Source organism: Vigna umbellata, chromosome 5 (genome assembly GCF_029865625.1).
Source record: "Vigna umbellata cultivar VRB3 chromosome 5, Vumbellata_1.0, whole genome shotgun sequence".
NCBI lineage: Eukaryota > Viridiplantae > Streptophyta > Magnoliopsida > Fabales > Fabaceae > Vigna > Vigna umbellata.
The window spans coordinates 60109046-60178535 of NC_142169.1; the positions used below are offsets into that span (position 1 = coordinate 60109046).

Consider the following 69490-nt stretch of genomic DNA (forward strand, 5'->3'; position numbering starts at 1 on the left):
AAATTACACTAGTTTACCCTTATTTTCCTGTCTTGTCATGTATTCTCGTTCGGTCGTCCTTGTTATTGCAATGATTACCCTGTGGATGTGAGCAAAAAGTGCAGAAGCTTATCTGGAACATGCGCTGGCAGAAGAGGTTGGTCTCCACTAAGAGTAAGACCGTTCGGTCTTGACTTTGTTTTGGTATTTAGTATAGGACCGTTCGGTTAATACACTTCTTGTATGACCGATCTGTTTGCCCTTTTGGGTTGTATCAGTATAGGTTTTTTTAAAATTTTAATTTATGCTTATTTTAAGATAATTGTAAGTTAAAATTTTATTTTCCTATAACTGTTTTTTTTTATTATAAATGTGAAGACCCCTAAGTATAGTTTATAGCTATATTTTTGGGATGTTACAAAATATGTTCCAAAATAATTTTTTCAGAAAAAACTTTTAAAACTCAAGATATCTTTCGGAATGATTTTTTTTTTTTAGAATATTCTATATTTCAGAAAGAGTTTTCTAAAACATGAACTTTTTAATACTATGGGCAGTTAGAATTGTAGGGGTGTAGGAAGAAATATCCAAGATAATTTTTACGAGAATCAACAAATTTACCATATACACAATTTGCAATTAGAAACCGTGTAAAATTAAGGTTTTGTTCACTTGAATGGATTTGGAGGAAAGTGATTGAATGGATTTGAGAGGATTTGAAGGTAAATTTTTTGTTGTTTATTTGAGTGGATTTGAAAGTAAGAGTGGATTTGAAAGTAAAGTTTATGAGAATTAGTGTAATATTTGATTGATGTGACAGAATAAAAAAATTTATTTCCAAATCCACTCAAATAAACACAAAAAAATTTACCTTCAAATCCTCTCAAATTCATTCAATCACTCTCCTTCAAATACATTCAAATGAACAAAGTGTAAATGTCATTGAAAAGTTAAAATAAAGTATGAAAAAATTGTAATCAAATAAAGTATGAAATAATTGGCATCAATTATGAACTCTAAAGAAAGTTAAATTTATTTTTTGGGTACATACAAAAAGCACCACATTTTATAAGAATAATGGGCATGTACATGTATCTGTTCACAAATAATTATGATTACATAAGAATGAGTACTATGAATGAAAACATTTTTCAGGGCTCAAACGATGGAGTTGGATCAGTTTCAGGAGGATAAAATATCTGATACATCTTTCTGTCGATGATATTCCTGTATGGATCCTCCTCCCTCTTCTTGATCAAGTAATTCAAATTGTTTTCAACTTCTGACTTAATCTGCAGGTACATTTGATTGGCACTTTCTCTGTCTTTTAGCATATTTTCCATGCCTTTTGTTCTTATGGGCTTCCCAAACAGAAAGTAAAAGCGACCTGGTATTTTGGGTACAAGTACAGGTAAAGAGAGATTTTGGTTTGCTACTTCACCACTTCTGTCATCTCTGGATAGCAACAAACACACCAGTGCCTTAGTTGTGAAAGAAAAATCCATAGTTTTGATCTATAAGCTATCAGATATATTAAATCATGGTTCTCTCTATCACTTTTATTAATTGAAATTTGTTAAAAATGGAATGTTTTAGTGAACTTCACTTCTTACTTCAAAAATATTCCACCTAATTTTGTAATTTCTTAACCAATAAGAAAGTGTGCAAGAATGGAAAGTGGGTCTGAGAAATGTCAAGAACATTTCTTCATTCCCTTGAACACATTATTTGTCTCTTGTACTGGTTGAAATATAAAATCATAAAAATTTGTGGGTACCAAGTGTTATTTAGTAAACTTGTCATGGTTCTATACATTTCAACAAATTGACTATAAGGTGGGAATGTAGTAGAAATGGTGTTGTTAGCTCTAGTTATAAGGCTATATCTTATAGGCAATAAACATGATTGAGATTTATTGAGATGGAGAATAGTTACCTAAACTTAACTTGGTCACGATTCATATCTCTTATGCGATCGTTGACTATGGGGATCTTCATTAAGTCGTTGTAGTCAAGAACCATCTGCATAATTCAAGCAAAAAAGTCCAACCAAAAAGCAAGTACAATTAATAAAAACTCAAAAATTGCAAGGAAAAGAAGCTATTTTCTTTTCATTCCTCTCTGAACGTTCATTGAGACATTTAGAAATGAATATTCCTAACAAGTTTAGAAAAAGAAAAGGAAAAGTACCTTTGTAGTCCCTGTAAGTTTTGCTAAACTTGCAATCAGTTATTCTGCTTTCAAATTGATGAATTAGTCATCCTACTTTTGAAAATATGTGATTTTAGTCCTTCATTATACTTAAACTTATCATTTACTGATATATTTTACTGCACAATGTTGGGGGAAGGGCCTAATTCACATATTTTTCAAAATTTAAGGACTAATTTTTCAATTTGAAATACAAGAATCAAAACCAAGTTTGATGTTAAGGGACTAGAAATATATTTTTTTCCAAAAGAAAAGGCAGAAAAGTTTGTGTCCTCAAAAGTGTATGTCATCTGGTAGAAAAAGAAGAAACCTACTTCAACTATATCATCTTCTCCCACAGCTCCAAATGGCACAATTGTGGCACCAAATCTTGCGGCCATTCTCACAAATTCCGGATGATCAGGCCAAATCAACTTGTATTCTTCCCCCTAGCAATTGCAGAGTTCAGTCAGTTTTAAAGTAGAAGCCACCATCGCATAATAGTAAATGCTTATCCCAAAGATTGCACATGGAAACATATAGTGCACGTTGTATTAATGTGACTGCATAAAGTAACTGGATCATAGATACTACATAATTGGATAAGAAGCATAGATAAAGCAATAAAACTTATGTACCTTATAATGGAGAGCCTCTCGAGCACCACCAGGATATAGAAGAACATGTGACTTTGTTGAAAATAATTTGAAAAGGTTGCTTGCTGAAACAGGCACCCCACCAAATATCTTCACCCAATCAAACATAGAAAACTCAGATGAAAAACTCTCCACTTTAGGCATGAACAGCTCCGGATGGGCTACTCCGCGAAGGGCAATACCTTTCTCACTCAAAAATTCATCTATAAGTGAGATAAGCTCAAACCCCAACAACATATGATAACCGACATATATGACAGGACCTTCTTCTGGAACACCAGAGAGACCTTTTACGATCTTTCCATCCTCCAATGTAGAGAAAAATACAGATCCGGTAATGGAACGAAATGACCTACCATCCACATTAGTAGCATATCAGATTTAAACCAACTAGTCCCATTTGTTTGGGAACGGGTGCTAAGTAAACTATCAAAGAAGATAATTGATGTAAGACTGACATAAATTGCAGGCTTGAACCTAAGAGAATAAGGACTTAAGTCTAGGTTTCACATCTATAAACCACTTTCTCCATTTAGGCACTTTGTGTTAAACTATTAGTATAAAGACAGACAAATGGATGCTTGACATCCAAGGTTGATTGTTCAACAGAACATACCAGAGAACAAAAAATAAGGAAGAGGTAGAGGCAGAGGAGTGGCAAACAGCACATGAGAAAATATGAGCAATTTAATGAAAAAACGCCTTTCAAGTTTAAACATGTTTATCTTTTACAAGTCAAAAACTTCTGTCATACTTATTAGATACACCTGAGAATAAGCAAGGAATAACAAGAGATGCACATGAAGAGGATAAGTAAATAACTGTAGTCTAACAAATCAAATTATAGGTGCCTTATTTTATCATGATTCTAGTTGCAAACCGAGTGCATTTGGCTGCTGCCACAGAAAAAGTCTGGCTAAGTTCAGTGTACAATCCTGCACATTATGCAGTTATCCATGAAATTCACTACGTCCTCAAGCTTCTATTTGCAAAACATTATGCATCAGTGATTTAAAAACATATGGCATGAATTCCACGAAAAATAATGCTAAGAGTATGAATCTCGAAAAAAGAACAACAAAGAAATGAACGTAATATTGCCAAATCAACTTACCCAACCACTTGATCCATTGCATATCTGAATTCTGTCATACTAGGAGGAATGAAATCCCTGACCAAATCATGCCTCGGTGAAGGACGGTACATGCAAGTTCCCTTGATGATGGTCAATAGACCAAGACCATCTTCCTGCATTTGATGAGTTGTTATCACCGAAGCTGTATAGAAAGTAAGTCTGTGCAACTAATATAGTTAAACTTAATACAGCAATATAACATGGCTAATGAGTTCTTGATGTCCATCACATGATGCAAAGGACTGTGATAAGGTTATGCAGAAATGGCTTTAGAAAAACCAAAAACACATCCTTTTGTATTGCCTATTGGTCCATGGACAAGTACTCAAATTAAAAAATGCTTTTTACAGCATTTGTGATTATAAGAGTCCCCGGAAGTAATACTTGAAGTTTAGAGAAGACGAAGAGTCTTATATTTTGATTAAAGAAAACTGATACACTTTACTACTGTATTTATAGAAGACAGTAGTTCTGAAAGATAAAAACGCGGGAAGCCCCTAACATAAGTATTAATAATAAAATAATGACATTATACTTCAACACTCCCCCTCAAGCTGGAGCATATAGATCATATGCACCAAGCTTGGAACATATAAATTGAATTCTAGGCCCCCTTAGAGATTTGGTCAGAATGTCCGCGAGTTGTTCATTAGAGTTGATAAACTCAGTAACAAAATCCTTTGACAATAACTTCTCTCTGATAAAATGACAATCAATCTCTATGTGTTTTGTTCTTTCATGAAACACTGGATTGGAGGCAATGTGAAGGGCGGCTTGATTGTCACAGTACAACTTCATCGGCTCATTTTCACAAAATTTCAACTCTTGAAGGAGTTGTCTAATCCACACAAGTTCACATGTAGTTAGAGCCATAGATCGATACTCAGCTTCAGCACTAGATCGAGCAACAACACTTTGTTTCTTACTTTTCCAAGATACAAGGTTCCCTCCAAGTAAAACACAATATCCTGAGGTAGATCTTCTGCCAATTGGACAACCAGCCCAATCTGCATCACAATATCCCTCAACACGAGTGCTTCCCTTGTCCTCATACAACAATCCCTGTCCCGGGTTCCTTTTTACATATCTGAGAATGCGAATCACTGCATTCCAATGATCAACATGTGGATTTTGCATAAATTGACTCACAACTCCCACCGAATAAGAAAGATCAGGTCTTGTTATGGTAAGATAGATGAGTTTTCCAGCAAGCCTTCTATATCTCTCTGAGTCTGAGAAAACTTCACCTTGGTCTTTCATTAACTTTTGATTTGAGTCCATAGGACTATCAATGGGCTTGTAATTTGTCAGGCCTGTTTCCTCCAAAATATCAAGAGCATATTTTCTTTGTGAAATGATGACACCTTCCTTTGATTGTGCCACTTCAATACCAAGGAAATATTTTAGCCGACCCAGATCTTTGGTTTGAAAGTGGTTGACCAAATGATTCTTTAATTGAGCAATTCCAATGACGTCATTTCCTGTAATGACAATATCATCAACATAGACCATAAGATAAACACATTTATCAGGAGAAGAGTGACTATAAAATACTGAATGATCCGCCTCACATCGTTTCAATCCAAAATTTTGCACAACCTGACTAAATTTATCAAACCAAGCTCGAGGTGATTGCTTCAAACCATAGAGGGAACGATGTAATTTACAAACTAACCAAGACTCCCCCTGAGCAACAAACCCAGGAGGTTGCTCCATGTATATCTCTTCTTCTAGATCACCATGAAGAAAGGCATTTTTAATGTCCAACTGGTAAAGGGGCCAATGACGAATGGCAACCATAGCAAGCAAAATACGAACAGTACTGGTTTTAGCCACAGGAGAAAAGGTATCACAATAGTCGAGGCCATAGACTTGAGTATATCCCTTAGCTACCAGACGAGCTTTGAGACGATCGATTGCACCAGTAGGACCAACCTTAATAGCATAGACCCATCTACAACCAACAAGCTTCTTACCAAGAGGAAGAGGAACAAGGTTCCAAGTGCCATTGTGTTCAAGTGCCTCATGAACATTATTAGGAACCTTAATGGAAGATAAGGAAGAAACAAAGGAGAAATATGGAGGAGACAAACGATGATAACTCAAAAAATTATAAACAGGATAAGGATTACGAGTAGAGCGAATACCTTTCCGAAGGGCAATAGGCCAATTATTATCTGAGTCAAGAGAGGGTGAAGAGGATGAAGGATCCATGGTTTGGCAATCTGATGGAGGATCTGAGTCTCGAGGATCTGAGTCTCGAGGATCTTCAGTGTTTGGAGTTTGAGATTGTGTCCGACGCTGATATGTGAGAAGAGGTGGAGGAACAATGTCATTTGCATTTTGAGTTTGAGGTAAAGAAGCAGGAGTAACCAAGGGATCACATGATGGTAGAGGAAACATTTATTGAACAAATGAACGGTCCTCCATGGAGGACAAGAAAAAAGGTGTATCTTCAAAGAATGTGACATCAGCAAACATATTATACCTCTTGGTTGAGGGAGAATAACATTTATACCCTTTTTGAAGACGAGAGTATCCCAAAAAGACACACTTAATAGCTTTTGCAGAGAGTTTATCAAGACCTGGAGAAACATTATGAACAAAACAAGTACACCCAAATATACAAGGAGAGACATGGTAAAGAGGGTCATTTGGAAAAATGATAGAGTGAGGGACTTTATTCTCAAGAGAGGAAGAAGGCATCCTATTGATCAGAAAACAGGCAGTAAGAACTGCATCACCCCAATGATGAACAGGAACATTAGTATTCAACATCAGGGAGCGTGCGGTTTCAATGAAATGTCTATTATTTCTGTCTGAAATGCCATTTTGTTGTGGAGTGTGGGGACATGTTGACTGGTGTAAAATTCCTTGGGAAGATAAGAATAAAGAAAATGCTGCAGAAAAGCATTCCTTAGCATTATCACTTCTGAGGATTTTAAATGTCTTCCCAAATTGGTTCTTAATTTCATTAGAAAAAGACACAAATATTGCCAAAAGTTCAGATCTCTCTTTCATTAAATAAACCAAAGTACATCGAGAAAATTCATCAATGAAGGTTACAAAATAATTAAAACCAAAAGAAGTAACACGACTTGGTCCCCAAATATCAGAGTGAATAGTTGAAAAGGCAAAATTACATCGCGTCTCAGACTTTTGAGGATAGGAAGATCTAACATGTTTTCCTAACTGGCAAGACTCACAATCTAAGACTTGAATGTGTTTGAGACTTCGAACCATCATCTTCAACTTGGATAAGCTTGGGTGGCCCAACCGATCATGCAAAAGTTTTGGGGATGAAGTTGCAAAACAATAAACTGAGGAGTTAGGTTTTAAGAAATAAAGTCCTCGTGACTCGTGTCCTTCTCCAATCAGACGACCCGTACCATGTTCCTATATAACAAAGGAATTAGCAGAAAAGGTTACAAAACAATTTAAAGAACGAGTCAATCGACTCAAAGAGATTAAATTGTAAGGACAATGAGGAATATACAAAACATAATTCAATTTTAGTGAAGGAGATAGGGAAACTTTGCCAATTCCCTGAGATGCAACTTTGGATCCATTAGCAACAGTAATGAAATGAGGAGTTTTCGAAGAGGACATGGAAGAAAATGAAGGGATGTTACCAGAGATATGATCTGAGGCACCTGAGGCACCTGAGTCAAGAATCCATGGACTATGACCTTCCACAGATTGAGAGATGCAGGCAGTTGACACATTTGGCATTGAGGAGGATTGGCCAAGATTAGAAGATTTTTCAGACTTGTACCTCAAAAACTCTTGGTACTCTTCATCAGAAATTCTAGATTCTGAATTATCAGATTTAGACACATGAGCAGCTTTGTCTGGAAAGCCATGCAAGGAATAACATTTATCTTGGGTATGACCCATTCTCTAACAATATGAGCATTGAGGACGTCCACTTCGACCACCACGTCCTCCTCTTCCTCGCGGTGTCACCATTGCTGATGTTTCAATAGCATCACTTAAATTCTCTTCCTTTACCAATGTAGGTACCCGAAGGAGTCGAGTAACTAAGCCATCCATCGACGGGATTTGATCACCCGCTAAAACTTGATCACGTACATGATCAAAATCAGAGTGTAAACTTTTCAAAATTAGGACCATGTAAAACTTATCAAGCTTTTTGTTGAGATTTTCTAATGAATCAGCTACAAAGAAGTTCTTTAACTCTTCTACCGAAGCCCGAGCTTTTGCTACATGGGAAACCATATTATGGTTGACTTGTTTGAGAGAAGTTGCTCTTTGGGTTGCATCAAAAAGACGTTGAACATCATTAGCAAAAATATATTGGGCCCTTTTCCTAAAAGAGGAGCATGTCTTATAGGGTCTCAAGATATCTAAAACCTCTTGCTCAACTGATTGCCACAAAACAACACATAATTGAAAGTCTAATTTCTGCCACTAAGATTTTTCTTCGTCTGGGACCATAGAAATATCTTGTTCAAGGTGATTATGGTGTCCTTGACCAAGAAACCACAATTCCACGACTGAGGACCATGACAAATAATTTTTCCAATTCAGTTTTGCAGATGTAATGATAGGGGTAGCAGATAAAGAGGAATTACTACCAGTAGAAGAAGTCATTTTAAACTTAGAGAAGAGATGGGACTTAGGGTTTCAAAAACGTGAGGAAGAAGACCCTAGGTATGAGCCCAAGCCAACTAAAAGGAGAAACAGGAACAAAAACACACTCAAGAAGCCCCGGCGAGACGATCTGCAGTGACGCGGTGAAATTCCGACACCGGGAAGGCGGCGTGTGCAGAACACGTGGCCGAGACTGGCCGGAAAGAAGCGGCGCGTGGCGGAGGCTTCGGAGGACGGGACCACTAAGGTTAGGTTGCGCTTCTCAAGGCGCACCTAACACTTGAGTTCGCCGGAGAAAACGACGTTCGGCGGCGGCGACGGCGGACTGGCCGGAAAGAAGCGGCGTGTGGCGGCTGGTGCGGAGGCTTCAGAGGACGGGACCACCAGGGTTGGGTTGCGCTTCTCAAGGCGCACCTAAACCTTGACTTCGCTGGAGAAAGCGACTTTGGGCGGCAGACGACGGCAACGGACAGCGGAGCGAGGCGGAAATGACAGTGAGACGATGCCGCCGACTATAGACAAAGAAGACAAATAGAAAGTGGGTTTTAAGCCTCACTCAACCCCACAAAACTGGCTTGTAAGGTGAGGTTTGAACCTCACTTATATATTATATTTTGGCCTTATCTCTAGTCGATGTGGGACTTCCAACACACCCCCTTCACGCCGAGGTATAGACATCTCGTGCGTGATAGTAGAAATTGGGTGGTCCGATAATGGCCAGATAGCGGGTGGAATAGAAGAATAGAATACTCACATAGAACTCGCTAGGATAGGCTCTAACCATGGCTCTGATACCAACTTGAAGTTCAGAGAAGACGAAGAGTCTTATATTTTGATTAAAGAAAACTGATAAACTTTACTACTATATTTATAGAAGACAGTAGTTCTGAAAGATAAAAACGCGGGAAGCCCCTAACATAAGTATTAATAATAAAATAATGACATTATACTTCAACAGTAATAAACATAGATAATTTAATAAAATATTAAAAAATGTAAAATAAGATAAACTCAAGCTTTTCGAAAGAAATATTAGAAAAGAAAATAAAAACTTAAAAAAAATTAAAGGATTTACGTACCTGAGTACGTAAACTAGCCAAATACAACATTTCACACTCTCACACACGGAACAGAACAATAAACGAATGACAATGGAAGAATGAATCTCTTTTATTGATGGTAATATCTGAATAAACAAGGGTAAACAATAATTGGGAGCATAACCTCCTTCAATTACTTTGGGGGCATAACCTCCCTCACAAGACAATAATGTCTGTCACAAACTCAATAATCAAAAGCCTACCTTCAACCCTAGGCTTCCCCTTTATTAATACTAATTAATTCCCTCCCGAAAAGGTAATGAATAATAGAAATTACTCCTATTTATTATAATTATCTGATACGAATAATCCTATTTATTATAATTATTTTATATTGTTAGATATATTATATCTTTTAGTTAGTTAGTTATTATTTTCTCATTTGTATTTTGGGCTTAGCCCATATTTCTTTTATTATAAATAGATAACCCTATGTGTGTATTTAACACAAGGGGATATTCTCTCCCAATCTTCTCTATTTCTAATATGGTATCTAGAGCACAGGAATAGTTCCAGTCAACTCCACGGTCTCCGGCACCCATCACTGCCGCTGTCGCTGCCATCGCCGCTGCCGCTGCCGCCGCCGTCGCCGTCGCCGCCGCCGCCGCCGTCGCCGGAGTTCCAGAATCGACCGGCAACCACACCATCGGAATCGCCTCGGCCGGGCGACCACCGTCGTACGAAGATCGCGGCGAACGGACCTCCCACGCGCCTCCACGCGCCGCCGCAAGAGTCGCCGCTGCCGCCGCGCGTGCCGGCGCGTCGCCGGAGCTTTCCGCCGCCGATCAGCACCGCCGTGATCGCCTCCTCGCCCTCTTTCTGGATCTGTGGTCGTTGCGTCAATCGGAGCACTTTGGATTTTTAGGGTTTCTCCTTCTATATGGCGTCTTCAAACACCTCTGTTGGTGGCTCATCTTCTGATCCTTCAATATATACCAATTATGTGAATGTACACTTGTCCATTGACAAGTTAGATGGCACAAATTATGCAACATGGGCGTCCGACATCAAACTTTGGTTGAAGAGTCAAGGGTACTTAGATCATCTTACTCAAAATGTGACTACTGCTCCCATAGACACTTCCCGCTGGATGAAAATTGATGCTCAGTTATGCATTGTTATAAAGTCCACCATTCACTCCTCACTGAAACAAATGTTTCGATCCTATGAAACATGTTCAGAAGTATGGGCACAAGCGAAGTTGTTATACACAAATGACACTCAGCGTCTTTATGGTGTTTGTCAGGACCTATTAACTGTTATTGGTCCGCGCAATCCTGGTCCTATGGCAGAATATTTGGGTAAAATTCATGCCCTTCTTCATGACTTTAATGATATATTACCCCCTGCTTCCACTCCTGCTGAAGAATTGGAACAACGATCAAAGTTCTTCATGTTGCTGGCATTATACGGACTCTCTGATGATGTTTCTCATGTCCGTGATCAGATTTTGGGTTCTCCTGTTATACCCAACTTTACTTCTACTTGTTCTGCTCTTTTGCGTATACCGAGCAAACCCGTCATTGAGACATCCCCTCATACTGATGATTCCTCTGTTATGGCTACTCAACGTGATGATCGAAGTCGGTCTCGCAAGCCAAGTAAAGGACGTCTAAAATGTGACCATTGTGGCAAGTTAGGCCACAAAATAGATAGATGTTATGCTCTCCATGGACGTCCTCCTCGACCTGTAGCAATGGCAAATTCTGATCCACCTCCCCGATCACCGTCTGCAGACCATCCTACTTCATCTAATATCGTAGACAAACCTGCAATCTTCAACGAATTTCTCAAATGGTATGAGGATCATCAGCACTCTGGTTCCACTACCTCTGCATCTGTTGCACGTACAGGTACACCTTTTGTTGGTCTAACTCACTCCCTCGGACCTTGGGTCCTTGACTCAGGCGCCACCGATCATATCACTGGTAACAAGTCCTTGTTTTCTTCCTTGTCATGTCCGAATAATTTACCCTCAGTAACAATGGCTGATGGGTCTAGAGTCTCATCTCATGGTATTGGTACTGTTAATATTTTTCCATCCATATCCATTGATCATGTACTTTATGTCCCTGGGTCTCCCTTCAACTTATTGTCCATTAGTCGTTTAACTCGTACTCTTAATTGTGTTATTTCATTTACTAAAGATTCTGTTTGGTTGCAGGACCGGAGTTCGAAACACATGATTGGCACAGGATGTGAGTCTCATGGCCTTTATCATCTCCGCCCTTCTCCACATGTTGGCGTTGTCATGGAGTCACCATCCCTTCTTCATGCTCAGTTCGGTCATCCCAGTCTTGCCAAACTACAACAACTTGTCCCGAGGTTGTCCACATTATCAAGTTTGTCGTGTGAGTCTTGTCAGTTAGGGAAGCATACTCGTAGTTCCTTTCCTCGTAGTGTCTCACAACGGGCGTCGTCTCCTTTTTCATTGGTTCATTCTGACATTTGGGGACCTAGTCGTGTTAAGTCCATTTTAGGTTTTCAGTATTTTGTTACCTTTATTGATGACTATTCCAGATGTACTTGGTTGTTTTTAATGAAGAATCGTTCTGAGTTGTTTTCTATTTTTCAATCTTTTTTCAATGAAATAAAAACACAGTTTGGGGTTTCTATTTGAAATTTACGTAGTGATAATGGCCGTGAATACCTTTCTCAACCGTTTAAACAGTTTATGGCTTCTCATGGCATTCTTCACCAAACCTCATGTGCTTATACCCCTCAACAAAATGGGGTGGCTGAGCGCAAGAATAGACACCTTATTGAAACAACTCGTACACTTCTTATTCATGGTCAAGTACCCTCACGTTTTTGGGGTGATGCAGTTCTCACAGCATGTTATCTTATCAACCGCATGCCATCTTCCGTCCTAGATAACAAAATCCCTCATTCTATCTTATTTCCTCAAGATCCTCTGCATCCATTACCTCTTCGAGTTTTTGGGTCTACATGTTTTGTTCATGATTTTAGTCCTGGTCTTGATAAGTTATCTCCTAGGTCTCACAAATGTGTCTTCTTAGGATTTCCACGGTCACAAAAGGGCTATAAGTGTTTTTCCCCTTCCCTCAATCGTCATTTTATCTCTGCTGATGTCACTTTTGATGAGTCTTCTTTTTACTTTTCACATCTATCTTCTAGTTCTGTACCTCTCCCTGCTACTGTTGATATCCCTCTTATATGTGATCCTCCTGGTGATGCTCCACCCATTTTGTCTTCTCCTTCTTTAGACTCTCATTCACCACAGGATCATCCTTCACCTCCACCCCTTCAGGTTTATAGTCGCCGTAATCGTCTCCCTCATGACTCACTTCCGGTGCCGCCTCATGTGTCTCCTCCGGCTCCAGCAACTGAGTCTGACTTGCCTATTGCCCTCCGTAAAGGTATACGCTCTACCCGTAACCCTTCCCCCCATTATACTGTTCTTAATTACCACAGATTATCTCCATCTTTTTATACTTGTCTCTCATCCATTTCTTCTGTGTCAATTCCCAAATCTGTGAGTGATGCCTTAACTCATCCTGGTTGGCGTCAAGCTATGCTGGATGAATTAAGTGCTTTACAGGAAAATGGAACTTGGGAGCTGGTCCAATTACCATCTGGAAAGTCTGTTGTTGGTTGCAGGTGGGTGTATGCTATCAAGGTTGGTCCTGATGGCACGATTGATCGTCTGAAAGCTCGACTGGTTGCCAAAGGCTACACACAGATTTTTGGTTTGGATTATGGTGACACTTTTTCTCCAGTGGCAAAAATGACCTCTGTTCGCCTCTTCATTGCCATGGCCGCTCTTCGACAATGGCCTCTTTACCAACTTGATGTCAAAAATGCTTTCCTCAATGGTGATTTGCAAGAAGAAATTTATATGGAGCAACCGCCTGGCTTTGTTGCTCAGGGGGAGTCATCTGGATTGGTATGTCGTCTTCGCAAATCCTTATATGGCCTAAAACAGTCTCCTCGGGCCTGGTTTGGTAAATTCAGTGGTGTTGTTCAACAATTTGGTATGTCTCGCAGTGAAGCGGATCATTCAGTGTTCTATCGCCACTCGAGTGCTGGATGTATCTACTTAATAGTGTATGTCGATGATATTGTTCTCACAGGAAGCGACTATCTTGGCATCTCTCAGATGAAACAACACCTTTGTCATCATTTTCAAACCAAAGATCTTGGCAAACTCAGGTACTTTTTGGGTATTGAAGTAGCACAATCCAATGATGGTATTGTCATATCTCAGAGGAAGTATGCGTTAGACATCTTGGAGGAAACAGGGTTAATGAATTGTAAATCTGTTGAGACACCTATGGACCCTAACATCAAACTCCTACCAAATCAGGGGGAGCCTTTCTCAGATCCTGAACGGTACAGAAGACTAGTTGGTAAATTAAACTATCTTACTGTTACGCGTCCTGACATTTCCTTCGCAGTTAGTGTGGTGAGTCAATTTCTAAACTCCCCATGTGAAGACCATTGGGATGCAGTTGTTCGCATACTGAAGTATATTAAAAGATCACCTGGAAAAGGTTTGCTATATGGCCCTAACAAAGATACAAAAATTGTTTGTTATTCAGATGCTGATTGGGCTGGTTCCCCTTCTGATAGGAGGTCTACTTCTGGGTATTGTGTCTCTATTGGTAGCAACCTGATATCTTGGAAAAGTAAGAAGCAAAGTGTTGTGGCAAGGTCCAGTGCAGAAGCAGAATATAGAGCTATGGCATCAGCTACTTGCGAGCTTGTGTGGCTTAAACAATTGCTTAGTGAATTGAAATTTGGAGATGTCACTCACATGACACTTATATGTGATAATCAAGCTGCTCTCCATATTAGCTCTAACCCTGTCTTCCATGAGAGAACCAAACACATTGAAGTTGATTGTCATTTCATTCGAGAAAAAATCATATCCGGAGATATCAAGACTGAGTTTGTTAACTCAAGCAACCAGTTGGCAGACATATTCACTAAGTCCTTACGAGGACCTAGAATTGATTATCTTTGTAACAAGCTCGGAACATATGATTTATATGCTCCAGCTTGAGGGGGAGTGTTAGATATATTATATCTTTTAGTTAGTTAGTTATTATTTTCTCATTTGTATTTTGGGCTTAGCCCATATTTCTTTTATTATAAATAGATAACCCTATGTGTGTATTTAACACAAGGGGATATTCTCTCCCAATCTTCTCTATTTCTAATATATATGAATATCTTTATATTTATTTACTATATTTAACTTATACGTAATAATATCCTGAGATACGACCTTATACTCTAATTAATTTCCCGCCCATCCTAACTGCTATGTCAGTTAGGATGCTTCCCCGCTGCTCCCAACCATTCGGCCCTCCTGCTCCTTCCTTTCTACCGTTCGGCCCTCCTGCTCCCTCCTTTCTACTGTTCGGTCAGCTTGCTCCCTTCCTTCTACCGTTCAGCCTGGTCACTCCCTGCCTCCCACCGTTCGGCCTGGTAGCTCCCCCTTATCCACCGTTTGGTCTGACCATTCCCCCTTGTCCACCGTCCGGCCTTACCTCTACATGTCTGCCACCGTTGGCCTTTACGGTCAATACCGTACGGCCTCACTTCCCTCCTACCTTTCTTCTCCTTCTTATTACCTCCCAACTTATACCCTAATAGAAAATTACAAAGAGAAAATCATCAATATGGTCCTCGTAAGTTACATGCACCCCAACATTAGTCCTCCAAAATATTTATTTGCTAGATTAGTACCTCAAGTTTTTTACTACAGTGTTTTCCAAAGATTTTCACCAAATTAATCCCTCAAAGATTTGATATAAAGATTCTTTGTGCTCCATTTTAATCATAAGGATTAGAATGGTGAAAAATTCTCTAAAGGATTAATTCATTGACAAAATATTTAGAGGACTAATATATGATAAACATTTTGGTGACCAAAATTTTTGAAGGACTAATGTAGTGAATTATATAACTTTGGAGGACCATTTGAAGATTTCTCTATTTATAATGGAAATAGTTTACATATAAAATTTAAATATATTGAACAAACTACAAAGATTTAAATCCTCTAAAATGAGTAAAATTCTAATATGGTCCTAGCGCTACTCTAGGTAGTTCTTGCTATGTTCTCACAAGTGTAGTGTAATATTCTCATATCACAAAATTTCTAAATGTGGTGAACAGCCAAAATAACTAGTATTATATGATTCAATGCAATAGTCTACCTATTATAGGAGTCATCAAGTGAAACAATTATCTTATTATAAAAGGTTGAAGGAACTAATTTGGACCATTCAATCTTATATAGATGTGAGAACATTATCTTATTATAGAAGGTTGAAGGAATCAATCTCGGCAATTCAATCTTACATCAATGGTCAAATTTAGAAGTTGCATGTTCACTAGAAAATATCTCAACTTTATAGATGATAGTTGCAATCAGTCTCACTTAACACACCCTATTTATAGGGGTTATCAAGCGAAAACATGATCTCAAATTATCACAGTTGCAAGTATACACATTCACTTCACGTACCAGGAGAAGGGTGTGTCCACTGTCCTTAAAAACACGAACTTTGCAGTTTGACAATAATCCCGCAAGTCTTTGAGTTTCATTTACGCTGGGAAGCAAGTTATCCTTACCACTAGAATAGAAATTTTGTCAACATCCAGTGGAAAACATTAACTAGAAAATGCTAAATTCATACATAAAATTGTTGGCTCAGTTAAAATGTAAGAACCTAAGTCATAAATCAATAAATTTAAGCTAAAATAAAAGATCTAATACATCATTGACCTAGAAGAATGTGAGAACTGTAACTCTGAACCATACTATCATACATGGATGGTCAAAATTAAAAATTATCCAGTAATCACATGATACCACAAATACATTATTGATCTACTACTAGTTTATATCATTATATAGGTTACTGTGACTGAATTCTTGTATTACATTACAGTAGCCGCATAACCTCTTCCTATTAGGTTGGGTTGGTTGAATCAAACAAAGCCATAACATTTTGCATTGCAACTATAAATTTAGATTTGTGAGGCAATTAGAAGAACTTCTTTGAGGTATGATGAAATACAAAACTATGCATTGAGTATTATCATGTGAGGTGTCAATTCTAGAGAGAGTAAAAACCTAGCAAGTACAAGTACTTCAGCTTTAACAGCATGGAGACGCGAATTAGCATATGCAGCAGCTGATTTCAGAAGCTTCAGCTTCCATAGAAGAGTATCCCTTGGTATAATATTAGCCAGCTCCTGGCAATATATAATAAAGTTAAATACAGATGCAGCTTAACATAATAGCATATTATATGAACTTCGAGAATTTGTCCATAAAATAGAACAAAGAAAAAGGATAGAGGAAAAAGACAAATACTATTGCAATCCAGAAAATAAGAGGTATAATTAAACAATCACAAGGATTACCAACAAGTTGAAAGAAAAAACTTCATAATTGCGTACATGCTAGTGTGTAATTCTTATCAATTAGCTAAACATAGATACAATATAGCCCTAAACATTAAGAAATACAGAGAGTGACCAAGGACAGAATATTAAAAGCCTCTTACAGGAAGACATGGCAGCAATGCAGTAAGGTTGTATGCCAACTGTTCAAGTTTTTGGACTGGAGGAAGCCTATTTCCAATATTGACTGATGCCATCTTCACTGGATCGCCTGATGTCATTAAATATAACAGTATATGTGAATTAATGAGATAAGATAAAGAACAGCAAGTTTGTTATGATACTGATATCAACATATATTCTTGAGACCCCATTCTGTTGAACCAGAACTTAGAGATGCCTTTTTGTTTCATATTTAGTTGTTATCTTCCCAGCAATGTGCTTCACTAGTGTATGTGTGTGTGTGTGTCATCACATTTACTCTGACATCTTTAGTTGTTGTACAATTCTGTCCCTCATATTTTATAAAATTCCTTTGGAATAGACGTAATTATTTCTTAGGCATAATTCACAAGATATAGAATAAGTGAGAATTGGATTATTATCCATAGTATTTGCAAATGAATTATATCTCCAGGAATATGCATATGAAATAGCTAGAATCTTAAGAAAAATATAATTTACCCATAATAAAGCCCAGAACAAAGGGAACAGCAACATGCAGTTCGTCAGGTAAAGCCTCCAAGATAGGAAACAGAGGTTGCAACTGAGATTGGCCAAAGGATGTAGCTGTGATTTGAAAAAGGTATAATGCCAGATTTCAGTTGAAAATCGACAAGATATCACAAACTAAATACATTAACAAATTTGACAAAAAAGAATACACCATTGATAGAATCACCTGGATTGGATAATATCAGTACCAGGTCAACAGTTGGATTGTGAGCAGCAACAGCAAGTGCTAAACATCCACCAAAAGAATCACCTACCAGATAAATTGGTTTATTTGGAGATAAAGCATGTTCGTGCTTAACAGCTTCTCCAACAAGTTTCACCAGCCCTTCAAAAATTCGACAATAAAAAAGGAAAACTGTCAGATTAAATATACATATTAGCTTTGCTAGCAAGTTTGAATTTATTCATTTATAAAATTTTACAATCAAGAGCGTCTTTAGGTTTGCATATTCTTAGGGAAAGACATTTTTTGTTTGCATTATTCTTAGGGAAAGACATTTTTTGTTTGCATTATTCTTAGGGAAAGACATTTCTTAGTTAGAAAATAAGACAATGTGAATGGTTGATTAGTTTTCCTTATATTTTTTTTAAGATTACTACCAGATAAGCAAGATTCCTGATGATTAGTTAGCCATTGATTAATCAATATTGGTTTCACTTCAAAGTAAACTGATAGCAATTCAATCTGTTCTAGATCACAGAAAGAGTTTTTGGAATGGAAGGTGGGAGGAGGAGGAAATCCCTCCAATCTAAAATTGGATTCTGATGATCAGAGTGCCCAAAGGAAGAGTCACTCAGTCTCACCCAATTCAGAATTCCCATAATGCTTCTCATAAGATCTATTTTAACCATATACTTCTCTTTAGTGTAAGATTTGAAGCAACAACATGCTTAATTGAAATTCTATGCTTCAAACTCATTACTATCCTACTTATAAATGTTCAATTGCTACGTGAGCAGCATCACATTTGAACTAGCCAATGTAGAAGTATGTTTTGAGAGCATTAAACAAAATGAAATTGAGAAGTTCTACATGCTTCAATAAACTGAACAACTCAAATCAAGCACTCCTATATCATCAAAAACAACAGAGAACTTTCAAAAGTTGACAAAAGCATACGTTAAAAAGCAAAGACCTTCAAAAGGTGTTCGATCATGAACTGGGATATGCAAGCAACGAACTTCAAAAACCCTGCATTGTAGAAAGTAAATATCATAAGAGAAAGAAAAACAAACAAGAACCAACATAGAATAATTGTTCTGAACAATATAGCAATCATATCCATCAAGCAGCTTAATATTTCATCAACCTTCAACAAGAATCTACTCTAAAAATAAAATCAGACCATTGTAAAACTGAGTAATATCTCAGACATACAATTTTAAAAAGCTGAAACTAATCCTGCATACTTGTGCTAAACAAACGCTATTTTGAAGTAGTTTTTAGCTAACTACTAAAGTACAAAAAACAACATACTTCCCAAGAGCTTGATGGTGCAAAGTGAGACCGAATCCCGTGCCATCCATCCCTGCACGAGGTAAACTAGAGAAATTTCAACACTCTGCATTTTCAATTTCAACATTCAATATAATACAACAACATTTAGAATTCATACACAACTTCAATTTGGGGTTTGAAAGTAGCAACTAGTATCACTCTGTCACATAAAAGTTTTCATCCATTCAAATCATCAGTCTTTGCGAATGAAACTGTTTTCAGGTTAAACACTCATTCACATTACACAAATATACTTAGATCTCCACTCTGATTTCTGAGGACCGAACTTTCAACCCAACTGTATTACTAATCCAAGTTTCTAACATTGAAAACAATCAACCACAACCGTAAAGTTGAATATAACCCAACATCAACACAGTCTTCATAAAGCATGAAAAGAAACCCATCCAACACTAACAATTTCTCCTATTAGTAAATTTTTTTCTTCTTAAGTTACAAAATCACGAGTAAGGTTTCATCAAACAAAGAAGTCACACACAAATTTATTTTGTTGTTATCTCCAATAAATATTAGCAGAAAAAGTGTCGTCAGAATGAATGTGTTAGATGCTATGTTACTAAAGTCTGAATAATGAACATACAACAAAATGTTTCTAAGGAAAACAATTTCATGCCTGGAAGCCTCATACTCATATATCACACACAGTGAATGCATGGAGTTCAGAAGTGTAACTTTGAACCTGGTAAAAACAGAAGAGTAGGAGAATCCTTCAAAGGGGGCCCACATTCAACTGGGCAAAACCACCGAGGTGGGCCTCCATCTGATCTGCAAATCTCCTTAGCTGCAGCAAAGTAATCCTCTACACTGCTTCTCCCATACCCATCATCCCAAAGCGCTGCCAAACCTTCTTCTGCTTCACGCTTCTTCTTCTTCTTCTCCCCCTCAACTCCCAACAACCACCCCTTCGCTTCCTCCTTAACCAAGGAACCACCATTATGATTCTTCGGCGTCCCCACCACCACCGACGAAGATCCATTCACAGACTCCGACGACAACACCGTCGAGCCCCCACCCTCCAAACTCTGCGACCGAACTCCAAACCGGTGCCTCGTAACGCACCTTACAGCACCAGAGACTATAAAACCCCCAACCGAGGCCATCACAGCTCACAGGGATTGAATTGAACTTACTCGACTCAACAAATGTTCACTCCTTTTTGGTTGCCATTGTTATCATTAAACTTTCCGATGCACGGAAGCATGAACCAAGAAAAAGAACGGTGGTGCCTTTTTAGACCATGCGGTCCTTGTTATGCATGTTCCTGGGGATTTATAGTATTAGTAAGAAAAGACAAAACAAAGAAGTTGTGTTTTGTTTGTAGTGCAAGTGTACAAGGGTCACATGGTTGGGGTTCGGTCAGCGGAAAATGCTGAAAAAGGTGAAAGAAAGAGTGGAAGAAGCGAAATTGCAGCAACACAGGAAACGAGCGGAGCGCGTAGTTACACCCGCGCCATGCCATTAAAATCGTCGTGTTGTAAGAAACTGTGCCAGACATAAAGATAACGACGATTCTTGTTCCAACCAATGGCAAATGTGCGGCGTGGGATTTTATTATTTCTAAAAAGAAAGATAAATTAAATCATTAAGACCCAAAAAAATTAAATAACAGTATGACAAAAAAAGGAGACGGACTTTTTTCTGTAAATTGATATTAATACTATTTATTGGTTAGTAAATATTTATTATTCAATAAATTAATGTGTATGATGTTCAAATATGGGAGACAAACAACTGCAGTTTAGTAATCATTTTAAAACATGCCTGTTGTTGCAATTATTTTTTTTACTTTTTTGAGGAATGAAAAGATTAAGAATATCCACCTTAACTAGTACTATTTTTCATAAATGTCTGTTTTTTTTTATTCTGCCTGAAAAGAACTTTTGCAATTGTTGAAGAGCCCTCGTGGAAAAACTTGCATTCAAGGGTTTTGCTTTTTACCGCAAAGAAGCCCTTACGAAAAAGTTGGGTCAAATGAAAACAGCAAGTTTCTAATTGAATTGAACAGAGATACTAAAAGCAGTATACGTCCAAAACACTTTCCATGTTGCCTAAACTTACACGTTTTAGTTTACTAGACGTGGAATAGTTGGCTATTTTAAATGGACGTGATATTTTTAATTTGGACATACTTGAATAATTTTTTTCATAAATAATTTTAAAAAATAAAATTAAGCAAAAATAAATAAATTATTATTTAATTTATAAAAAAGTTGTATACTTTCTATAAATTCTTTTACTTTAATCGGAAATTTGTGAAAAAGTTCATAATCAAACAATAAAATATCAACTCATTCACATTCTTATTGTCAACACTATGTCTAAACCAAATCCAGAAATTTCAATTATAAAAAAAAAACTTATTTCTTTTAATTTTAATTAATTTATTTTAATAAAAGATTAGCGTTAATTTGAAATTCACTTATCCAAATCCCTGAAATTTATCGTGTTGCAACAAATACCCTTTGTTTTGGCAGTGATCATAGCATAAATGTACACTTCTGTTTATTACTTTTTTATTACCAGTTGTAATTAAATTAAAATATAAAAACATATTTCAAAATCTGTTTGGAAAAAACCTCCAAAAATGACAAGCCTTAATTTGAAATTTTAATATTTAAAGAATTTTATACGTAAATATGTATTAAAAATAGATTTAAGTATACAAATGCGTTAAACAATTTTCTACGCCTTATATAACATTATATCAACAAAAAGCATTCCCTCAATGAAAAAGGAGTGCAAATTTCACTGAAAACGAGAATCCTCACTGTAATTTGCTCTATGAAATGAATTATAATGCAGCAAACACTAACAGATAACAGTAAACATCGCATGCCGGTAAAAGTACCACCCATTATGTACATATTCAGTTTCCATATTTCACATCCATTGGCTCAACAAAAATAGAGAAAATAAAAGCATAACAAGGTATGATTATCACAGTTACAACATATAGAGAATAATTTCGAAATATAAACCTCTGTGCAAAAAATGCCATAGCTACAATTAGTACCGTCACAGTTTCAACTAATGTTTTGCCTTCAGAATTCAATGTTCAATACACTCAAATATTAAGAACACAAGACCCAAATATGACGTTAGATGAGAACTAGCACTGGATATAAAATTACTAATTTGAACAAATGAAAATATTATTAGAATTAACAAAATTTTATGATGTAAATATGCACCTGGACAACATAATTACTCTGGCCAGATATTAACACAATTCAAATTTACAACGTTTTCGTTGTCATCTCTATATCAACTACCTGATTCCTGAAAAAACACCCCACTCTGGCAGTATGATTCCCACTAATCCTCAACAGAGTCAATTAAAAACCTTCATCGCGACAGATGCAGAAGACACCGCCATGTCCAGCAGAACTATGCACGCCAGCTAGATATAGTTCAAAATTTACAGTAACAGCTCTCCAATAAAGAATAAACTATCCAAGCAGGTTTGGAGAATGTCACTAAATTTGGTGATAATGAACACTAAGAATTTACAAATTCCTATAATACTACCGATCAATGCAGGCAACCCAAGAACAATAGTTGCTCAGAAGCATTTTACATAATCACAACAAAACCTGCAAGAATCAATCATAATTCATAGTTAAGTCTGTAATCTTTGTTAAGACGGCATAAATAAAATACAGAAAAATACCTGCAATACACTCTTTCGAACATCCCTTTTAATATTGGTTGAAATTTATTAACAATTACAAATTTTAGCTGGTTTCACTTTTCACTTAACGAGTCTTTTCTGATTTTTTAGTTTTCAGTAAATTGTATACCAATGAGAAGTGTAAAAAATGTGCTTAAAAGAGTAATTACTTATGGAACAACAACAAACTTTATCCCACCAGGTGATGCTTGTATATAAAAAAAATCAGAATAAAAATGATAAGAAAATATTTTTTCCTTTTAATTATTTTTCTTACAGAAATAAAGCTTAGAAAGCAGAAGAAATGGTTTCTGCAATGCATCAAAATAAACAATGACCATTCAGACAATAATAGGCCAAGCTCACTTTTGTCCAATCTGAAGGAAAACAAAATACTAATAAAGATTAGACTTTATCACCTAATATCACTTTTATCACATTCACACCAGTATATTATCCTAAAATAACTATTTCCCCTTTCCTTTCGGTTACATTTACAAAATGTGGTAAATACAGGAATGTAAATTCGTAAGCATTAAATATTATATGGTAGCTCAGAAAAGACAAGCAAGGCTCGATTACCCACCTCTGATGCATATGCAATTGGTAGTCACCTGCTTTGAACTAGTCTGTAATTTAGAACCAAGTCCTCTGTTTTCTTCCATATATAAGCTCGCACTGTGGCCAAGCTCATTTCAGGAGATAGGACCTGTAAATAAACTAAAAGGATGACTAAATGCAGATTACTTAAATGATAAATAGTATCATGCAAAATAAAGTCAAATAAAAACAACATTCAGTCTTTGGGCCAAATGATATTTAAAAAAAAGATATTATCATCATCTCCAACCAGTAAAAGGTGCAATAAGTTTAATAACTTGATTAAAACACAAAATGGAAAATAAAGGTGGTAACACACAAGAACAGTTAAGACTAGAGATCAAATACAAGTACTACAGTCTATTTTAAGACTGCAATACATCAGTAAAAAGGTCAACTAGGAGTGTATAATATCTGAAATTGAGTTTTATAACAAAGGGCTTACCAGTAGGTTAAGAATTTAAGAAGAAAGTCATCTCAAACCTTATTATCAGTTCATCTTGTGATATCCAGTGAAAAAAAAATCTAACACGATGAATAATACCACTACTAAAAGAAATCCCAGCTTTAAGAAACATTCCACTGAGTTTTGGGATAATCAAATCAAGATTATTTAAACCATATAAACCCTAATATTCTGTCCTGCATCATGGACTCCAGAAGTCGGTTAAAATAGTAACTTCGTAATTGCAAATTACAAACCAACATCCACACTACATAATTCTAACAAGCTTAAATATGTTTTTAATTCTTCAAATTTGTATCACTCTTTCCTATAGTCCACCAAATTAAAAATTGTCTTCATTTAGCCTTGAATTAAAAAAAAATGTTAGTTGGATCCTTACGTACTAAAGACGTTACACTAGTTGCTAATGTGGCTAACGTCCATGTCAACAATAACGTGTACCTAAACTAATCATATGAAAATTCACTTTTTAAATTTATTGGCTAAAATATAATTTTAATCTCTCTCAAATTTAGGTCAAATTTAAAGTCCCCAACTAAATGTGATTTTTGTCTCTCAAATTTGAAATTGATTTTTTAATCCAAAAAATTAAAAATATATTTTAGTTGCCCAAATCTCAAATGATTTTTAGTCCCCTTAAATTTAAATATTAATTTTTTAATCCTCTAATTTTGAAATAACTCATTTTAGTTCGTAAAGTTGTTAAAGAATCTACATACTAAATTAAGAAATGAAAATGAATAATTGAAAACTTCATTAATAGTTCTACGTCTCTATTCAAGGTGAAAAACAAATTAAATAGAATAAAAGGAGAATATAGGCAGGTAGTGGGAATTGATCCCACATCATTAATTCGGAAGGCATACTATAGTCAACATTGATTCACCGTTTTGAATTAATGTCTCTGATTCAAAACTCAATACTTTACAAAAAAATTAAAGGAAGGATATCTTAAAAAAATCCCTTAAAATCTATGTCAACCCTTTTGTATTGTATAAATGAGTTTAAGTGAATAACACTGTTTTCCAACAATTTTAGAGATACGATTTATCCCAATTTTAAACTTCAGAAATTTTAAGTATAAAATAATGTTGAGGTCAATTTGTTTAGGAGTTTAAACCCCCAAAATCCAGTGAACCAAAAGGAAAAATTGTATTCACACATTCTAGTTACAACCACTATATTTAATCTCAAAGTTAAAACTTAAGTCAAAACTTCATTCACAACAATGTGACAAAAAATAACGAATAAAGATAAGAATGAACTATATTTTGAAATGTCGGAGACTAAAAGAATACTTTAAATTTGGAACACTAAAAAACTTATTCATAAATTTGAGGACTTATATTGTCAATTTTACATTTGAAGGACTAAAAAATAATTTTAAGTTTGGGAAACTAAAATAAAGTTTTATCCAGATTTTAGGAACAAGTATATATTTTGGGCAAAAAAAATAGAAAAATTGAATTTTCAAATCATTATCCTAGTTACACGAGACCAAAAAGAGCATTTTCTGAAATTCTGATACTAGAAGAACAATTTTTTAATTTGGAGGACTAAGAGAAAAAAATTATTCAAATTTGAGAGATTAAGAACATATTTAAGCCTTCTTCTAACAATATGTAATTTCTTCAATGACTTCCAGAAACACCAAGACGAAAAACTAAAATGGCAATCAGGTTAACAAATAGATTCTAGAAGACAAAAGGAATTGGAAAGTAAGCTAACCTCAGAAAAATAAAGCATGAAGTCAAGAACTTGGTCAATCACAGTATCATTTAAAAAACCATGCTATACTCATGCAACGTCATAATATAAGACAAGTAAGCAACAAATTACTTGCCTGGTTGCTGCACAATATTTCAATAGAAGGTCTAAGCTTTTGCCAAGGCTTAAATCCAGATCGAAAGGATCCATCTCCAACTGTTTGATGCTGTGACTGTGAACCAGTAACCCCAGGGGCGAAACTACCATCAGCATTTAAGCTGTCCAAAGGTTTGTCAAGCACCATCTTCTCAATTACATAATTAATAACCTAAACCAACCAAAAGAAGAGAAAGTTAAGTTCATCATAAGAAAATGTATCATCTACATGTGGTGATATGTTTAGAGAATCAAGGTTAACTTAAAAGCATGATCAGAGTTAACTTAAAAGCAGACGCTAAAAGAATCAAGGCAATTATTAATACCAATTGTCCATTAATATATAAACTTACCTTGTGAATTCTTAATATACGTGGAGCACTTAGCTTCCCTTGGGTGACAATCTGGACTGAGGAGCCTTCACACGGCTGCAAATAGAAACTGCATCTGCAGTGGGTATCACAAGAAAACACATATCAACGAGAGCATTATATAACTAGGCTGAGATTGTCATCATGGTCAGCCAATCAAATTCAAAGACAATGTTCCATTTTTCCCTCTCTCTACACACACACACACACATATATATAAGAAAAAGAATTTAACTATGACTTTTAACCATATATAAATTGATTTCATGTTCAAAAATCCATGATAAGTACTACCATATTTTTGGGTATGATTAAATAGATGTAATCCTCAGAGTTAAGCAATTATGCTGAGGGAACAAAATATACAAATTGTCACAAGCACGACTTATTGCTCTCAACTACAACCACATATTCTAGGAAACTATTAAAATGGAAGGAAAAATAAAGAGGGGGGCAAAATTACTTAGTGTTTTCTCTGGGAGGTAACCGATTATTCAAGACACAATCAAGGCACCACCAGGGGAAGTCTTTCTCATCCTTAGTTCCATCTAAATCAGTAATTTTTTTCCTCCACGGACCTCCATGAGAGCCCTCAGTAATAATGGAAGGAGGGGAAGTAACTGAGAATTCAAACGGAGGATAAACCATAGTATCATTCTCAGAACTACCATCAACCTCAATTCTTGAATGGGTAAGACTTCTAGAAGCAATATCTTTTCCAGATAATAACTCCCCATTAGCCGAAGCTGGGGATCCTGTTCTCTGCTTTCGTTTTCTCAACCAATGAGCCAAGAGCCCTTTAAGGGTTTCGCGGCCCAAATTAACCTGCAGAATAACAGGCAACGATTTAGATTGTTCACTCATGACAACTAACTGACGAAAACATTTTCATTATGTCATTGTGTGCATGAATTGCATATTTCTTAAAACTATAAAGCTTCAAAACAGAACTCGGCTAATTTAGTTCAACAGACATAAAAATCTTGATGCTTCCATCATGACCAATATACTATGAACCAAGATAGGAATAATTCCAGATTGGGCAAGATTATGGACTAAAGATGGTATGATGATTATGTGCCACACTAACTGCAATGAATCCCATGAAGATTAAGTGGTTGACACTTATACAGTTTCACGTCAATTATAGCCAATGCTAACAAGTAAATAAGGAGTTGACTTTAATTGTAGTGGCATACCAAAAACTAGGAGCAAAATTAATATAATTATAAATTTAAAAAAAGGGCAAATACATTTTTCAAGACAATGATGCCATTACCTTATCATCTTCAGGCTTGCCGACAATGTTAAGATCTGCTGAATACATTTCTGCAGAAAAACACTGGGGTGTGTCCAAATGAACTGACAAGCTCCCAAGCCTGGTATCCACAGTAAACCATGCAGGAATGCTAACCTAAAGCAGCATTTGCAAAAATTAAAAGCTGGCTTGAACAAATAAAGTACAGAGAACCGTGTCATCTTGCAAAAAAAAGAAAATATAATTGTTAAAAAAGAAATTCTTGATGTGAATCATACCATCTCAAATAACTCTTCCTTTTTCTCCTCAAATGAAACCTAGATAGTTCACAAGTAAAGCAAGAGCTATATTAGTTGAAACTTTGTAAATATCATTCATTTATTACAGTCAATCTTCTTCCCCGGCAAAAAGCAATGTGATACAAGTTACAAATGAAAATGCAACCAGTTGTCACCTTTCCATAATCTTCAATCACAACGCCTTTAGTAATCTCCCAAAGTTTCACTGAACCAGATGCATCCTTTGCCAAAAGTTATTCATCAGGTGAGAAAATAACAGACAAAGGTCATGTCAATATGCAGGGCATAAAAAAATTACCAGAAAACATCACGGTTACCTTTGTCAGCACATGCCTCTTATTATTCAAAACTCCATGTTGTACTATTGCAGGTGTACCAAGGATAGTTAAGGTAGGTTCTTTGTATACAGGAACCTATTAGATCAGTAATTTCGACAATAAAGGGACAATTATTAGTTCTAAGAAAAAGAGAACCCAAAAGAAAATTATTTTCAACAAAAACTAGTTTAGAAGACAAAATCTGTCATATTCACTAACAGGAAGTACTAATATTGGATATCTAAGCTAACATGCCTCATCTATACATGTATATATGCAACTGGTATTATGAGAACTGAGAGCAACACAATGGAAGATAAACATATAAAAAATTAATATAGTAATTTTGTTTCAGAAATAAATGTAACATACAGGGGTAGATCCTTCCAGTGACACTCTTGCTCTTGAAAAAGACAAGTTTCCTGCTAAAAAAGAATTGCCTCTCTGGAAAATCTTTTCAGGGTTGCATCCTTCAGTGGGCCATCTATGAACTGAAGAGTCTGTTGATGCAACCCACATGTTATCACCGTGCAAAGCTAATTGAAGAATAGGGTGCTCGCCAGTACAAAGCAAACTACTCTCTCTGGTTTGCAAATCTGTCAAGTATAACTTAGGATATAAAAGAATACGACATTAGAAGATGGGGTTCGTGAGGTAAACAGGAAAAGGAGATGTTATGTCACATAAATTCAAGAAGTAACAACTAAAAAAAAAATAGTTTGATGTTAATTTTAGTTGAAAGTTGCACTCACTGAAAAGTCTCTCCCCCCACTATAAACATGACTAAACGTTGGGGTGCTGGCAAGTGCCCAAACAGAATCTGTATGAACTGCATAAGAATGCACACATCTCTGCTGACCTATATCCCAAAGCCTGTGAGGAAAGATGGACAAATTATTAGTCAACAACAAAACAAAACGAATTGAAATGCTTATAACTACTCCATATGCAACCATTACCTTATCATTGAGTCTGAAGATCCAGATAAACAATATCTGCAATGATGAACATCAAATCATCACAGCTGACTTGTTGAAAAAACATATTACTTAATTTGAACTAAACAAATTTATTCAGTGAAAAGATACATTGCTGTATACAATGAAAAGAAACCCAAACACACTTTTCACTGTATGATTGACTATTAAACAAGTCCACTCTAACATAGTCAATCAAAGAATTAGGTTGTTCATGTGCATTATTATCTACAGGTTGTGGGAAAACATAGAAATGCCAAATGAGCAAGATCAATGAGAAGAGAGAGACAGAATTTTATGATAATAAAGAAGTTAAAAATAAAAAGGAGGAAAAGCAAGTTACAAACTTTAAAATATAATTGTAAACTGAAAAATAGCAACTAAAACTAGATTTCCACCCCCACACACCTGCCAGTAGAATCCAGAAGCAGAGCCCTGATGTTATCTGTGTGACCTTTTAGCTTTAGAGTCTTTGATCCTGTTCTTGCGTCCCAGACGCGCACAACCTAGAGAATCCCCCAAAAATGTGGAAGAAGAAACAAACCATGGTAAAGAAACATGCCACAAATTCAAGCTACTAAAGCGATACATCATCTTTATATAATAAGCACAAACAAAGCACTTCCAATGTTTCAAAAGTTAAAAAGCCTCAACAAATCAGAGCATAGGCCATACTGTACCTTTTCAGTGCCACCAGACACGAGAATTGTTCCACTTTCATTTGTAGCTAATGCATAAACAGAATCTTTATGGCCTTTGGCAGCAATTGGAATGTATCCCTGAGTTTGATTAGTGTTCATGGACATATTGGTGCTTGAGTTAATAGTTCGCAAGCTTGTCAATGGTAGTGAGTTGCCAGAACCATTGATACCATTTGAAGATTCGTCAACTGTACTGTCATTGCTCTTAGAGACTGGAGTGGTGGCAGCCTCTATATCCCATACAAAAACCTCCCCACCAAGGCCACCAGAGGCAACAATATTGCTCTAAAATGCATGACACTAATAAACAATCAAAGAATGGATTTGACATTGATAATTCAACCAAATTATCTATCTGATTCAATGCATGACATATAGAAACAACAAGTTAACTATTTTCTTGATGCACGAAATAAGAAGCATAAAATGTTTGAAGAACGTTACATTTTTTCCTGCTGCTGCAAGGCATGTAACGTAGTCAGAGTGTTGCCGAAGCGTCCTAGTACAAGTTCCAAGGGACAAGGCATTCCATGTCTAAAACACAAAAAAGAAGATGCAAATAATTATGAAAGTACTTGCATCATTTCAGAAGAGCAAGGATTGGTCGGAACAAAAAAGCTAGCCACCAACAAACCTTGAGGGTAGTATCTGACGAACAAGAAACAAGTGTACTGTCACCAACAAGAACAGCGTCATTAACCTGCAAGAATAAAATAGCATTTATAAATTATGTATTCCATTGTACTTAAGCTGTTGTGCATGTGCTAAAGATTGTGCTGGTGTCAGGTTTTGTGGGTACAACTTAATGCTAACGAAACAGGGTTTTGGACTTTGGGGGAAAAAGTAAAAGTCGAAGAATGATCATAAGTTCAAAACATTGACATATTGAACAAAAAGAATTGCATAAATTTCTAACAACAATAAATAATTAGACAAAAAGAGGATAATTTTGAAGGAAATGTCCACTAGACATTTCAGAATATTATGAATTTTACAGTATAAGAGAAGGCAAGAGAAATAGACAACCTAAAAACAAAGTTCAAGAATGCAGAGATAACTTTATCTCAAACAATACAAAACTCAAATTGAGTTGCACACGTGCACTTGCAGTTTTGGGTTATTTTACACATGAAAATCCAATAGGTTGTTATAGCCTTTTCCTTTTCAACCATACCTTCATAATTAGAATTAAGCTCGTTAAATTCAACACCTCAAATCATTACAGGCAGCAGGAAAGGATATACGATGAAGTACTCCACAAAAAATAAAATAAATAAAAGTGAATGTCAAATTCAGACCATCGAAGCCCTATTTTTGTAGATGAAATTCTAAAAAGACGCAATACTCATCTTAGTATAAACATCCAATACACTCCACAAATAATCATAACCAAGATGGCAAGACCACAACAATGAGAGCTCTTTTATACATAGCATGGTAAATAGATTTCCCACATTGCATTATACACTTCCTGACACCTTTTGACCTTTTGACCTTTTAAAAAAATGCATTATTAACAGTGTAACATAAAGTCCACCAAGAAATTCCTTGTGCAGGAAAAATGACAAAAATAGCTGCTGGGAGGTGTTCCATTGCAGATGAAGCTTTATGAAGTAACCATGATTCAAAAACACTGCCATGTACCAGAAGTTACTAAATAAAAAGTAAAGTATTAAATGGAAGGGAAGAAAAAAAATAACACAAGGATTACCCAATCAACATGAGATTCAAAAGTAGCCGAGCATGTTGCTCTATCCACAGATAGTACCCATCGCTTTAACCTGCCATCACGGCTCCCAGTGAAGAGATAATCAGACCCGTCAGATGCTTCAGATGTAAGCAGAGCCAAACAATTTATGCCTGCACAATGCTGCAGTAAAGAGCCAAGTTACAATTCTAGACTGTTCAACTAAGAGATCAATCAAAATTGAAGGAAATTCAACAAAAACAAGAAATATTGAAAGAATAATATCTATGACTATAAAACCTTTCAAAGAAAAACACAAGTACCTGGCATAAAGGAGCCAAGTACTGTATGAACTATTCATGAAGATTTGATCAAATAGAATGTAAATATTGGGTAAATATTAAAAACCAAAAGGTCAAAATATGCAAACCACCAAGTGGGTCTAAGTCAAAGTAAAAAGAGAAATTAAAATTAAAATTTAGGGTAAACCTCCATCTTGGTATTTGTAAAATTCTTTCAAACGTGAATTAGTACACACATGCTGTTTACTAAGACCAAATTTATGACAGCCAATAATCAAACATACTCACTAGAGCAGAATTTAAGTCACTGTATTGAGAGGAAGATTAAGTCAAAAGAACTTTTCAAGGACCAAAATGGGAATTCAAAAAATCCATTACATAGTATTTTCATCCAAGTAAAAAGATGTTTGCGTTTACTAAAATCAACCCAATCAGTTTCAACTAGTTAACAGATTTGGAAGCATAATATGAAAGAATTTTTTTGTAGGAGTGGATAAGGACAAAAATGCAACTACTAGAAGCAAGCATGAAACTTGTATGCTACCCTGGAACAAATAAAATAAATAAGTAAATAAAACAGCGAGCTCACCTTAGTGTCATCAGAATCATTCAACACATAGGTTAATCTCTTCTCCTTGCGAGGACGAGTTGAGTTGTTTCCGTTGCTCGCACTACCCACGCGGTGCATTGCAGAAACTGTCAAGTACATAAATCATATAGCTTAAATAATATCCCCAGGGATAGATTGAGAAAATAATTCCACAACAGAAATAAAATAAAACTAAACAAATCATATGTAGTTTATGGATTATGGATTATGATCATTTATTTAACAAACGAAAGGCAGAAAAACTCTCTCAAGACACATCCAAATACACCCACTTTCACAGAAAGGCGTTACCTATAAGGCATAACCGTATATCGCGGGAGCTCCTAGAAACTAACACTAAGAAGTCTCTGTAACAGTAGCTAGTTATTATCAAATGTTTTCAGCCATTATATAAGATGGACCACAGTCTTCTCAACATCCCAACACTGATACCAAAATCTACAGCTCCAGACATGGTTTTTCACAATTACTAAGAAGCCAATAGTTATAGCTCCCACGTCCCGGACGTGATTCAGAACTTCTCAATGGTTTTCGAGACACGCTACATCATTTCTTACAACAATTCCCTGAGAACCTCACAATCCAGGCAAAGTTTAAAATCATTCTTTCCATACTGTCTAAATTACCAGTCAAAGCATAATCGCGTATTAAACGCAGCGAATACTCAATGCGAATCAAATCAAAACGCAGAGTAACGTCATCAATAACAAAAAACACACCCAAAATTCATAACATACTGAACCCGCAGAAGCTATCGAATACCCCAAATCATCGACACAGGTAACGCAGACGAAGAAAAAAGAGAAAATAAAAGGTCGGAAAACGAAAACATAACTCTTCGCACAAATTAACTAAACCGATCATAAAGAAGTATAAGCTAAAACAGACTAATAACGAGATGCGATAATTTGTTTGGTAGAATCGAAAGGAGAAAACAACGGAATAAAACGAAATCCAGCTGGAATAGGAGAAGATGAATCAGTGGAAGGAACAAACCGTGATGAGTGAGAAATTGGGAGCACTTTGAGTGCTTGCGTTTGTTGCAGTGGCAAGGTTTCAAGTTTAGAGAGAGAAAATGTTTGGACGAAGGAGAGAGAGAAGGGTGAAGACAGCGAACATGGGTGTGGAAATATGGGCGTCCAGATTTATTCCGGTAGATCCTTTGACCCGTTTATGCCTTTTATCTGAGGGCAAGATGGTCTTTACAGTCGAAGAAAGGATAAACCAAAACCATGGAGAGAGGAAAAATAAGCAGCATGGCCGATGATTCATCAAAAGCAGCTCCGTCTGCGGAACCAATGCTTTCAATGGGGTTCTTCTTTTTTCTTTTTTTTTTTTCTTTAAATAAGAACGTAGTATTCTTGCGAAGAGAAGTATTAGTTTTACACGCTGTAACAAACTTTTATTAATAAATTATTTGTATTAATTACGTCAATTTGTTATCCTAATTTTACGATTGCAGTAAATTCAATTAATCAAAGGAAAATACCTTAAAAAATCCTTTGTGATTATAGGCTAACTGTAAATTAAATTTCCTTATTACGGTGCATTAAATGATATTATTTTGATTAAAAAAGCCGTTGTTTGCACGCTTTGTGTCAGTTTGTAATTAACATCTTTTATAATTTGTTATGAAGGTGTTCGCTTAGAGCAATATAAAACATCTATAGGAAGAAATATATTATTTATTATTTGAGGGATTTGGAATTAAATTATTTATTATTTGAGGGGTACATCATTTTAAAATATTTCAACCACCGTGTTGGATCTGTGGCATGAAGCAAGACATTTTGGTTGAATTTGTTATGTTTATAAAAACAAGGTTTAATTGCTTCCTTTGTCCCCAGTTTGGTTGAATTGTGTCAAATTCATCCTCATTTTTAAAAAAGTTTCATTGTCGTCCTCACGTGGTATAAAAGTGTCAATTGAATCCAAACATAGAAAAAATTTGTGACAAAGTAGTCATTTTTCTTATATCTCTGTGTCTTCCTTTCATATGTCACTTCTCTGGAGCTATGAAAAGCCTTAAATTGGATAAGGTAAAATGAATATCTGTACTTGATTGTATAAAAGGAAGACACAAATATATAGGAAAAATGACTACTTTGACACAAATTTTTTCTATGTTTGGATTCAATTGACACTTTTACACCACGTGAGGACGACAATGAAACTTTTACACCACGTGAGGATGACAATGAAACTTTTTTAAAAATGAGGATGAATTTGACACAATTCAACCAAACTGGGGACAAAGGAAGCAATTAAACCTAAAAACAATCTACAATTATGTAAAAATCATCTTATGAATCATAAGAAATTAAAAGTTTTTTATGCCATGACATGTCCGATTTTTAATCCTTATCATCTTTTTAAAGAAACAAAAATTGTCATTTTTTTGTACAAATTTACAGAATTGGTGCTATTACGAGACTTTGACATTTCAAATAATAAAACACTTTAATTATATATCACCTGCACGAAATGTCATCAAAAAATATAAATGTACGAGAAAAAATCAGACTTATGCATAAAAAAATAATACTTTCAATAAATAAATCAACCAAATATAAAATAGTTAAAACTATTTTTGAAAAAAAAAATATAAGATACAAAATACTAAAATAAATAAATCATGTATATTTTCAATCCGCAAACATTAAATAAATTATGTCAATGTTCTTAATTTGAGGTGAAGTGCATTTTTAGATACGTACTTAGCATAAATGTGATTGATTTTCATGAAAAAAAAATGTGATTGATTTCTTATATTCAAATAGAAACGTACTTTTTTCATGTTGTTTGGATTGGTAGCTCTATTCCACCATATTATATGAATTTATTGAGTATTAGAGTTATACTCCTACTTTAAAACCCCATACATTTATTTAGCATATTATACATGCTCAAATACTTCAAAACCCATTAAACATGCTTGATTACTTTAAAAAACACAATTACGCGTGATTGTGTTAATGAACTGTATAAAGAAAGGTCAACCAATAAATAATATCATGTAGATTTTCTAATAATTAAGTCCATTATTTTTTACAACAAAAATATGATTTGAAGAGTAATATTTGAGTTTTATTTTGTTATCTCTAATCCATAGTTTTCATATAAAATATCTAATAAATTAAAAGTGTGTAATTTATATAAGTTTGTTTGTCGAGATAGGGTAAGATTGTTCACAAAACCTAAATAAGAACTATTTTTTAAAAGTTTTGTTGGTGTCTAAGTGTATATACATGGTCAATATGTTGAATCAGCATCTACCCTTTATGTCTTGTTCTCAAACATATAGAATAAATTATTTATTAAATAATGATAACAATGTTCTTAATAAGGCGATTAAGAACAAAAATGTTATTGGTTTAGCCAAGGAATGTTTCCTTTTCTTTTTTGTGATTAAGAATTTATTTAACATCTTGTATTGGGCACTGTAAGGACAAAAGTTTGTTATTTTTTTTAAGAGTCATTTATTATATATTTAATATTATAAAGTATCAATTATCTTTTACATATTCATTAGTTTTTTTATAAGATACATAAACAAAAACTCCCAAAATAAGGGTTGCAAATAATCATTATCAATGTATTTATGATTCCTTCTACACATTTTATTATCATAAAGTTTTTTTTTTCATAATCTTTCCACAAAAGGAAAATATATAAATAAAATATCAAATGGAAGATGACCACTCAAGCAAGAGATGTTAAAGTCTTATAATTTTATTAATAGGTTTTGAAAATAATTTGTGATTATGTTCTTTGATTTATATTTTATGTGATGTTTGACTCATAATCAATTCAACATATTATTTTATCAATATAAGAAATAGATTTGATATTGGTTAGATTTGTGGTTCTATTTTGATTTTACAATTGAAATGGCGAGTTAATAAATAAAGACTTTAGACTTTTGGTTTTTAACTAAGGCATATTATTCAATGTAGACTTCAAGAACTAAAATATATATGATATGAAAAAAGATAAAATTATTTAAATGTAAAAATGAGAATGTGTTTTAAATAGTAAAATACACAGTGAGCAATGTTTGAACAATGAAAGGAGAAAGTGTGAGCAATTGATCAAAGCTCAATCTTGACGAACTTGTGATGAAGACAAAAACGCGTCACGATGTGTCTTCTTATTGCAAACACACATTAAACATGTCAAACAAACATGAGAAGGATAAAAACGAATCTACATATAACAAAAGATGGTTCATGATTATGACCAATAATGGAAATGGAAAGGAGAAGATAAAAGGATGTTAATATAGAATCTTCAAATTATACGAATTTGATCACAGGTCTTTTTTCCAAATATTTATCTCCTAAACACAAAGGAAAAACATTTACAATTCAAATTATTTATGACAAGGTCAAAAATCAAAACACGTATTTACTATGTTTCATGTAGGAGGGAATTTAAAGAACAAGAAGATTATAAACACAATTGGAAAATAATTTAAAAAATTAAATAAATTGTAATTTTTTTTTTAATTTTATAGAATGTAAATTCCCCGAACAAACCAGTACATATTTGTTAGGTAAGCGAGTCTCGCTAGACAAAGGTCAACATATGTAATTTTTGTTTTATGTTATTTTGATATGTTTTTGGCTTTGGATTTGTTTTAAGGCTTGTAGGTTCCTTAAACTTAAGTACCAATTTTTAAGTCACATTATATGCATTCACGTTATTTGAAAGATGATTCTCTTAATTTTTCAATTAGAACTATGATTTTAATAAAAAATATTATTTTTATGACAAATTTTCATTTGACTTATCAAACAACTCTTGGATTGTAGTGTATCCATCGTTGCTTTATTCCACATTACTTTTTGATTTATTTTTGTCGTATCTTTTGATGATTTAAATTTATTATACTTTTTTTAATAGGATCGTAATAAAAAGAAATGAGACCAATAATTAAAAAAAATAAAATACGAGCTTTTGTCATTTAAATAAAGACTACAACATATGTTGTGACATCAAAGTATATTTTCTAAAAATCTAACCTTAAAAAAGGAAAAATAAACTTTGAAACTTATAATTATAAAACTAATTTTAAAAATACTACACATTTTAATTTTCTTTTGTTTTTAAAACAAAATTTATTAAGCAATTCTCAAATTAGCCGCATTACATTTATAACGTGCTATATTATTTCTAACATCTGACTTACATCATAAAAATTGTGTTTGTTGTAAATGAAAACATTTTTCTAAAGTTCTTTAATGGATTGATAGAACTTTTTTTTTCTTCTAAAGAATTTTGTTAAATGCGTTTCACATCCCACACGTCAACAATGTATTCGAGAGTATGTTTTTCGGTGTTCTATAAGATGACATTTAACAAATTGTTATACATGAAAAAGAAGAAAAAATCTTGTGCATCATCACAAGAAATTTAAATGAATGAAAATATTATTTATTTAAATTATGTGTTTTAAAACACTAAACAATATAACAATAGTCAGATTTGGAATGAACCATTTGCAAAATAGTTACATATTAAAATACTAATTACTTATAAATGTTGATCGAGGAGCAATTTAGATGTTTTCCGTCAAACTTATATTTCAAATGAAAATTTATTTATTTATCTATTTATTTATATTTTAAAGAATAGTATTAAAAATGCCACAAACTAATACAATTGTTTGAAATGCTCATGTGTTGTCACTATCGTTTTGTGTGGGATACCACCACTTAATTGGTAAGAAATTTAAAACAAATTAAGGCACGTCAACCCATTTAACAAATTGTGATAAATTATATTATATGGATGGTTGAAAACTCATAAAACCATTTCTTCTATCGTATGCATGCTTAAAATGTAAATGCACCAGAATATTTACAACTCTTTAATTAAGTTATTTCACAAACAATCATACTTAAAAAGTACTGTCAAACGTGTGACATTTTTATCCATTCTAACTAGTGATGTTTTATTAATTATTTATATCACGTAAGTTACTATCAATTATATATATATATAAAACTATATCAACTATTTTTTTCAAAAAATAAAACTAATCAAAGAATATTCAAAATTTGTCAACCTCTATATTGATCTAATTCTATTTTATTTTTAATCTATACAAAATAGTGATTTTATCCGGTTTTAATTATCTAATTGAATATCCTCTTATATCATAAACTATATATTTTTTTATTGTATTATATAACTAGACAGTCATACAATAGAATCAAGGCCATAAAAAAGGACAATTGGCCCAATAGGTTGGAGTTCACCATCATGCATCCTGCAATCCAGATAAACAGTGTATTGACCATACGATTAGGAAATGTACGAGACCGGACAAACACACTCGAGTGATTATAATCCCTAAACAACACTTCAAATCAAGATTACTAGTAAGAGTTACTTAAGAGATAATGAGTCATGATTAGGTTGTGATTATAATTTTACTAATCTCAAACCCATTTTTAAACCTATAAATATGTCAAATATACAAAAATAGATAATTAAATTTATTACAAATTTAAAACCTTGTTGTGATACTGATTAGATTATTCATTTACTTGAGTGTCAGAATTATCTAATCATAAACAAAAATTAATTTTTTTTATAGAAAATATCGACCCTACACCTAAAACATCAATTTAGTGTCACACATAATAAAACAATGTTTGACATGCCTTAACTACATTTTCATCATTCATTGTATTATGATAATTAATAAATAAAAGCATGATTAAACCATAAAGTACATGTAGGCCAATACATCAACAAGTAATTACACTGTTAACTCGAGATAATTTAGTATTATATGGATGTGAAGCATTTAACAAATAATGGATAAAAACTAACATTATATAATTATGATATATAAAGTTTCCAATTTATGAAGTTGAAAAGTATTCAAACTACATGTTATTATTATATTCCCGTCCCATGTTAAATGGCCCTAACTAATCAGGAATAGTCTACCTAATTTTGTAGCAACGAAACGACGCCGAATCACTTTCCCCTTTAAGTTAAAATAAAAGGATGGCGTAAGAATTGGCGTCGGTGGTAGGCATTGTTACGCAATCCCATATGGCGCTGATAGCGTCTTTTTTGGTTCTCTTCTCCACTCTCTTTTCTTATCTTTTCCTTCCAACACTCCGGTAAACGTCGTCGTTCGCGGCAGCGTCTCGGAGAACGACAATGCCGTTTTTACGACGGCGGCGGAGGACGTAGCGTGTGCGAGACCATCTCCAACTGAATGGACTGCACATGCACAACAACATCCTCCGCAAGGGAATTAACCCGCGCACCAGGGCTCACTTATTCGACGATCTCTGACAGTAAGCTCTCTTTCCTGCAATTTTCTCTTTAAGTCGTTGTTTTTCGGATCAGATGTATTTTACGGCCATTTTATTTGTCAGATTGATAGAAACGTGCACGGGAATCTGCATATTGGGAATAGATTTGCGATTGAACATGAGTTTGTTTGGGTTATTCCCGTCTTGTTGTAATTGTCTTTCATTGTTATCTTTTTCTTTGTTCGGCCACTGTAATGGTATGTTTCATTGCTGATAGTAGAGTGTTTTTCCTGAATGGCACTCTGCCGTTAATTTTACTTTGATAGGATTATGAGCTTAAAAGTTTCACAAATAACACTTATTTTCATATATTTTTATTTTGAAATTTATTTAATTTATTTAATTTATTAATTAAAATTTTATAATAACATTTTATTTTAATTCTAGTTTATTTTTTTTAAATTTCGTTTTATATTAAACTATTTTAATTCCACACTGTGTCTGTTGTCGATCCAAACCATGTGACTATATATATTTTTTCTTTTCTACTCATGTTACCTTCCTTTTTTTCCTTTTTTTTTCTCCCCTCAATTTCATCCTTCAATCTAAACAAAAACATTATAAATATTTAATCTGAGTTTCGTTCCACTATCTCAGATTCATATTCAATCCAAACATTTTTGGCCGAATACGGCAAAATTGTGTTTCCTCGAGAATTGAATTACGGTTGCTAAACCTAGATATACATAAAGAATGACTAGAGTTTGGTTTTCGGGTGCGAATTCTGGTCTTCAATATTAAACTGTGCTATTCATGTAATTTTTTGGGAGGGTGAGTAAAATTAACGACAAATAGTGCCACTATGGAAAAAAGTTTATAACGTGTATATATAACTTTATTTTGGTTTATATTTTAAATGGTGTAGTCATTTTTTAAATTTGTATTGCATTAGTCTCTTTTTTTGTGAACTTAGTTACATTATAATTTTTTTACCTATAAACATTAAATGTCAACATTATGTTAATCTCACTGAAAATAAACTCAATTTAGATTTCTGAAGTTATTAGTTTTCAAAACTTGGGCATGTGAAATAACCGAATAGCCGATTCTAAGAAAAAACCTTGCAAAATCAATTGATATTTCGTTTTAAAAAATAAATAATGTAAGTTTAATCTCTTTCTTTTCCTTGTGAGATTGAGAAAGATAACTGACCACAAATTACTAAGTTATATAATCACTATTTTTCTCACTCCATAGCCTGCTTAACCAGGTAAACAGATTGAGATGACGTATGGTAATAATTCTAGAAAATTAATATAAATTATAAATTCTGATATCACTAACTAAATTAACTAATTTTTTGTAAATTCCTTAAAAGCATCTTACATAGGGACGGCCAGGGTAAATACTAGACACCTACGCATCACGTAACTCAAAGCTAGATGATTTCTCTTTCCTTCGGTCTGCATTTTTGTAATAACTTATAAAATCTTAATAGTGTATTTTACTATTATTTTGTCAAATCTTGAAAGCAGTAGTATATTGCCAGTTTTGGATTGTAGGAACCAGGTAGACTTTGGACATTTGTGCATTGGAAAATGCAATTCTTTGGTTCAAATTTTTTTAACCTCTTTGTTTGGATTCAAATTGTTCCAATTGTTGCAATTGTTGCGATTTTGTTATGTTTTACATATATAAAGGTATATTGCATTATGAGGAACTGGTTCAGATAACCACACTGCCTTACCGTGTTCTGGAGAGCTTATAGTTGAGGAGCACCATAGTAATTATCGAGAACATTGGGCAGGTGGAAGAGATGTGTTTGAGTTTCTCGCTCTGTCTAGTAAGTTGTTGGACTTGAGAGGTTAGCTGATCGATTGAAACCTTATGATGGGCGAATTTTTGTAACATGTTATGAAGTTATGTTCTCAGTTGGGAGGAGAGGAATGCACCAGGAAGCTTACGAGTTTAGGGCTTGAGTATACAGGGAAGCATACTCATTATAGTTTTCTATTTGATCATTATGAGATCTGGTTTGAATTTGGCGGTTCAGGGCTTAATTTAGACACGAAAGTGGAAAAAAATTGGAAATAATCTCAGTGCAGTAGTGTTGTGTCTCTCCTCACAATATCTTTCCATTCCCTTGAGCAACTCCATGTTATTTTTGGGTTGGTTAGGGAGCGAGCTCAGAAGAACTTGGTTAAAGGATTTCGACGTAGAGAAGGATCATATGTGATTTTGGCGGAGAATTCAACAGAACCAAAGCCTTGCGATTATTTATTTGATGTAATTGCTAGCCTGGCTTCTTTTCTGATAAAATTATTTGATGTAATTTAGTCTATGCTGTAACAGTCAGAGTTTTGCCCTTATTCTATGTTGCAACTGTCATAGTTCAGCAAATTTCTTTCTCTTTTTTCTTTTATTCTCTTATAGAACCGGATTTAATGTACTTTAAAACAACAATGCAACCATATCTCCAAATTTTGTGTCAATTAAAAAAGAACTTTTCGGTAAATAGTTACTATACTTTGAGTAACAGAGATGAATATTGAGTTACGCAATTCATTCTATAGTATTATTGCAACAACATTTTGAACTATTTTATTCTAGAGAAGGATAAACATAGCGATCGGGTTCCATTTTTATATCACTGAGAGGTTGTTATGTTGTTCTGCCACCGTTTTATATACACAAAATGTAAATAGAAAAAAAAAGAAGGAAGGGGATTTGGAAAGGAAAAGTAAAACAGTGGCGGTTTGTATTAGAATCCTCAGACAAAAGTAAAAGGAAAGTGTTTCATTAATATTGAAATAAAATATTAATGATAATTTTTAGTCTAGATTTTGTTTTCAGCATATATAAGTGTCTCTATCTCCCTATATATATATCGGTTGTTTTAGATTAAAAAGTATAAAAAAATCAAGTGATTATTTTTTTAGAGATTTGAGAACAAGCCAAAACTAATTTATATTTGCTGAGTACTGTAAAAGTAAAATCATTGTGTTTGTTTACTTTTCAAAAAAAAAATAATTTTCGAAGCGGTTCATGCGAGGAGAAACTATTCAAAACAGGTTATTATTTTAATTAACCTTTGTATAATTTTTAGCTTATAATCATTTTAAAAACATGAACAAATAAATTATGCATAAAAGGGTGGTTATTTTTATTAAAAGGACGTGTTTATTTTAAGAAAAAGAGTTGCAAAACATTTAAGCATGGGTTCATAAATTACTACAAATAAATTATTTATGCAAACTCAATTGATTTCTTCAATTTATATGTATCACAATATGTTTTTTGAAATAGTTTTATTTCAAATCTATTTCAATCGATGAAAAAAATGTATTTGGTGTATATCATATTTTGATCCATCTCAAACGACAAGAAACTTTTTTCTTTTTAAATAGTGTATTATTTCAATATCAGCTTTAATAAAATATACGCATAATAAATTTTGAAGTCATTACAACTTAAATAACAACGCTTCTATGACTAATTATAAACAAATTTAATTTTATAATATGATAATATAATATGTAATTTCTTTAATTAAAATAATTAAAAAATCTAATAGTTTTTTCGATAAAAGAAGTCAAGCACATTATGAACTTATGACTTACAAATGTTTAATTTATAAATTATACAAGTGTTTAATTAATAAATAAACCACAAGGTTCCGACAGGCGCAGTGAAGTTCAAACGACGTCGTTTAAGCCTAAAGTCATCATCCCAAATTTGAGGGCAATTCTCTAACCTCTAGCAGAGTTGCAGCCATAGAAGAGTGCAGTAGTTGCAGAGAAAGAGTATTGAACTCAAAAGTTTCGATGCCTTTACTTCGCATCGCAAGCAAGATTTTACATTCAGCAGGAAATCAAAGTTGCAAGTGCCAGCACCGAACAATCTTTGCTACGGCACAGTTGCAGGGTTCATGGATGGAGAAGGTCAAAAACGTCATCACAGGCCAGAAGACCACGCAGTCCCAGGGAGACGCGGCGCAAGCGGATTCCGATTCATTCACTCTGCTTCGTCAGTTCCTTTTAATTCCAATTTCGCCCTTCCTTCTCCTTTCTCACATATCTCAGAAACTGTTTTTACATTTACTTAACCTAGTAAGAATAATGATATTATTGATATCAGGTTTTGCGGATGAAATGAAGAATGCAAAAAGAATTGGCGCTTTTAAGGAGTTTATGGTTGGACGAAGCAGCGAAGCCACTTTTTCCTCTGCCTTCGAGAAATACGAAGCCATAATTCGATATCTTGGGGTTGTGGACCCCACTGGAGAGGTTTCTGGATAAATTCATGCTTCACGATGTTTATTTATGCATATATTAATTGATTTGCGATTTATTCTTCTGGCTTTGATCCTTTTGTTTTGTTATCTTCAGAATCTTCAGACTGCTCAAAAGCAAGAAGCGGCAAAGCATTGTAGCTGCACGATTGCTGATGTAGAGAATGCACTTGCTAAGTTTACTTGGGCCAAAGAAGCACAGAAGAAGATAGAGAAGTTAAAAGAAGAAGGAAAACCATTGCCAAAAAGCTTTGCTGAAGTAATGCTTCTTATTATTACTTTAATTCCTTGCTGAAGCTGAGTTCAGTTGATAATTTTTTGGAAGAAATTTTAGTTTTGTCATTGGTTCATTAAAAGCTTACCGTTTTTTTACTCTCGCTTTTGTAGTAGTTCTAATCCAAAATAGGTCTTGATCGGGCAGTTTTATCTTGATATTTAGGGTTTGGTATAAGTAGCACGATTTGGGTCAATTATTAGTCTAACAAAGTGCAGAGCCTCGGCCCTTGGATAAGGTCCATAGTTTATTTCTTGTGATAATTTAAAACCTAATTACTAGCTTTTTCAATGGGATGGCAAAATTTCAGAATCATGCTGTTGATTCTTTAGGACTTCTTTCTTGATTTCGGCTTATGTTGCTGGCAATACTGTACAGCATTATGCTTCAAACAAAAACAAACTATCTAAATGTTGATGTCTCCGTCAGTGTGTTATATTTTATTTCTTATCTTTTGTTGTTGGTATTGATAATCATTTTTTCTTTCAAAACTTGTTTGATTTGGATGTATTACCTTTTTTTGATGACTATGATGCGTGTGAGTATGTGCAACAAGATAACAACTGAACTTTGAATGTAAAATAATTAGTGTAATTGTTTTTCTGGGTGCTTGCTTGTATTGTAGCCAAGTTTTGATGACCAACCATATTTATATTTCATATTCTCTAGGTCCAAAAGCTGGTTGGTTCTACCCCATTGGACCTTGCAAGATCTAATTTGGCCCAATCTGGACAAATTAGCAGGAATGCGCTCTGTCCATGTGGTTCAAAGAAGAGATATAAAAGGTTAATTTTTCTCCCTTTTCCTGTTTTGTTCAAGCGAGTAAAATATTACTTTCTGTCCATACTTGCTGTAATTCCTTGGTTTTGTTTGCATACTTTTGAACACTGTAGCTGATTATGAGGCTAAAAGAATTGATTTCAAAACTCCTTAATCCGTAGCCTCCGTAGTTCGTTACTATTTGTAATTTCTGGTTAGATATTAGAGTACTTACTGCCTACTGTCTTTTCTTTCTTAATTTGTTTCTCAAAAGATGGATTTATAGTATTAATACGCAGTGGTGTGTTAGAATACTTTCCTGCCTGCCATTGCGTTGTTGCGTGTCTAGTTGTAAACAGTAGACTCTGACATTTCTTTCTTTTCAATTGAAATAGTAAACGGCTTCTTTTATCCCCCAAATTCTATGAACTTTAATTTAAATTGTCCAGAACCCTTATGTTCCTGATTATTAATTTATGAAGGTGCTGCGGAAAGGATTGAAGGAATTCAGAGATTTAAAGTTAAACTGCAAGTAAGGCTGATCGGCTATGGAGGTACCCCTACACATTGCTGAATTGAGTTACACCCAGTTTTGTTCAGTACCGATCTAGCTGCCCAATTCACTAGACTGCAAGAATACCACCGACAATAAGTTAATTTAGGATGATATATTTTGCTGAACAGTTGAGCAATTTTGTTTAGCTTTCCAATTTTTGAGGTGGTCACAGGCAACATATTTTGATCAACTGAAGAATAGTTAGTTAGTTCTCTTCTTTCTCTCACACCTGCCTTAATGGGCAAGGGAATAAGAATGACTGTATTTGTTTTAAAATTCCAAATGGTTCAACTCATTTGTTTACTGATATATAACATTATTTTAGTAAATCTATTGGATTCGGGACTTGGTACTCAAGTTGCGTCGATAAATTTTGGTTTTGGTATATTTGGTCAAGGTGAAAAAGAGATTGGATGAGTAATACACGGTTCAAAGATGGCAGTCAAGTGAAGTAGTCAGGAAAACTTGACCTCATACTCACCCATTGGAAGTGCTTAAATTAAACTGGGATGAAAAATTAACAGATGGATGCGGGAAGTATTTGCTCAAAATGATCAAAGTTAAGTGATTGGACTCCTATATAACTTGTCTCTCTATTCCCTGCACGTGTTATAGTTCTAGCATATCTAAGCAATTTATGTATAACGTTCTCCTACCTCATGACATTCGAGACACTATCAGACTTTTAGTTTATTAATTAGAAATCAGGAAAAGAAGATATAAAGAAAAAAAAACAAATAAAAGTTAATAAATATGTGAGATATTTATTAGCTTATGCATAAACTAATTTTAGTTTACAAAGAAGTTAATTTTAATTTCCTTTGTGGTTTTTACCAGTAAGTTAAGCATAATTTTTTTATAATTATTTTGTCATCAAACACAATTGTAACAAAATACCGTGCCAATGCAAGGATTATTGATCTAAGAATGTTATGGGTCTTCTCGAGTTAGATGTTTGTAAGGTCATATGAATATTTTATATTTCACTCATCCTTAATTTCTTTTTAATAAAATTTCATCCGTTAAACATGGGAAAGTCTATTTCAGTTATTCGGTAATTAGTTCAAGCAAGAGATATTGTTCAACAAATCAATGTTTACAGAAGAAAAGTTGAATTATTGTCTTATCTCACTTCCAAAAAGGTAAATAGGTGCAGGAAGTAGTACATTGCTAATTTCATGTTCTGACATTAAAGTAACAGCAGCCTGCACTATTCAAGCCAGTTTAAACTTACTTTTAGAGAAAACCAGTTAGAACACTTCAAGCGTGACAAAAGTATGGTTCGCATTTTATATATTAGAGGTAGTTTTCATTTCAAAATCTCGGGAGTTATTTTGTTTGGTACATGCATTCAGAGTTTCTATTAATAATCCCACATCGGCTAGTACTAAACAGGCGGTAGCCTTTGGGGTGTTTAAATAAGAATGGACTCTCAACGTTGAAACATACTTACCTGGATGGGGTCTATGGCCTAAGTTGGTAACCTCCATTGCACACAGGAGGGGTGCCCGCTTAAGGTCTCCCTAAATGGGAGAGCCTACATCGTAATTTGTGTTAGAGGGGGCCTGCGTCCGCGCGGCCCCTATTATAAGAATTCAAATGTTGAACTATATTTAACTTAAGTACTGAAAACATTTAGTTGAAATGGTTTGGGACTATGATCTTAGTTGCATTTGGTTGGATTATTATTTTCAAAATCTAAGAATCAATAAAGGAAGAATAGGACTGAGTTTTTAAAGAAAGGACAGATCAATGACCTCCACCGCTCATTATCAAATTCTGTGTTGAAACTTCCATGCCAATTTTAGTTTCGCGGTAGTGGGTGCTGAATCTTTAATTTTTTGTCTGACATTTGAGTACATTGCTGTTGGTATATATTTATTGTCTGTCTCATGAAAAGTTATATTGAATGAACAATATAAATCTATGATTCACTTACCTATTTTAGTTTCTTTGGTTCATCTTTCTCGGTATACGTTGAACATTAGACTGCATTACTGATGTCATCTACCCATTATTGTCTCTTCAGAAGTTGTGGTGAGCCTTATATATCTAGGTTTGATTAAATCGTTTACTATTGAGTTGAACTTAACAATTTACAATCGTGCTGAGTTATGTTTTATTTTAAAATGTTATTTTTTTGTTGTTGTGTATTGTGGTATGTGAGTAAATGCAGGAGGACAGGGATTAGGACTACAAATCATGTGAGATGTAAGCGATCTTTTCCTGCACTGCTTGAAGAGGTGCCTGAATTCAAGTTTACTAAGCCGTATAAGATTTAATATTTAGCAGGTTGAAAAGCTGCTGGTTCAATATCATTTCTTAGAAAAAATCTTGGACACCAATAGATTTTTTTTTCTGTTGTGGTAGTTTCTGTTTGTTCTTCAATTAAACTAGTGAAATATTTCTGTCTATTCACGCTTGCTGTAGTTCTTGGTTTTTCTGTGCATACTTTACACAGTAGCTAATGTGTTGAACTTTAATATATTTTATGTGTGACTAAATGAGTTGTTCCAAATTCCCTAGGACCCAACACACATATAGCATGCTACTTTTCTATCATTTAGTAAGATATTATTGTAGTTTGCTGTCTAATTCATTTTATTTCTCACATCTCTATCAGAAAATCAGTTCTAGACGATCAGTAAAACAACAATTTGTATTCAAACAGAAAATGGTAATATGCATAATATTTAAGCTGGAATTCGGGTTGTATTATTTATGACATTTACTATTGCGTGCTTATTGACATTTGTCTTTATTTTTTCTTTTAATCAAAGTAGTAAATGACTTTTCTTTTATCTCCACAGATGTTATGAATTTAATATTTAGCATAAGAATTCCATAATCTTAGAGAAAGGGTTTTCAAAATTGACCAGTGTGTTCCTCAGTATTAATTTATGAAGGTACCACGGAAAAATTGAAGGAATACAAAGGTTAAAAGTTAAACTGCAAGGAAGCCTGATCTGTTGTGGAGGTACTCTCTCCTTATGGCTCAATATATCTACAGACATTCTTTTTTATCCAGTGCAGGTCAAATTGCTCAATGCTCTATACTGCAAGCATGCTCACACACAGTAATCAGATTTTTGGATGAGAGTTTTTGCTGAACTGATGCATGATTTTGTTTAGCTCTTAAATTGTTTTTGTTGTCATAGGTAGAAGAGTAGTTAATTTGTTTTCTTTCTCTTTCTTCTGCCTAAATAGGCAAGAAAACATACTATTTAAAAATCCACCAATCATACCAAATACAGATTGACCTTAAACATCTAAACTCTTTTATATATAAGGGTTTAAAAACATGGGAAAACAAAGACAATAGTTGTTAGACAATCCTTGCGTATATATACAAATACAGTATCACAGGGTTAAATTTTATTACAGGTGAGGTCATGAATTTAGTTTAGTTTCCGCAAGTGTCTCTTGTATTTCTTTTCCTTTTTTCAAATTAAATCCCTTAGAATGTAGCCAAGTCCTGCTGTTAATTTTAAAGGGCTATTTTGTATTGAATTGGAATACCTATTGCTATTCAATATTGTTTGGTGTCACTTTATCTCGCTGTGATTGACATTCTACACTCAGTATTGCTACAGCTACAGCTACTTGCAGTTCTAAATTCAAAGTAGAAGTTTGATCGAAGTGTGCATTGTCTTTTGGTTTGAAGTGGTTACAAATTTGAATCCCAGAAGAACTCTTTCTTTCATCATGTGATAAGAATTTTAAGACCAGGAGTAGAGATGCAATTAGTATGTTTGGTTCAGTTTTTCTCAAGCAACAAATGCTAACAGTTTTCTAAAAAATAAGAGCCAAAATGGAACTTCTGGCTGTCTGTTCACCATGTTGAAACATTGTTTCCCTAATACTGAAAAGGATTTCAAAACTAATGTCTTCCCCATATTGTCTTCAGTCGAAAAATATTTATATAAGAAACATCAGTTCAATTAAAATCTGGTATTTTCTCTGTGAATTTAATGAGTTCAGTATTTAACAGCAGAAAATCCTTAAATGCCAGACATACTTGGGAGTGATTGGAATGCACCTGGATAGAATTTCTCTTAGTCCCACATCACTAAAAATAAACATTCCTTCTGTCTTATACACTTTAAATATAGTGTCTCTAGCAACATTTGAACATACTTACCTGGACGGGGTCAATGGGTGATCAAGAAGGCCTATGGCCTAGCCTGGTGACTTCCATTGCACTTAGGAAGGGTGCCCGACTAAGGTCTCCCCAAGTGGGAGAGTCTACGTCATAATTTGTGGCAGTGGGGGCCTGCGTTCGCGCGGCCCCTTCTAGTTATAGTATAAGTATTCTTGTTGTTTGCTTAGCATATAGAAGTAGTCTTCTTTTTAGTTAAAAGTTCTGGCTACGGTTATAATATTCTGATTACTAGTTCAACATTTAGTTAGTTGTAGTTAAGTATTATGATTCTTTTCCTGACATTGTAGTTATAGTTGAGTTTTTCTGATTATTTGGTTGACTTATATCTTGAATGGAGAGTGGTTTGTAAGTTTTTATTTTAAGTTTAATTACTTGGTTATCTAATAGTATACAATTTTTTTACTGACATTTTAGTTTAAATATTGATAATGTTTTGATTTTCTCAATTTAAGATCAAATATTGTGTAGGTTTTGTCTGGTATTATTCATCTATTTATTGTTCACTGCTGTACTAAATATTACTTTTAACACGCTACTTGGTTTTATAATTTTATTTGACATTCATTTAGCGTAAATATTAAGATAATTTTATTTTCTTAATTTAAGATCAGATGGCCAATTCTATTATGTTTTTCAAAGTGGTTTTTGCTTAAATAAAGTCCAGTATAATGGTAGTCTTTCATTCAATTCTAATTTAATCATGTTTGATAGACAAAAATCCTTTCATATAGTGTATATATATATACTGCCTTGGAAGGTCCTTATCTTTCACCTAAATCAAGATCTGATGTTTTGAAATCAAAACAACCCAACATTTGACCAAGATGGCACCGGTGGATCTGTCTACTACTAGTCTCCGGCCATTCAAGATCAGTGATGTCGATGATTTTTTCTTGTGGGCAGGGGATGATCAAGTGACTAGAAATCTCCGATGGAAAACGTGTGGCTCCAAGGAAGAGGCTTTGGCCTTCATAAGGGATGTTTGCATACCTCATCCATGGCGTCGTTCAATCTGCCTTGATGACTGTTCCATCGGCTTTATTTCAGTATTTCCTTGGTCAGGTGAAGAAAGGCACAAGGCCGACATAGGCTATGCCATTGGGAGGACCTACTGGGGCCAAGGGATAGTCACCAAAGCGCTCAAGATTGCTGTGCCTCAAGTCTTCAAGGACTTTCCCAATTTGCTGAGGTTGCAGGCTTTTGTTGACGTTGAAAACAAAGCTTCTCAGAGGGTGTTGGAAAAAGTTGGATTCATCAGAGAGGGTGTTCTCAGAAAGTATATTTGTATTAAAGGGGTGATTAAGGATTCTGTTCTGTATAGTTTCTTGTCAACGGAAGAAGTTCTTGCCGGTGACTAGATTACTTCTGGTAATATTTGGTCTTGTCTGGTGCAAATAATGTTAGATTCATTGTAATATGTATTTTGTGTATAATGCTTTCCGTGAATTCCTGATAAAGCATTTTCTTTTTATCTCAATATTTTGTCTATGAGAAAGTTGAATCCATTGTAATATGTATTTTATATAACTTTCAAGTGTTAGTGGAAAAGTTAAATCCCAAAACCTCTTTCACCTTCCCATCTACCTTTTACCACTAAACCAACTCCTCTTACTAGAACTCTCTTATTTGAGACTGATTCCTTCATTTTTTGTTGTGAAGTTTATCTTAAATCCGTTAGAAGGAAAGGGTTGTTTCTGAAAAATTACTTTGCATTAATCGTATGGTTTACTTTTGTGGTGCACTTTCCTGATTCTTGCTTAATTATTGAATTTTTGGCCATACTGATTTAGAAGGTTGATTCCGACAGAGGTTTGTTAATCGACAGAGATTAGCTACTCTTTGAAATCTGTAATATAGATTAGTCGCACATCGCTCAAATAAGCGAAAATATTGTTTGCCGAAATAATAAAGTAGAAATCTTATAATGGTTTTTGACCAAAATATTTGGGCTATAAATAAATTCAGACTATTTTTTTGTACGTGTTAGTTTTATGTAATATTTAGGCTTTTGCTTAATAGTTTATTTTATCTCTTTTCCTGAATTTTGTTAATTAGGTAAGCAGTGCAAAAACTGAATAACGTATTCTTTTCGAGATTCTTCAATAAGCTGCAAAAACTGAATAACGTTTTTTAATTCTTTTCGAGATTCTTTCTTCGATGGAATTGTCGTGCAACCACTACCTGGGGTCTGATCTGCAATTGCGAAGTGGGTTTTGGCCTAGGTTCACTGTGCGGAATCACCTTCTGTTTGTGTTTTGCTTCTGAGTTGTTACGGTCAGCATATAGGCCATATCAATCAGAAGTGAACTACAGTATCCAAAAAGATTTGAATCAGATGCCAATATCCTTATACTATTCACTGTGTGGATTTGGCGAATATGCAAAATCAGGAATCTGCAAAAGGAATAGAAGAAGAAGGAATATTATTAGCTCAACTTTCCAAGAAAAGAAAAAAAGAAAAGAAAAAAAGCACTACGCGAAAAGGATTTCTTTGACCTCAACCTCATGATGATGCCCATTTTGGCTGGTTTTCTGCACAGGCGAGTTTCCATCAGCTGCCAATACCCCACCAACATCATCATTAATAATTTCACATGCATTCTAGGAAATCCTCAATATTAACCTAATAATTAATAATTAATCCATAATCAATATTACCATCTATCAGAGTGTTGTTCGATTCAACTTCACCCTCATTTGCTTCAGAAGTTTAACGTCTAGAAGTAACAGAGTGCACCAGGTTAGATTGACCCCCTGGAATGTTATACTCTTACATTGATCAAATTTAAAATGATTTGTTGAAATTTTTTGTCTTTAACTTATATACGATGTTTTTGATAATTACCATTGTGCTTCAAAATTGTAGAGAGAATACTACTTATCTTGTATCACTTTATCTAGAGACGGAGAGGAGAAATTACTAACAAAGACTTGTTCAGAAGAGAGACAAACAAAACTTAACGTCATTTATGCGTATTAATAAATGAGACTTTTGTTGAGTCAAATTTTATCAAATAAAAACGTAATTCACACTTTTTTTAAAAAATCAACTTGACATTCTTCAGCGAAACTAGGAACAAAATAAGTTATTAAGCCAATACTTAGACTATAAACAAATTCAGACTATTTTTTTCTTTGTGTTGATTTTATGCAATATTTTTTTCTCTTGTAAACATTAATTATTTCAGTTTAAGACCCATTTATATCAATTTTCATGTTAAAGAAAATTTTGATTAAAGTGTACATTAGAGATTTTTCAAAAGACAACAACATCATTATGAATAATTAATAATTAACAATATATAATTAAAATCGGAAATAGTTTAACGTATCAATTTAAAAGTGTAAAATGCAATATGATATAACTTTTTATAATGGGTAAGTTTGGTTGGACAATTTGATTAATCCCTATAAGAAAAATTTCTTTCAACAAAAATCAATGTTATTTAAGATACAAATTTAGTATCATTCAAGTAGAATATTCAATATTGAATTTCTTTTTCAAATACTTTTCCTCCAAATTTTTGGAATTTATCACATCTACTTCTTTATTTTATCCTAATCATTTATGAGGGAGTAGGAGGTGAAGATGGGTGAAATTGAGTAACACGTGATAACAAAATCAAAAGATTATTTATTTAATATGAAAATAAGAAAGAAGAATTTTAGAAGACTTAAAAAGAACTTTCACACACATGATGGGTAAAGAGACATTTTCTTCATTTTTAAAATAACTAGCCATGCTTCTAAAAAATAACATAGTAAAGGAATAATTATTTTTAGACTATGATGGTTCCAGCTCAAATAGCATCTTATAAAACACAATATATTCCTATATCACAGCAGAGTTTCTGCCTAATCAAATGAACTAAAAGTAGGGTTTGGTTTTGAACAAAAAATAAACAATAAAAACTTTGTTTGATTTTTGAGCCAAGACAATACTTGATCTGAAAATGAGATCTTATCCGTTATAATTATTCAATTGATTTTTTTAAAATTTAAATTTAAATTTTTCTCAAAATTAAATTCCAATGAAAGAAAATCCCTCCCAACTTGCTTATATAAAACATATAAATGAAGCCCATATGAATTTGCAATAAAAATGGGTCAGGACACCAATCATTACCAATAGTTAATTACCTTAATACTTTGGTAACAAATTAATTAATTAATTAATTAATATAATGGTGCATATAACAGCACATTAAATTATTATCAGAAACAACAAAATTCATCTTAGATATATTGCACATTAGATAGTGACCTAAACTAGTTAGCACTTGATAGTGACTATAACAATAAATTTGTCAGGAATCAATCATCCTTCTACCATTAAAGTTGAAAATCAAAATCAAAATATTAACCCAATAATAAATAATAAAAATTCTTTCAATTTAATTTATAAGAAGTACATATAAAGATTACAACAAAAATAATAATAATACATAAACAAAATTTTTAAGATAATTTTATTTTCATCCTAAGGGTAAACAACATATAAATCATCAGGATTAAAGAAATAAATTCATTGTATCAATAAAATATGCAAGAGAAATTTCAACAAATGTATAAAATACATACAATAGGTGATAAAAAACTGAACATATTCAACAAATAAGAAAGAATAGCCAACATGAGGAAGGATAAGTGATTTTGCCACAAAAGTTTTTGTTAATTAACTGAAACATCCAAAATTGCCACCTAAATTCAAATCAATTTACACAATTTTGTTCAATATTCTTTTATATATGTAATATTGATTAAATATGCTAATTCGGTATTAGTGATAACTTTAATATTTTTAAAGTAATGATATTGACATATGATGTTGTTAAAATAATAATCTTGGTAAGATATTTATAAATATGGTAACATAGTCATCTTAATTTGTTAATTGAAGTAATATAGTTTTATCATAACTAAATTAACCTGTTTATTAAATATTAAGGTTATAAACACTAATTTTTTTCAACATACAAATTTTAAGATTGTCCAAGTTTAGATGTACCAAATACTTAGTTAAAAAAACAGTGCATGGTCAAACTCAATTGTTCATTGTTTGACACCATCTTCATTGTCTTTTCTTATTTCAATTGTGCTTTTAGTCAAAAGTAGAAGGTAGCTTTCTTCAGCAGCTTCATATATTTCTTTTTTCTAAACTTTTATATAAAAAACTTTTAATTTTGTCTAAAAAAATAACTTTTGGAATATACAATGCAAAAGTAAAAAATCATTTTCAAAAATTGAAAATGGTTAAGAAAAAAAATGATATCTTGTACTATTTGAGTTATTTTTTTATTTCCAGATTACATAATAAAAAAAGAACAATTTTTATTTTATTTTATATAAAATACAGGAAGAAATGTATGAAATTAACAAGAAAAATCTGTCGACGTAGAAAAGAAAACGGGTCAAAAGAGGCCCAAAATAATAGCAAAAACTCCTTAACCAACATTACACAGAAATCTAACGTTCTTTATTGTTAATTAAGTTTAACTTTTTTTATTGAAATGTATTGGTTTGATTCAAAATATTGACATTGCTCTACATACAGTAAAATATTTTATCAACTGTACATTATTTATTCGAGTTTGAGAATTTTTATTAGGAGTTCAGTTTTCAAAAATATTGAGACATTAGTAATTTGTAATGTAAGATCCACTATGTGTGTATGATTTGAGTTTTACTCATACTCCTTATAATCAGGTTACACTAGTAAAAAATAGGGTTTTTACAGCGCACATTATGCCACGGTTCAACGAAAACCGCAGCATAATGGTGTGCGGTGGCAGTTTTGTAAATAAAACAAACCTATATGCCGCGGTTCTACGGGGAACCGCGGCATATACCCCAGTCAACCATTGCCTTTGACGCCACGTATGAATAAAAAATTAAATAACAGAGTATATGCCGCGGTTCTCTGCACAACCGCGGCATATACCCTGCCAATTTATTGCAGGTGCTGACTGGGTCAGAGAATTCGAAAAGTTACAGGGGGTATATGCCGCGGTTCTCTGGGGAACCGCGGCATATACCCCTGTAACGTCTCAACTTCTCTGCCAGTCAGAGAATTTCAGAAGTTACAGGGGGTATATGCCGCGGTTCCCCAGAGAACCGCGGCATATACCCCCTGTAACTTCTGAAATTCCCCAGAAGGCAGTTGGGGGGCAGTTGTGTTGAGCACGTTACAGGGGTATATGCCGCGGTTCTACGAGCAACCGCGGCATATTCTCCCATCTGAAATTAATTTAATATTAATTTGAAATATTTCGAGGTATATGCCGCGGTTGCCCGCTGAACCGCGGCATATAGTTTGAAAATAATTTCAAAAATGCCATTTCGGATAATTTTTTTAATCAGTATATGCCGCGGTTGGGGGTTAAACCGCGGCATATACCCCTATTATACCGCGGTTAAGTAGGGAACCGCGGTAGATTCCCTCGTTCAGAGTTAAAAAACAAAACTTGGAACAGTGTCGTCTTCTTCGCGTGCCCGTCTCTGTTTCGCGTTTTTCTTCTCCCTCCGACTCTGTTCATCTCCGATTCATCATTTTTCACCGTTTAAACTTCATATTGTTCGGTCATTATTGATTTTTGACGAGAAAAAACAGTTTTAGCCGATCAAAATCGTTTGAAACGCGTCATTCCCTCTCCGCTGCGATTTCGTTTTTTTTGCACCAAGCGTTTTCGCCGTTCCTCTTCCAGGTATTTATGCCCTTTTGCATCTTTAACGTGGTTTCTTCATTAGTTTTTACATAATGCTATAATTTTGGTAATGTATGAAGTTTCTATAGTTTTGGTAATGTATGGTATAATTTTTGCTTTAATTTTGATAATGCATGAAATTGTTATAGTTTTGGTAATGTATGGTATGATTTTTGCTATAGTTTTGGTAATGTGTGTTGTAGTTCTTGTATGTAATTGGAAGTTTGATTTTTAGTAGCTTATCTTTTTATGTAATATTTAGGAATATGGATCGAAATTGGATTAATTTACCACGTATTAGTGCTGAGTACGAGAGAGGTGTAGAGGAATTTATACAATTTGCGCAACGTAATGAGGGGAGAACTGATGATGAAGTGAAGTTTAGATGTCCTTGTGTGAACTGTTTTGTTAATTTATATGATATTACATAAGTCTTGAAAGAAAATTTAATGTTGTTATTTATTTTGACAGATATATGGCTGATCATCCACATTCTTCAGGGGATGAGGCTCCCCCACCCAGATCCACTAAAGGACCCACTAGGATGAAACAACTATTAATCAGGAAAAATAGTGGTGAAAGAACTCCGGTGAATGTGAATGTCACCACGGGTGTGGCAACTGGCCCCTATGCAGATGACTTCCGATCATACCTTGGAGTAGTGGCACGTGATAAGATTAGCATTCTCATTCCATCTTTTGATCATGTGTCCGAGGGTGATCGGAACATTATTTGGCAAGATATATTGGTAAGTTAGTTAATAGCATTTGAATTATAATTTGTTTATATTGATAATTTTGTACTAATACAACTTTATTATGTTTTTTTCAGATGACATTTGACATTCCAAATGTCCCAACACTTAGAAATAAGTGTTTGTCAACTGTTGCAGAAAATTTCAGAAACTTTAAAAGCAAGTTGACATCAAGGTACATCTTTGGACACCTTAAACATAAAACTCCATGTAATGCATATAAGTCCATTGATGAGGAGACTTGGCGGGTTTTTAAAGAGAGTCGGATGTCAGAGGAATGGCAGGTTAGTGTAGTTCATATTATTCAATTCCTCATTAACAAATATATATCATATGAACTCATTAATTAATGTGTATGTGACAGGCAATTAGAAGCAAAGCACAAGGAACAAGTGCTAAGAACAAAAACCCCCACCTATTATCTCGTGGTGGGTATAGGAAGCTTGAGGAGAAAATCCTCAAGCAAAAGGCAGATGCTATACCACCATCTCAGAGTGGTAGCCCTCCTCAGCCTCCTTCTCCACCGTCTAGACATGAGAAATGGAAGTTGGCCCGTATGCGACCATCGGGCACCTACTCTTCCGACACTGCACGAGAGATTTCTGAAAAAATTGTAAGTTATCACTGTTCCTAAAATAATAAATATTGTCATTATACATACTACATTAAACTATTTAAAGAATAATGGTGTTTTGTAATGTTACAGGACGCCTTGGTTGAGCAGAGCTCCCAAGGCCAATTCACTCCAGAGGGTCGCCAGGATATTCTTGCTGCTGCAATTGGACGACCTGAGCACCCTGGACGTGTACGTGCTGCAGGTCCTGGAGTAGGCATTACGGATTATTTTGGGAGCTCTTCTCGTCAGCCTTCATATTCGTACAGCGATACACAAAGGATGACAGAAGAGATCACAAAAAAGGTCCGACAAGACCTTATGCAGGAGATCAGGGCCGAGGTGAGGGCTGAATTCCAGATGCTCTACCAGGAGCAGTTTCAGAGCATGCGCCCGATGCAGTCTCCTATAGAGGAACATGTGGTCCCTCCCCCTCCCACAGGTAAACTTAATAAACATTTATGTGCAATTATTTCTATCTCTTGTATAATCTAACATTTACTCTGACAGGGAGAAGCGGCAAAGGAAGTTGTTCCGCATCAGCCATCCCAGAGGATGACATGGACGATGGTAGTCCATGTCTGCTATACATTTTAGAAGAAGATGAGATGGTGCTGGTAGCTCGTGGAACAGAGTTTAGGTCAGCGACTGTATGTCATGGTATGCAACTATTAGAGGATGAGGTGAAGGTCTCAGTGGATGAAATGATCATGCCAGATGCCTCGGTTCCACTGTCCACGGAAGAGATTTTCACTGTGGAACAAGCATATAAGTCGTTTATCACTTGGCCTAAATTTTTGGTTAAACCAGTTTCTGACCCCTCGGTATGAAATTCTTCTTTACACTTCTCAATTTTAAAGGTTTTTGATGTCAAAACTTATCTTATCTTTTCATGTAACAACAGACGCAGGAACAACAGAAGATTCCTCTATCTGAGGATGACCCTCTTTCTTCATTGCATCTACTTGCTGACATCCTTGATGATAAGCCTTTGGAGGTTCAGTATGATGCTAATGTATTTGGGCATGGCTCTGAGGTCCCAATATACCTTAATAGCCAAGATGTCCGTGAGCTTGCGTCGGGAACACAAGAGTTGAATATTTCAATTATTCAACTATGGACGATGTAAGTCTATGACCAATTATTTATATATAAAATTGATTTATATATCAAGTATCCTTATATCAAAGTTAATTTTTGATTTCAGGTATATGTTTGGGGTCGCTAATAAGTTGGGGCGTTCTGATGATTATGGATTCATTGATCCCCAAGAAATTCATGAATCAAATGATTTTGACCATATCAACATGAGTCTGATAAGAAGTTTTGGAAGGGGCAAGAAAATATACTTTTTGCCTTATATATCCGGGTAAGTGAACTTTGTTAACATAATAATGTTCCATATGTGATTTTAATATTTAATAGTTACGTTATTATGAATTTCAGGCGCCATTGGCAACTTCTTGTTATGTCTGTGCAAGACAACTATGCTTTGTGGTTCTGCTCATTGCACAGGCCTCCTCCCACACAACTCAGACAAGCAATTGATTGGTAAGAACCTCAATGTTTGGACTTTCTTTGTTATATAACTGAATGCTAAAACATTTTTTTATATACAGTTCTATTCCAGCAAGTATGATGATGGAGGGGAGATCAATTGCTAAGAGTAGAAAGATTGCTTGGATTTCTCTCAAGGTTTGACATATGCTAAAGTCTGACTTTGTTATAATTGTTTTATAACAAATGTTATTCACTAACTATTATCAACTGTGATGATATATTGTAGTGTAACAGACAAAATGGGTCATATGAGTGTGGATACTATGTAATGTATTGGATGACCCATATTGTTCGTTCTCACATCACAAGAAGCTGGGAAACGGTAATATTTAACTTTAACAAATTTTGATTTTTTAACAAATGTTGAATTCATATACACTAATTAAAATGAATTGTCTTTTGCAGAGATTCAAGACTACTACACCAGTTCCTGAGAAGTCACTACTATTCATTAGGAACGCTGCTGCGAAGTATATAGTTAGATTATACAATAGCTCTTAGATTTAGATTTAAACAATGCATTTGATTAGATAGAATTTTCTTAGACTCTCTACTTTATTTGATGTTGAAATACATTTGAACATGTGTTTGTTATGTTGAAATTGAATTTCTGTAAATGTTTTTATATGCAGGTCTGTTTTTGTGGTAATGGATATCACAAAAACAGACCTGCAATTTTAAAAAACTGCAGGGGAATATGCCGCGGTTCTAACCACAACCGCGGCATATAGTGCTTCGTTTTTTTTTACAAACGAGACATATGGCCGCGGTTTTGACACTAACCGCGGCATATTCGTCGGCCTATATGCCGCGGTTGAACCGCGGCATATAGTGCATTTTTTAATTTTTTTTTTAAATTTTTTTAGGGTTTAGGCAGCGGTTCCCTAGACAACCGCGGCATATTCCGCAGCCTATATACCGCGGTTCGAACCGCGGTATAAAGTGTCTGACTTACTACCGCGGCTGAATATGCCGCGGTTCAAGAACCGCGACGTATAGTGAAAATGAACCGCGGTAAAAGCCCTTCGCTGCACTAATGTTATGTTGTCTTCCAGACTAATTTAAAATATAATGTGACCGTTCATGAGTGATTAGTAGTTTTATTGCCCTCAAGCCTTAAGTGTAAGTGAAGATCACAAACGAAATAAAGTTTATTATAGTTTGGTTCTTAATATTAACACCATTTTTCATATGTTATATAAAAATATCTTAATTTATCAATTAAATTTCGGTACCTTCTTAAAAAAGTCATATTAATTCTAATTAAATAATTAAAACTTATTATATAATCTGAAAATCTCAATTGAACTCCTTAAGATCTTTTATATTAAAACGAGTTCTAATATTAACAAAAGAAAATCTCTAATTTTTTTCATATTTATATACTTTAAAAGACTTACTAATAAGTAAAGAAATTGTATAAAAATGCATCCCTAGAATAGAACCTAAATGCCATATACTTAATAAGAGATAAGTGAAGTAACAAAAACACTGCTCAATATATGCTACTCATTGACAATTTAACCAACTGCACAACTACTCATAATCTATGTTGCATTATTACATCACCTGCACCCACCAACCTGAACTTGGCACACCCTTATGCACCACAAACAGCATGTAGTACCCCGCCGGCGCAATCTCCGCCGTCGAGGGCCCCACCACGGTCGCATAATAAGCCTCTCCGCCCAGATACGTAACCCCTCGCAACTTCAACACCACCATCCTCTGATTCTGTCCAAAAGAGTGCGTCGTAAACGACGGTGCCATGATCCTAATCGACACGTCACTCGCCGAAACGAAATCAGCCACTGAGAACGTCACGTAACAAAAAACCCTAAACCCTAAAACGTTATTATTCGTCACATACCTAATCGTTGGCCGCACCGGATTAAACTCCGGCGCCAAATACGGCGGAGAAAACGCCTCCAAGCTAAGATCAGTTGGGTACTCAACCCCAGTGAAGTTGTAAAAAACGTGAGGGTTGCTACCACCAACTAAAACCCTTCCATCTTTCAACAACACAGCTGATGAGTGATACAACCTAGGTCTTGCTGCCGGTGCCATAACACTGAACCGATTCACCGTCTCCGATGGCCGGAATATCACCGGCGTCAACACCGGCTCACGGCCACGTTCCCACCCGGCGGTTCCTGCCCCCACGCCGTTAATTATAACGACATTACCGTTAGGGAGCAGAAGCATGTCGCCCATTGCTCGTGGCATCGGCATTTTTTCCATCACCCAGTTAGGGTCAGGATCAGTGAGTCTCAGCCTCCCGCACGTGGCAAGAGCTTGAATGAACATCCCACGCACGGCGTTTTCGAACGAGCCACGTGGCGCTCCGCCGCAGACCACCACTTCAGCTTGGAGTGGAGCTAGGTTTTCGTCTAGTGGGAGAAGAACGGAAGAACCCGAGCTAGGGTAGTTACGAGGATCTTCGCCAGGAATTGGAGGGAACTCTTTGATTACACTGTTCTGTTTGTAGTCAAATAACACGGATTTTGTGTTGGCGAAGATGAATAGGTTTCCATCGGGTAAAAGATGGACGAAAGGGTATAAATTATTTTCACTTTTATCGGTAGTTCGTTGAAGAAAGTTAAGAGGAATAGAAGAAGAATCGTTGTTAGGGTTAGCGGTTTTAGGTAAGAATTCGTAGTTGAATTGCCTTCTACCTCCAACAACAATGACACGAGCATCTGGGAGTATTTGGTTCGTCGCATACCATCTTCTCTGCGACAACAAACGTGGGAATTCGACCCAGTCGCAGGTTTGGTCGAAGCATGGGGTGAACATGCGAATGTTGCGTTCACCATCGTTGTAGCCCCCGGTTTGAATCAAAGTACCGTTGGGGAGAACCGAGGCCGAGGAACACCAAGTGTCGGTTTGTATCATTAAGGGTCGTAGAGTGTTTGTGAGTACGTCGTATAGTAGGGAGTGAGCGGAACAATCGAGTTTTAGGGCAATGTCAGAGGGATCGACGCGACAACGGCCATTGGAAAGAGGAAGGTAGGAGTGGCCAAAATCAGTTCTGTCAAACATGATGACTTTGTCGTTGTGTAGAAGTTGCATGTGCATTGGAGATATGCCAATGCTTGGGTGCAAGAGTTGCCATTGTCCTTGGTTTGCGAAGGCTGACGGCAGAAACTGAGTCTGAAAACATGGAAATAACGAAGCCAGAATAAAGGGTATTATTGCTATTAGGATCATGATAGGTAGGAAGAAGGAGAAGTGTTGGAAGAACGTGGTTGAGTTTATTGGTTAAGAGTTGGTGGAATTGAAGTAGAGTTTAATTTAGATTTGTGTGTAGAGAGTAGAGTGTGTTGAGAAGAAGAGAAAAAAGATGCATTGATATAATAGAAAGGAGGGTATCTTTGAAAGGAATGGTTGATTCTGCAGCTAAAGGGACGCAGGTGAAGCAGTGCATATGACACCAAAAACCTACACATCTTCACCTTATTTTAAATCATATTGCTCACATGTTCAGAAAATACAGGGATCATTAGATTTTGAAGTATTCGTCCTTGAAGCTCGAAGATCCGTAATAATTTTGAAGTGTTTAAAAATAGAGTAAAAACTATGTCAGAATAACGACCGTATATAGGATATATAAAATGTTGTAGATAGTTTTGGCATGTGATGATGTTGATGCACACTACAACATAACTCTTAGCATCCATTAAACCTTCATGTTGATTATGAGTAGGAAAATATTTTTTTAACAATTTTTTTTATAATTTTTTTTACAAGCACTTGTATTTTGTAATTGGTATGTTTCAAACATATGAACCAATAAAATAATAACATATATAATTTATTGTTAAAAAATTATTAAAAAAATTATTAAAATATCAGATCTTATAATTATTGTGCATGTATCAGTTAAAAATCCACTTTAAATAATCGGAAACTACAAAGTTTGTCTACTTCAAACAACTATATACATTTATTTTTTAAATTTAGAAATTAAAATATATTAAAATTCGTAATAATAATAAATTTTAATTTTGCATTCAAATATATAGAATATTTAATCCTATTGTGTAAAAAATATGAATTATAACGTGGATCTAGCCTACCCTCAATTCATATATTCTTTTAAAAGAATTACTATTGATAAAGGAAACATATCTTATAAAGATATTTAATCACAAATTTATTTTATTAATATTACATGAGCGTGATTATCATCTATTATAAGCATAACAAAAAAAATTTAGTTGATAAATTCTGATAATGTCATTTTGAGTCTCAAATAAATGCGTCGAGTTAGGTATTAAAAATACTTCGCCGTATTAAAATAAATATGAGTAAAATTTAAAAGCGTTGGGCTGAAAGAAAATAAAAGTAGATAAAAAAAGTTATATATTATTTTTACTCTCTTTTCTTCAACCTAATGAGAAAAACTAATTATATCTAATTCTTTAAATTTTGTTTCAATAAAACAAACCATTTTTGAGGTATTTTATGGTTGGTACGGGAATTTTGTTTGTTAATGGTGGGCTTGTATTGGGTGCATGTCACTGACTGGGCTTGCAATGTATACATTGCTATGGGGTGTTGCTCCCTACACCATCACCCCTTACTTCCTTCACTTTCTCATTACTGTTTTGTCCTTCAGTAAAATTTTATTTTTAGGGTTAATGTTTAAAATTTTTATCCACTTCCAACCCATTTCAATGTATATACTTGGTATCCCACATGGTGGCAAACACACAATCTCTTCTTGGTGGTGTGGTGGTGCTCGAAGCTTGCAGTGGTGCTTCGTCCAGGTGCGTAATCAAATAAATCCTAAAATAAAGATTTAAACTTTAAACGGATGTCATCCTTCAACGAATGTCAACATCCATTTAAGGTGAAACGGATGTCGACATTCGTTTAAGACCAAACGAATATCCCACATCCGTTTTGGCCTTCGCGGCTCTGAGCACATGATAAACAGATATACAGATTTAAACTAACCTGGGATAGAGATGAAAAACCAGATCCACTGCTAAATCTATGCTCCTCCTCTACGCTTCTCCACACCAGGAATCAACACCAATGGAAGAAAGCAAAGGGAAAGGGAAGTGGGGAAGAGAAATTTGAAAGAAAAAGAAAAAGAAGGAAGAATAAAACCTTGAACAGAGATGGATGGTGGGGTGCAACTACTGAGTGAAAGTGAGAAGTAAATTAAGGTTTTGAAATATGTTAAAAATCTCAAAAGGTAAAAAGTTAAAATAAAAGAGTAGTTTTGAAAATAAGATAAATCGGGAAGGCGAAGGAAAAAAGGAGTGGTGGTGGAGGGAACACCCTCTTATGAGTCACGACTTACGATGCTAGTTTTGAAGAATATTTCTTTTTGTAACTCCATAATTTCAATATGCAGCTCCAAAAGTTTTAAAATTTTACATTTATTCTCTTATTAGAATTTTCAGTTTGAGTTCTGGACTCTAATTTATAAATTTTCACGATTATAAAATTTTCAATTTTAAACATAAGAAATTTTATATTTCATAATTTATAATTTGAAATACAAAATAAATTTTTAAATTAGATAATATAAAATATAAATTTATATTTCAGATTATACATGCTAAAATATAAAATAAAAGAACATATTCAAAATTATATAATTTATATTATATTTTTCAAGAAGGTAACTATATGAAAAAAACATCGGATATGAGGAGCAATAATTGAAAAAAGGTTTGCATAGGAGGTGCACCACAGATGTAGAAAAAATAAATAAATAATTAAATAGAGGACATAAGAGCAAATATGTCATTTTACCACCTATACAAGTGCAGACCACCTTCATGAACCCTTAGAGGCATTAACAAAAGAATATAATAATGATCGAGATTAACCTAATACATATTAAAATAATAATAAATTTGATTGGTACTGGTATCAAAATATCTAATAAACCAATTTACAAAATGTCGGATCTTCTTTTTAGTATGTTGAGTTCTTGAGTGACATGAAAAAATTAAAATTATGGAAATCAATTATCATTTTTAATTTCAAATTGAATTTGAAACTTTTGTTTCATTCAATTCCTTTAAACGAAATTAGAGGATAAAAACGAACAAATTTTATCCATAATATATTTGACTAAAAAAAAATTGTGTTGAATATACGTTGATTAGGTCAACGACATTTTCAACAGAATCAATTTTGAAAATTAAAATGAAAAATTATTAATAGGAAAACACACAAAAATAATTTTAAATTTGAAGACTAAAAGATAATTTTAAGATTTGTAGGCTCAGCAACTTTGTTTTAAATTGGAGTACCTTAAAATGTCAATTTTACCTGTGTCGGAGTAAAAAAAATTAAAAAATTGGAGGTCTAAAATTCCTTTTAAATTTGATGAACTTAAAATATCAATTATATAGTTCAAAGAATAAAATATCGTTTTTAAATTTAAGAAACTAAATATTGAACTAAATTTTTATATCATTATTTTAGTAAATATGTGACAAAACATATAGTCCAAAATCAAAGATTTTTAACTATTCCTTGCCTAGAAGATCAATAGAGTGAATGTTAAACCCACCACTTTCTTCCTAGCACTTTCATTGCTATAGCTACTAACACTCTTAACAAATCGATGATTTTTCAACCTTTTATCGTGATCCCAATCCCAAATCCTTCCACACAACAATCACAACTCTATTGGAAATCCAAGTATGAATTTAAGTCTCACATCTGATAAAAATAATAAAGTAAAACACTATATAAAGATGAAAGACTCATAATTTATTTTCTTAAGGTTTTAAGTAGAAAGTGGTGTTCATTCCTTGTATATGATTGGACCCATATCTCACTGGTGGTTTTAACATCCACTTTTTAACGAGTAATTAAACCAGACCAGTTATAAAAAAATTAATACTTTTAATATAAGAAATAAAGTTAATTTTTTAAAATATAATAAATAAAAATGTAATTTATTTTAGTTTAGAAAAGTGGAAAGAAAGAAGGTTCGTTTAAACCATATTTAAATTTGTTTTTAAATAATAATAATTAAAAGTGTGATAAAAGAGGTACTGATAAATATTTGCAACCGTTTGTATCGTATGCAGATATGGATATGGGAAAAGCAATTACTTAAAATGAGAAACAGTACGATGCATACAAACGTGAAAACTAATTGCTAACTCTGATACGACAAAAGAAAAAAAAAGGGACTATTTTGCAAATTTGAAATTTACTATTTTACTACAACAAACCAACACTGTTTATTAAATAGCTCTAATTTACTATTTTTTGTATAAATACTCTAAACTATATTTTTTTGCTCCATTAAAGAAATTCAATAGATAGTTAACCTTATATAGGAAGGAGTTGGTGCAAGGTAGTTGGAAATTTAATACTTTAAACATTTGACAACTTATTTAACTTCATAAAGTTTTAAAGATTTCAATAAACCAAAAGTATATGTAAATTAATGTATTTGAAAGAAAACCAAAGTATGTTCCTCTTATATATAAATACAATGTTAAATAACGGTTAAAAAAATATCAACCAATTGGTTAGTATCTTATAAACCTCTACAACTCATGATTTTATATTCAATAATTTAATTTATATTTTAATTTTAAAACTTCATATATTATTAGTGTTTCGGTTGTGTATCATGTATGTATGTTTTAATGTTCAAATTTTCGTTTTTATTATTGGAGTTTTCGATAATTATAATAATTAATGCATATTAAATATAATTATTTATCTTTTTATTCTTATTTATAATTTTTAGAATAAATTTTGAATTAAAAATAACCTAATTACAATCTAATTGTTAGTAATTATATTTTGATCTTAACTTATTAGTGTTAACAGTATTCTAAAAGTTATACATATTGACACATCATGATAAATGATTGTTTAATTTTTCGTACCATTGTTATATAGACGTGAAAAGAGAAAAGTGATGTTAAAACATTTTTATCCGTTAAATTTTATTCTTAATTTTATCAAATAAATGTAAAGAATTATCTTTTCAAATATTAATTAAAGTTGAAATAAAATTATCATAAAATATTAATAGAATTAAAAACTATAAGAAATAGAAAATAAAATAAAAGAATATTTTTATTAATACACTAACATTTAAGTTTTAATTAATTTTACTTTAAGTGACTAGATATTATTTCATTACTTTTAAATAATTAACTTAAATTTATATAATTAGTACATTTAAAGGCATAAAATTGATTTCACATACATAAAAAGCAATTCATAAAAATTATAGATTAATATGTTGATTTCACGTATAAGAAACAATTGATACACATTATATATTAATTATGTTCATAGAATAAATGGTAATTTTGTAAAAAAATTAGTTTATTACATTCACTCAAGGGAAAGTTATAAAAAATAGCATGCAAAAACGTCAATTCTTAAATGAACCTTTTAAAACTTTGACCGACATTGAAATAATTACACAATAATAAATATCATTTCATAAAAAAATATTTACTCAAGAATCTTACAATAATTATCCATACTTAAAAATATTATACCATAATTTACTTCAACCATACATTAAACCATATTTTATAATTTTAATTCTAACATTAAAATATTAAACCAGATTTTATGTTTTTAATTCTAACTTTAAACTATTTTGTCCCACTTAAAAATACATAAATTTCACTTTAAAAATTAAATCCTAATTTTTAATTAATACATCTACTTTGAAAATATTAAACCCCATTCCATTTCAAAATCGTCCTTTGAAAATATTACATCTTAATTTAAAATTATATTCCCTAATTTAAAATTCATCTTTCTACTTTAAAAATAAAAACTTCTACTTTCAAACTAGCCTAACTTAATGGTAAGAAAAAAAAATATAATGTCCAAAAAGTTTACCCACTTCATATTAAAATATTAAAGTCAATTGTTCAAAACTAAGTACCTATTTCAAATTATTAAATCATATTTCACATTTTATATTCATACTTTGAAAGTATTAAAGTTTAATTCAAAAATATAATCTTTAATTTTAAATTAACTTCCTCCATTAAAATATTAAACATACACTTTGTAACTAGTCCCGAGTAGTGATAAAATATTAAATTTACATTTAGTTATAGTTTCATATTTTAATAACCAAACACGATTGAATGAAAATAACAACCAGCTTATATGCAATTTCGATGTTTGTCTCATAATTCATATATTATTTATTATATGCTGGCAAAGTGAAACATTTTGTATTTAGTTTAGTATAATAAATTATTCTTCAACATATCGATTATTACTTTTATTATGAAAGTGTATTTTAGTAGAGCTTTAACAAAACTACCATAAGCACATTCATGAGTACAAACACAATAAATCACAAACCCATTTTTATTAGCTAAAATTGATTAAAATTATAAAGTCAGGAGAATTAAATGAGAAATATATTCTTTAAATTTGTGATTTTTAAATATTCTTTTATTAATAATAGGAAATATGTTTTATATAGGAGTTAGTTATGACAAATCATGTATCATGATCAACTATCTTTGATTAATAAAAGAATATGTTTAAACTGTAATTAATTTTTTCTAAAACTCATGGTAATTTTGATTCTGGTTCCCCAAATTTCAACAAGTCCATTTGGTCTTTTGAAATTGAAAAAGAAAAAAACAGAGTATCTAAGAATTGAATTTAAAAGGAATTCAAAAAGATTTTATTCTTACATCCATAATTCTAAAATCAACTCATTTTAGCCCATTTGGATTTAGTATTTACAAATTAAAATCATATTATTTTAATTTTAGAAAACTATTTTTAAGAAACGAAAAGACAAAAATAATCCCATTTTAAAAAGTAAAATCTTATCAATCTTTTATATTTTGTTAATTTTTTTAAAACACAATCTTCCAAAAAGAAATTGGTTTATTTAAGGGTTAACTATGTATTTGAATCTTCACTATAACGCTATTTTATTTTATTTCTTTATCTTAAATTTTGATAATACGTTAATTACTTTTTGTACTATAGGATGCCTAACCCTCCAACCGTCGACCAATAACCCGACGACAATTAAACCACTGCGGGACCTTCTCATTACCCGCGTTGTCAACCACTTGATAACCGACCGTAATGACATACGATCACATAGC

General features: G+C 33.6%; 5 protein-coding genes, 1 non-coding gene and 3 pseudogenes across 7 annotated transcripts; 5 read left to right on the forward strand and 4 right to left on the reverse strand.

The window, feature by feature from the left end:
• Window positions 1-968: 968 nt before the first annotated feature.
• On the reverse strand, window positions 969-20753 carry PES1 (Esterase/lipase/thioesterase family protein). The gene is made up of 13 exons (XM_088091525.1): window positions 19990-20753; window positions 19269-19320; window positions 18928-18983; window positions 17958-18116; window positions 17741-17845; window positions 17221-17327; window positions 16785-16906; window positions 16173-16281; window positions 3939-4072; window positions 2807-3176; window positions 2504-2617; window positions 1915-2000; window positions 969-1434 (listed from the first exon to the last, which is right to left on the reverse strand). The coding sequence occupies exons 1-13, from the start codon at window positions 20408-20410 to the stop codon at window positions 1131-1133; spliced, it is 2139 nt and encodes a 712-aa protein (XP_087947651.1). The 5' UTR covers window positions 20411-20753; the 3' UTR covers window positions 969-1130.
• On the reverse strand, window positions 7288-8198 carry LOC148198752 (uncharacterized; annotated as a pseudogene).
• A 1691-nt stretch (window positions 20754-22444) lies between the features above and the next one.
• Window positions 22445-33767, reverse strand: LRS1 (Transducin/WD40 repeat-like superfamily protein). 2 transcript variants are annotated; one of them, XM_047297264.2, is made up of 19 exons: window positions 33428-33767; window positions 32411-32517; window positions 31544-31702; window positions 30467-30532; window positions 30277-30366; window positions 29812-30117; window positions 29540-29637; window positions 29114-29149; window positions 28907-29027; window positions 28527-28763; window positions 28155-28250; window positions 27993-28058; window positions 27817-27855; window positions 27560-27694; window positions 26744-27105; window positions 26263-26356; window positions 25890-26081; window positions 23567-23689; window positions 22445-22903 (listed from the first exon to the last, which is right to left on the reverse strand). In XM_047297264.2, the coding sequence occupies exons 2-18, from the start codon at window positions 32507-32509 to the stop codon at window positions 23591-23593; spliced, it is 2295 nt and encodes a 764-aa protein (XP_047153220.2). In that variant the 5' UTR covers window positions 32510-32517; window positions 33428-33767; the 3' UTR covers window positions 22445-22903; window positions 23567-23590. The 2 variants fall into 2 exon arrangements, with proteins under 2 accessions (XP_047153220.2, XP_087972506.1); XM_088116380.1 differs by lacking the exon at window positions 33428-33767 and having other exon boundaries at window positions 32411-32530.
• A 5735-nt stretch (window positions 33768-39502) lies between these two features.
• On the forward strand, window positions 39503-42133 carry LOC148198753 (uncharacterized; annotated as a pseudogene).
• Window positions 42134-43410: 1277 nt separating this feature from the next.
• Window positions 43411-45943, forward strand: LOC124824763 (SEC-C motif protein). Its single transcript, XM_047297265.2, has 5 exons — window positions 43411-43737; window positions 43849-43997; window positions 44100-44261; window positions 44946-45061; window positions 45518-45943. The coding sequence occupies exons 1-5, from the start codon at window positions 43536-43538 to the stop codon at window positions 45534-45536; spliced, it is 648 nt and encodes a 215-aa protein (XP_047153221.2). The 5' UTR covers window positions 43411-43535; the 3' UTR covers window positions 45537-45943.
• A 1093-nt stretch (window positions 45944-47036) lies between these two features.
• Window positions 47037-47176, forward strand: LOC124824789 (U1 spliceosomal RNA; annotated as a pseudogene).
• A 2548-nt stretch (window positions 47177-49724) lies between these two features.
• LOC124824788 (U1 spliceosomal RNA) lies at window positions 49725-49885 on the forward strand. The gene has a single exon (XR_007027746.1). It is a non-coding gene; the product is annotated as a U1 spliceosomal RNA (small nuclear RNA).
• LOC124824757 (Acyl-CoA N-acyltransferases (NAT) superfamily protein) lies at window positions 49731-51324 on the forward strand. The gene has a single exon (XM_047297258.2). It carries the CDS (start codon window positions 50578-50580, stop codon window positions 51109-51111), a length of 534 nt encoding a protein of 177 aa, XP_047153214.1. The 5' UTR covers window positions 49731-50577; the 3' UTR covers window positions 51112-51324.
• Window positions 51325-60835: 9511 nt separating this feature from the next.
• On the reverse strand, window positions 60836-62763 carry LOC124824758 (glyoxal oxidase-related protein). Its single transcript, XM_047297259.2, has one exon. The coding sequence runs from the start codon at window positions 62592-62594 to the stop codon at window positions 60945-60947; it is 1650 nt and encodes a 549-aa protein (XP_047153215.2). The 5' UTR covers window positions 62595-62763; the 3' UTR covers window positions 60836-60944.
• Between the last annotated feature and the right edge of the window lie 6727 nt (window positions 62764-69490).

Bases quoted from the DNA above. Each gene is read 5' to 3' on its own strand.
- LRS1 (XM_088116380.1), bottom strand. From the start codon at position 32,530: ATGTACTTGACAGTTTCTGCAATGCACCGCGTGGGTAGTGCGAGCAAC. The intron at 30,367-30,466 runs GTTTGTTGGTGG...TTTGTGTTTTAG, and splicing joins CGTCAGATACTACCCTCAAG to ACATGGAATGCCTTGTCCCT. The intron at 29,028-29,113 runs GTAATGGTTGCA...CTTTCCTCACAG, and splicing joins TCTTCAGACTCAATGATAAG to GCTTTGGGATATAGGTCAGC.
- PES1 (XM_088091525.1), bottom strand. From the start codon at position 20,410: ATGGCCTCGGTTGGGGGTTTTATAGTCTCTGGTGCTGTAAGGTGCGTT. The intron at 4,073-16,172 runs GTACGTGAAGTG...CATCAAATGCAG, and splicing joins GTGGACACACCCTTCTCCTG to GAAGATGGTCTTGGTCTATT. The intron at 2,618-2,806 runs GTACATAAGTTT...TGCAATTGCTAG, and splicing joins GAGAGGCTCTCCATTATAAG to GGGGAAGAATACAAGTTGAT.
- LOC124824758 (XM_047297259.2), bottom strand. From the start codon at position 62,594: ATGATCCTAATAGCAATAATACCCTTTATTCTGGCTTCGTTATTTCCA.
- LOC124824757 (XM_047297258.2), top strand. From the start codon at position 50,578: ATGGCACCGGTGGATCTGTCTACTACTAGTCTCCGGCCATTCAAGATC.
- LOC124824763 (XM_047297265.2), top strand. From the start codon at position 43,536: ATGCCTTTACTTCGCATCGCAAGCAAGATTTTACATTCAGCAGGAAAT. The intron at 43,998-44,099 runs GTTTCTGGATAA...TGTTATCTTCAG, and splicing joins TTGTGGACCCCACTGGAGAG to AATCTTCAGACTGCTCAAAA. The intron at 44,262-44,945 runs GTAATGCTTCTT...CATATTCTCTAG, and splicing joins TGCCAAAAAGCTTTGCTGAA to GTCCAAAAGCTGGTTGGTTC.